We start from the raw sequence: 72089 nt of genomic DNA on the forward strand, positions 1-72089 counted from the left end.
CTAAAGTTGTTAATTATTTCAATAGGTTTTTTAGTTGATTCTCTAAGTATACTATCATATCATCTGCAAAGAGTGATAGTTTTGTTTCCTTGTTGCCTATTCTATTCCTTCAATTTCCTTTTCTTCTTTTATTGCTATAGCTAACATTTCTAGTACTATATTGATTAATAATGGGCATTCTTGCTTTACCCCTGATCTCAGGAAGGCTTCTAGCTTATCCCCCTTACAGATGATGATTGCTGATGGCTTTAGATCAATGTTGCTTATCATTTTAAGGAATGCTCCCTTTATTCCTATGCTCTCTAGTGTTTATAATAGAAATGGGTGCTGCATTTTGTCAAAAGTTTTTTCAACATCTATTGGGATAATCATATGATTTCTGTTGGTTTTGTTATTGTTGTAGTCAATTATGTTGATAGCTTTTCTAATTGAACCAATGCTGCATTCTTGGTATAAACCTCACCTGGTTGGTATATAATCCTTGCAATATATTGCTGCAATTGCCTTACTAATATTTTGTTCAAAATTTTTGCATCGATATTCATTAGGAAAATCGGTCTATAATTTTCTTTCTGTTTTAATTCTTCCCATTTCAGGTATCAGCACCACATTTGTGTCATAAAAGGAGTTTGGTAGGAATCCTTCTCTGCCTATTTTTCCAGATTGTTTATACAGTATTGGAATTAATTGTTGTTTAAATGTTTGGTAGAATTCACTTGTGAACCCATCTGGCCCTGGGAATTTTTTCTTAGAGAGTTCATTAATGGCTTGTTCAATTTCTTTTTCTAAAATAGGGTTATGTAGGCATTCTATTTCCTGATCTGTTAATCTCAACAATTTATGTGTTTGTAAATATTCATCTATTTCACTCAGATTGTCAGATTCATTGGCATATAATTGGGTAAAATATTTCCTAATGATTTCTTTAATTTCTTCTTCATTAGTGGTGAATTCACCCTTTTCATTTTTGATGCTGGATACTTGGTTTTCTTATTTCTTTTTTAAATCAAATTAACCAGTGGCTTATCTATCTTATTGGGTTTTTTTCCCATAAAACCAGCTCCTAGATTTATTAGCTCAATAGTTTTTTTTAAGTTTTCAGTTGTATTAATCTCACTTTTGATTTTTAGCATTTCCAATTTGGTGCTCGATTACAGATTTTTAATTTGTTTTATTTCCAGTTTTTTTTTAAAGTTGCACGCCAAATTTATTGTTCTGTTCTTTTTCTATTTTGTTGATGTGAGAATTTAGAGAAATAATTTTTCCCCAAGTACTGCTTTGGCTCCATCCCATAAATTTTGGAATGTTGTCTTATTTTCATCATTCTCTTTAATGAAATTATTGTTTCTGTGATTTATTCTTTGATCCACTTATTCTTTAGGATTTGATTATTTAGTTTCCAATTAATTTTTAATCTATCTTTCCACTGCCCTGTGTTGAATGTAATTTTTATTCCATTATGATCTGAAAGAATACATTTAATATTTCCACCTTTCCGCATTTGATTTTGAGATTATTATGCCCTAATACATGGTCAATTTTTGTGTAGGTGCCATGTGCTGCTGAGAAAAATGCATATTCTTTTCAGCTATCAGTCAGTTTTCTCCAAAGGTCTGATGGAGTCCTAATAGAGCTGCCCCCAGCCCCAATATTCTAACTTCATTATAGGCCCACTGTACCTACCTAAGCCACTATAAGGTTAATGAGGATTAAGATCTTCCCTGCCCATCACTAGGCCTCACGTGGAGTCCATTAAGGGAAGCTTGCTTGCTTGTAGGAAGGCTTACACACCTTTTGTTAATTTCTAATTAGGCACTGAGCCTATTAGCTGAAAAAGTATATATTTTGAGAGGTGAGTTTGTGCTTTGGGGGCTTGCTTATGAGAAAGATGTTGTGATTCCCTGGTCAAGACTGAGTAGCTATATGTTCAGAGCTCTCCAACTGCTCAGAGGTAAAGGCTCTCTCGATCCAATGGTGAATGTAAAGTATATAAAGCAGTTTTGCTTTGATTCAGGCAGCAGAGCCCTATCTGTTGGCCTTTCCCTTCTCTGTATTTTCACTGTTTGTTTTTTATGTAATTAAAGAAGATTGTTGACCCCTGAAACAGCTGTCTTTCCTAGCAAAGCAGATAAAAGACCCTGCACTAGCAGCCATCTGGGGTGTGCCAGTATGGTTTCCATTACAACCACTCACCCCCTACACCCCCCGACAATGTCCTAACTTATGCTTCACTGCTCACTAGAACAACAGGTGTGTCCCTGAACTCTTAGTTCCCACAGAAACAGCAAACATGTCCATACGATGGGAACTCAGCTACTGCCTCTAGTTAGGTACTGCCCCCCAGACCCATTCCCACATATTTGTATAGGTGTGTTTTTGCATTTAATCACAATCACATCATCCACCTAGCCTAAGACAGGACGACAATGCCTAACTGTCTATCTTGACAAAACAGGACCACAATAGCTAGCCAAATGGAGGGCAGCATGACCAGAATGCCTGACCACCAAACCATAGAAGGGTTCTACCCTAGGATAGTGCCTGTGTAGTTCCACTGAGGCTAAGACCCCTCCTCCATTACTTAATCCCCTAACAAATTCCTCCTACCTTTTTAATATTAATCATATTCTTGTATTCTGTGTAAATTTCTGTTATATAATTGTATCTTTACCCTATAAAAATCCATCTTGCTTTCTCTGAAGTTGTTGGTTCCTTTTGGAACTTAGCCCACTCCATGAGAGGTGTCAATTCCAATAAATGCCTATACTTGGATTGGAGGTGGTCTGACTTGAAATTCTTTGAGATGGTTCCAAAACAATATATTGTGAAACTACAACAGCTTTTGGCCCTAGGTGGGCAGAGACTGAACTTCAACACTTTTTGGCATCCCTGGGTGGTCCAAAGTCTCTGACTGACCTCCCTCTTCCACGTGGAGCAGAGTATCTGATTGGGACTCCCTCTAATCTAAAGGTAAGCCTATCTTTTTCCTTCAAGGTCCATCAAACACCTAGGAAGTCTTCATTGAATCACTTGGGCCCTAGTGCCCAAGGCCCTCCAGGCTGCAAATTTCCTCTAGACAGAGGATGCTCTGTTTGGGAATTTTGAAATTTGTTTTTTCTCTTCATCCTTCAGTGAGACACCACTGAGATTAAGGTGGCTATAGATGGGCATTTCCTTATGCTTATTGACATTCAGTCCCAACTCCCATCCCAGAGGACTACTAAGCCATAATAGCACCTGGTCTCTGTAAAATCTGGAAGACCAGAGTATATATACACTTTTTCAGGCTCAGCCCACAGAGGGCCTCACAATCATGTGACTCAAACTCATGTGACTTAGGCTTTCTTGTGACTTAAGCAGGTCATCAAAGACTCTTGATTAAAGATTCTTGATTCAAACAAAGGCTCGACTCAATCAAAAATACTTTATTGCCTTAGTGCTGAGAAACACTCGAAAAAAGCAAAAAGTCCCACTTTGTTTGCTATTACAACATTATTGTCCTCTTCTGAGTTTCTGTCTTGATCTTCTCTGTCACCATAATAACTTTCTATGGTCAGATTCTTTTTTCTTATTGTTTTTTGCTCATCCTTTTTAGCTTTTTCCTTTCTTTTAAATTTGAGCTCTGCTCCTGGGGTGGAAGGGGCATTATCTCAGGCTTCTTATGCCAGGAGCTGGCTGTTTACCTGGTGCTGTATTGATTTTGCCCTGAGGTCCATGAGGGACCTTTGTGTCTGGTGCTTTGCTGAGGGGGTAGTGGCACTGCTGGAGGTCATAGGGGTCTGGCAGTTTACCTGGTGCTGACCTGGGGTCCTAGTGCTAGTGTCTGGTGTGTGCTGAGGCCCTGTCTGCCTGTTTTCCTGGGGCTACACTGAAGCACTTGGCTGGGGGATGCCTGTTTGCTTAGCCATAGGTACCTGTTTGCATAGTCTGGCTGCTGAAGATTACCTGTTTGCCCAGGATTATGCTGAAGCGCATTTGGCATTTCTCACAGCTGAAGTCTACCATTCCCCTGCCCATACTGAGGCATGTAGGGGGTCCTGGTGTTGGCACTTGCCTGCTCCACCACACTGGAGCTCATGATCTATTGCTGGCTTGTTGAGGTGGGTCTTGCTGCTGGCTTGCTGGGATGCTTCCTGTCCTGTACTGTGCTCTCCTTTACCTGAGTGAGACAGACCTCTCCTGCTGATCTTCCAAGTTTCTTGGGCTCAAAGATTGTTTTATCCCATCTTTTTACTGGTTCTGCTGTTCCAGGATTTGTTTCGGGGTGCAATTTTATGGTTGTTTGGAGGTGAATATGGGAGAGTTATGGCAATTCACTGCTTACTCCACCATCTTGGCTCCTGGAAGTTCCCCATCCAAGACAATTCCAAAGAACTCATGATACAAAATGCCATCTCCCTCTAGAGGGATAACTGATAAACTCTGAGTACAAAATGAAGTATAATTTTCTCATTTTCTTTATTTTTCTTGTTTTTTTTCAACATGGCTAATACGGAAATGTTTTGCATGATTTCACATGTATACTTGATATCATATTCCTTGCCTTCTCAGTGGATGGGAGAAGGGTTGGAGAGAGAAAGAATTTGGAACTCAAAATTTTGAAAAAATGTTAAAAATAAATAATTTTTAAAAGTGAAAAATAAAATAAAGGCAAAAATAAACACACAAAATAGAATAGATTGCCATCAATCTAAGAATATTAGATCATTTGAATGCATCTCCAAATCACCCATATGGGGAAAAATATTCTATGTATATATCTTCCAGTGCTGGCATTCTCTGCTGATTTCATACTGAGATCTGTATAGAGTAGTCCTTACTTTTAATCTCACAGCTACAAAGGTATAATGACACCATTCTCCAGCAATTACTATTCTAAATGCAGATCGAATATGCCATGGATAAAAATTGTCCCCAATTAATTTATCAAACCTAACAGAAATCTGAATTTTAAATTTCTCAAATCTCAAGCTTGTTCAATGTGTTCTAACTATTTTTCTAAATCCATAAAGATGCCAACATCTGTGAAATTAAGCTTGGAAACCATTACAAATTTCAAATCCAACTCCAACTCCTCAAGCTGGAATTATCTATTCAGAGGTATTCTCCTGTCCTAGAGGATTTCTTCTGTAGCAAATTCCCTTTTCACTGGTATATTCCTTTCCAGTACCTCCTAGATTTCCTCCATCCTCCTTTTGGCTTAGAAATTCTACATGGATTACTTCAGGATACAGTGTGAGCCTTTACAGGTAGTTTGTTGTTTTCTTTTTTCATGTAAACAAGATGTTCTACATATACCAAGCATTTCTCCAAGTGAAGTTCATGGCTCTACAGGCATGTCAATTCCCATCTTTCTGGGTGTCTTGCTATTATGCTCCTCTTATCCCAACGAGATAGGCAAATGGTACAGTGAAAAGTACTGTCTGTCTGGAGTCAGGAAAACTGGAGTTCAAATCCAGCCTCAGGCAGGACTCATTTAATTTCTGTCTGCCTCGGTTTCATCATCTGTAAAATAGGAAGGAAAATAGGACCTCACTTCAAGGGGTGTTGTGAAGATAAAATGAGGCATTTGCAAAGTGCTAGCTAGCATTATTATTAGCAATAATAATTTTCTTGAAAACTTCCTTAAATATCTGTTGCCATTTCTGTGCTTTCTTTTCTCTGCTTCCTGCTGCTTTTTAATTGGCTGTTGCTGGAGACAGACAACTGGCCAAAAAAAAAAAAAAAAAAAGCAAAAATGAGGACCTTGTATTGAGTCCTGTCTAAGCAAGTAACTTAGCTCTATCTTCCTGCTGTTTCAAGCCACTCGTGCAATTCAAAGTCACAGCTTGCTATCTCCATTTTACCTTTATTAAGTTTTTTATGGCTTTTTCCCCCTAGCATCAAAAACATCTCTATACATTTCATGTTGCATTTAATTGAGCTTCAAGTTTGTGCTGAGTTTAATTAATTAAAATAGACATAACACCCTGAAGGATAGGTATAGAATAGAGCTGACCTGGTGAATGCTGAAATTGTTCAGAGAATTATCTTAGCTCAACAGACTTTTTCCTGGAGTTTTGCTTGGTAGTAAAAGATCAAGGAAAAATTAAATAAAGTTGAAATAAATACATGAATGTCCTTTCAGACTACCTCTGATTACCCTCAAAGTTATAAGATCATAGATCTAAAGCTAGAAGGGCCCAGAATTAGTTGGTCAGTCAATAAATATTTATTACCTTTGTGCCAAGCACTGTGTTGAGCAAAGGAGATATAAATATGAAATAGACTGCTCTCAAGACCCTTATAATCTAATGGCAAAAGGCAACATACACACACAAAAAGGAGGATGAAAAGGAGAGAGAGGGTAGAAGAGGAAGTATCTGGTTAGAGAAGCCCAAAGGATGCAGCCTGGTGGGAAATGTAGAGGTGACTGGCCTAGCTACCCTATTTAAATGGAGGCTTAGGGGGAGCTCTGGGTTCTGCCCTACAATCAGAGGGGCCCAGGGGCAGAAGATACAGATGAGGGTATTCACAGATAAAGAATCGAAGCATCTTTGACTCTCCCTTACTCCCCATATTCAATCATTGCCAAATCTCACCAATTCTACTCCCTAACATTGTTACATCTGTCCCCTTCTCTGCATTCCTCAAAATTATTTTGTGTGTACTGTCCCCCATCCACTCCTGCTCTTTATATTCTGTTTTTCATTTTTGTCTTTGTAGCCACAGTGCCTTGCACTTAGTAGGGGGCAAAATTCATCCTTCTTGTTCTCTCTATAGCATAGTTCATCACCTTCTCCTGAATGGTCTCTCCTCTCTAGGTTTCCATGACCTTTCTCACCTGGTTCTCTTTCTCTCTATCTGACTGCTTCTTCTCAGTCCTTTTTACCGACGTCACATTTCTCCTACAGTTCCCCTTCTCCCCACTCACACAACCAGCACCACTATACAGGTCCCCATCACCTCCTAGCTGAACTATCATAGCAATCTTCTTCAAACTGGCCTCTCCCTTCTCCAATCCATTCTCCCCTCACCTGCCGAAGAGATTTTCCTAAAGTACAGGTTTGATCACTATAAGATCCAGTATCTACCTACTACCTCCAAGGCCAACAATAAAATCCTCGGAGAAGCAAATCTTTTGGCAGCCTGGCTTCTTCCAGCTTTTCCAGTTTTCTTACTTTATTCCCAGGAACACTGGCTTCCTTTCTGTTCCTCGCTTCATTTCCACCGCATTTGCCACCGGCTGTCCACTATTCCTGGAATGCTTTCTCTCCACCACCATCAAAGGCTCCTGATAAATGTTTACTGACCTCTGCCTCCTATATTCCCTGCTTTTGCTCAAGACTCAGCTCAAACCCTTCTGCTGGAGGCCTTTCCCTCCGGTGCTTCACCTCTCCCACGGAGATGGCCCTCTATCTCCACCATCTAAACCTTGTACATAACTGTTTACCCGTCGTCTCCCCACCCCACCCCCGTTAGAATGAGAGCTCCGGGAGAAGCGGGGACTGTGGTATTTAGCAGGTGTCTGATACTCTTGCAGACCTGACTTTGTATCCCCACGCTAATTAAATCAGCCCACTTAATGCTTTTCTGACTTATCGAAGGCTACACTATTTTCGGAGCCAGCCTCGGGTTACGGACCTAGACCCGGGGCTGGGGCTGGAGAGCGGAGACCCTGGCTCTCCCTCGCTTGATTCGCGGGACTGTGGGCGGGGGCAGGGGTTCGCAGCCTCCCGGCACTCCTCCGCGCTCACTAGGGGGAGCCTTGGCTCGCACCCCGCCCAGTCACTGACTGGCCAAAGTCACCGAGCCTCGGCGGCCTCCGCCAGAGCTCGCGCGCCACGACCCCGGCCATGGCCTCCCGGCTGTTCTGCAGGTCCCTCCGCAGCTGGAGCCGCCTAACCACCCAGCCTTTGGTCCCCATCGCCCCGAGTACTAGGCGAGTGTCCAGCCGAGGCCTGGCTGGGGGCAGGGGGGCGGGGACGGGGGGTACGGAGCCCCTGGGGATTAGACAGTTTGTGGGCTCCCTTTGCTAGCGGGTAGCGCCGCCTGGGACATGGGCGCCGCCCGGGGCTGAGCCCCGCATCCCCGCCGGGGCGTGACTGACCCTCAGGAGCGGGGAGCTGGGTGAGTTCCCGCCCTGGCAGAGGTGACACAGAGCCAGACTTGTTGGCCAGGTCTGCCGCCGACCCTACCCCGCCACCTCCGCCACGTTGGTGCCAGCTGTAGTTCCAGCTGCGGGGCTGCCGGGGCGGGGGGGAAGTGGAAAGGGGCATCTGCCTCCCCACTCGGGGATGCTGTTCGGCCTCTGTAGGAGCGGCTGGAACTGGAGTAGGTGGGGAAACCCTGCTCCGGAGTGCCCAGGGTCTTGACCGTAAGCTTTGGCCTCCTTTCCCAGAGCCGGAGGGAGCAATCTTGACTGTGAACTTTGACCTCCTTTACTCTTGGGGGGGGGGCAGAGTCTTGACTGTGAACTTTGGCCTCTTTCCCCAGCGTCAGAGGGCCCAGGATCTTGACTGTGAACTTTGGCCTCCTTTCCCCTTGCCGGAAGCCCCGGCTCTGAGCCTCCTCCTCGGCAGCCGCCGTTGCTAAATTTAGCCTTTTGGCTAACGGGCCCCGGTGGGACCAAGTCTGAAAGCCGAGCAAAGAGCATCCTCACGGGTGGGAAGCCCGGGGAGGAGTCGGGGGTCTGCTTGCAGCTCCGGAAGGGACGTCGCGTTTCATCCGCCGTTCACCTAAATGGAGAAGAGCCTCGGGCTGCCCCCGCTAGACCTCCCCGAGGGCGGGGGTCCCCTTGTGCTCCTCCTTTGTGTCCCCAGGCCCCCCACAGGGCCCAGCACACCGTAGACCCTGAGTAATCCAAGACACCAAGGGAAGTGAGGCTTTCATCAGGATTTTTTAGGGGTGTTAAACTGCCTGAGGCGTTCTCAAACTTTTTGGTCTTACTTTACTTTCTTCAAGTTATAGAGGATCCTTTCCCCGCCCCCCAGAACTTTTATTTGTGATGGTTCCAGCCGTAAATATTTTCTGTATTAGAAATGAAAAAGTTCCCAGACCCCACTTTGAGAACCACTGTTATGCATACATTCTTTTACCCCATGACCCTAATTTCGAAAGTGAAGGAATGCATTATCAAATAGAATGGCCCTATTATGAAAAGGAAACCAATTAGTATTGATTACTTTGATTTATTGTTTTGTTTGATTATAGGATTAAGCTCCCTTCTTTGCGGAAATGCTAACCCTGAGGTGCTAAACCAGACTAACCTACCTGTAGATTTAATGGATAGATAGATTGATAAGACTTTATCATTTAGTAGGAGATAAGCTAGAAAGAGGAATAAAATAATCATAGGATTATAAAACTCCATAAAGGCTATATTCCCCTTTCTAGCCCCTGGGAAAAAGGGAGTTGCCAGAGGGTTAAGGGGAGTTAGACGAAGGTTAAGTTTTCTTTCCAGTCTTAGTTGACAAACTCCCTTGTTTTCTTGAGCTAACCCTAACCCTCGGACTCTAACCCTAATCCTGAGTTAAGTAATGGAATCTTCCAAGGTTGGAAGCTGGAAGACAGGGAAAGGGGAGAAATGACTGCTAACTCCAAACTGCAAGTAGCTCTTTCCCAGTGAGCTTGCTGGTTACAAAAGACATCCCCTAGAGGGCAAGGACTTCTGGAGTAATCCCACTTTGACACCTACATGTTATTTTTGGGTTAAGAAAGCTTGGGAGAGGTGCCCTAATTAGCTTATCTGCCTCGTCTGTTCCTCTCTTTTTATAAAAGTCAACTCTGTAAATCACGTGTCTCACATCTGAGGAGTAAGATGACCTGGCTTGATATGCAAATGCTAACTTTTCAAGTTAAATCCTAAATGCTTGATCTGCAGCTTCTTTTTATTTCAGATAATTACTTTTACCAATAGGCAGTCTTAAGACTCAAATTAAAAACTCACCAGATTGGAGAATGGTGTATACCATGTTATTCATAGTTCTTTCCCAGGGACATTTTGTTCTTTCTTCCTAAAGTACTAGGTAAACGTGATATGTTATTTTATTCTCATCTTTTTGATGAGATTCCATTAGACAGAATTAATAATAATAAATAATAATGGTTTCTTATTATGAAGTGAATTCTGCTCAGTTAATAAGTTTTCAAAAATTGTGATTTTGGAATCCACCCATTATTCAAATAGAATTATCCTCTCTAGGCAAATCACTTAACCCCTGTTGGCCTCAGTTTCCTCCTCCATAATATGGGGATAACAATAGCACCTACCTCTTAATATTGTTGTGAGGATCAAATGAGATAGCGTATGTAAAAGTGCTTTGCAAACTTTCAGTCACGATATAAATACTAGACGTTATTATTATATTATTACTACTGTCATTTTAAGCCTTCTTTTTTCTGGAGGAGGGGAGGCAGGGCAGTTGGGGCTAACTGACTTGCCCAAGGTCACACAGCTAGTAAGTGTGTCAAGTGTCTGAGGCTGGATTTGAAGTCAGGTCCTCCCGACTCCTGGGCCGGTGCTCTACTCACTGCGCCACCTAGCTGCCCCTACGTTATCTTTCTGGTCCTGAAGTGACTCTCCTGAAAAGTCATAACTTTTCATTGTTTAATGAAGTCGTGGATGACAGTAGCCTGATAGGGATAAAGTGACAGACTATTTAAAGCAAATTTGCTAATGGGTCTTTGAAATTTTCTTTTTGAAGGTCCTCACATACAGAAGGGAAAGGTCGGCTTGAAAGTTCGTCCGCCAAAAGCCTCACAGATGTCGGCATTAGGAGAATCTTCTCTTCGGACCATGATATATTCAGGGAAAGTGTGCGGAAGTTCTTTCAAGAGGAGGTGATTCCACATCACACAGAGTAAATAAGATAATTTTTGTTTCCATTTTGAATGTTATGAATTTAGATGAGGCCCAGCATGACAATATCTTACAAAGGTCTTGTCTACTTTGTATATTTTTGACCTGATTGCTACATAGTCATTTCAGAACATTGACTGACTATTAGTCCCCTGTTGTTAATGAACAGCTGAACCTGAAGTATTCAGTTTAATTTGGAATACTTTTGTAAGTTTGGTGGTGTTGGGGTTTTTTCTCCCAGCCAGGTAAAAATCACAGTTGTTTGGTCTTTCTCTCCATCATTACTGAATCTGTGTACATTCACATCATTATGACATGAGTTGTGCTTTTACTATGCAACTTTCAAAACCAGATGGGTCTTTTTATCTAAGTGGCAACTAGGGGGTGAAGAGAATGGAGTGCTGGCATGGAGTTAGGAAGACCCAAGTACAAATCTGGCCTCAGACTAGATGTGTGCCTGACCCTTTGCCAACCACTTATGCTCTGCCTTTTCCAAAGAAAAAAAGAAAAATACAATCTTTATAACAGATCTACAGGTTTGGAGCGTTCAGAGATGCACATCTCAGTTTCTTCATCTATAAAATTGGGATAATAATAAGGATAATAATAGTACCTGCCTCCCAAGTTGTTGTGAGGATTGAGATAATATTTCTAAAGTGCTTTGCAAACCCAGCATGCTATAAATATTATTATTGCTTCTGTTATTATCTACTTAAATTGGAAAGATGCCATTTTTATAGAATTGATCAGCACCAAGATCATTCTCCAGAAATGGAAATTTACCTCTCAAATTCAGAAAAATAAAACTGGCCTGCATTTCTCTGGGACTTTAAAAGGTTTTCTCACTGCACCCCTATGAACTGGATGGTACAAAAATATCTCTATTTTACAAATGAATGAAAAACCTGAGTTGAGAGACTTATCCAAGGCCACATAGCTACTAAGAGTCAGACTCAGGACTCTATCCCAAGGTGTCTAACCACCTTCCAAGTCTAGTGTCTTTCTGCTATAGTTTCCTGCTTTTGCTCACCTTTATATTCAGTTTCTTACCAGTATTTGGAGGCAGCAGGGAGTAGTGGATAGAGCATGGTTTTGAAGTTAGGAAGACCTGAGTTCAAATCCATCTTCTGGCATATGCTGGATAGGTATCACCAAACTATTCTTTATTTTTTTTTTTTATCAATCAGTCATAAACATTTTTTTTTAGTTTTCAACATTCACTTTTATAAGATTTTGAGTTCCAAATTTTTTTCTCCTTCCCTCCTTTCCTCCCTCCCCAAGATAGAGAGCAATCTGATGTAGGTTATACATGTACAATCATATTAAACATATTTCTACATTAGTCATGTTGTGAAAGGAGAATCAGAACAAAAGAGAAAAAACACGAGAAAGAAAAAAAATGTGAAAATAGTGTGCTTTGATCTGCATTCAGAGTCCATAGTTCTGTCTCTGAATGTGGATAACAGTTTCTTGCATGAGTCTTTTGGAGTTGTCTTAGATCCTTGTATTGCTAAGAAGAGCTAAGTCAATCATAGTTGATCATCACACAACGTTGCTGTTGCTGTGTACAATGTTCTCCTGGTCCTGCTCACTTCACTCAGCATCAGTTCATGTAAGTCTTTTCAGGTTTTTCTGAAATCCACCTGCCCATCATTTCTTATAGCACGATAGTATTCCATTACTTTCATATACCACAACTTGTTCAGCCATTTCCCAATTGATGGGCATCTGCTCAATTTCCAGTTCTTTGCCACCACAAAAAGAGCTGATATAAATATTTTCATACTTATGGGTCCTTTTCCCATTTGTACGATCTCTTTGGGATACAAACCTAGTAGTAATATTACTGGGTCAAAGGGTATGCACAGTTTTATAGCTCTTTGGGCATAGTTCCAAATTGCTCTCCAGAATGGTTGTTGCCAGACAATTCTTAAAGCCTATAGGTTATAGAGCTGGTGCCGACCTGCATTAATAGAGAGTTTCTTCACCATAAATCATACACGCCATGTGGCAGTGACGTCAGGTGACTTCTTTATTTGTTCCTTGACTCATATACTTTATTAGAGTGTTCTTGGTGAGTCACTCCAGGGGAGGAACGCTAGCAGCTGGCCTAAGTTCTAGGCTATCACCTACTTCTAAAGCCTTCTCTTTGTAAATTCCTCGTAGCATTTTATATTTTAAATTGAGGCCTTCAAACTGGTGTCCCCTTTCCTAATTACCTTAAAATGCCATTTTTTAAAAAGGCCCATTTTTCAACTTAGTTAAATATGAAATCTTGGATATGATTCAGTGATCTATTTTTTATTTCTCTTTTTTGTTGAGAGGGGGGAATCTCATTTGTTAATTTACCCCCCCCCAATGAAAAAAATAAAAAATACAATCTTTGTAACAGATCCACAGGTTTGCAGTGTTGAGAGATGCACATCTCATTCTGCACCTTGGGTCTTTGTAAGGAGGTAGGCAATTTATTTCATCATTAGTCTTCTGGAATTGTTATTGAAAAATGCATTGATGATCCAAGACAGTTCCAAAAGACTCATGAGGGAAAATGCTATCAACATTCAGAGAAAGATCTGATGGAATCTAAATGCAGATCAAAGGATACTATTTTTGTTTTGGGCATAAGGGAAGACATCACCAGTAACTATATAAGGTGTCTGTCATGGCGCAGATTGACTTTCTCCATTAGAAGATAAGTAAAATAGAAGGCCTAACAATCTGGGAAATGAGAAGTCCTCTAATTCTTAACCTTAACCTTTTTGCAGGTGGGAGAAAGCTGGAGAGGTAAGTAGAGAACTTTGGAAAGAAGCTGGAAAACAAGGACTGATAGGTATCAACATTGCGGAGAAACATGGTGGTATTGGTGGAGACCTGCTTTCTACAGCCATTGTCTGGGAGGAACAGTAAGTGTTTGACTGCATTTGTGTTTCTGTTAATTGATATTTCTGTGATGAATAATAAGTCACAGTGTGCCAGAGCTGGAAGAGACCTTAGGGATCATTTACTGTAATCCCTTTATTTTATTGATTAGGAAACTGAGACCTAGAAGGCTATGTGATTTGTCCTTGGTCATGTGGTGATGAAGTCATACTTTCAACTTAGGCTTTCTGATTCCCAGTCTAGTGCTTTTTCTACTAGGTAGGACACATTGCCTCCTGAACTACTTTCAGACATTAATGCCATGTTTTCCTTTGAAGCCTGAGAATTCAGATTAAATCATTGGGTCTATGGGAATGGGGAGAGGGCAGAGAAGGAGATGGTGTCTTTTAAATTGCTCAATCTGTAGATGTTGAAAATAGTTATTAAAATATTTTAGTCAAATATTCATGAAAGTCCATTTATGAGGCTGGCATTTGATCCTTTAAAGAAAAATAAAACTATTCATGTTTTTGAAAAAAGTATGACCAGAGGGGCAGCTAGGTGGCGCAGTGAGTAGAACACTGGCCCTGGAGTCAGGAGGACCTGAATTCAAATCCAGCCTCAGACTCTTGACACACTTACCAGCTGTGTGACCTCGGGCAAGTCACTGCGCTGCCTTCCCCCCTCCAAAAAAAGCAAAATGAAAGTATGACCAGAATAATGGTCCAGTCATAGAGTGAGAGAGGGAAGGATGGCCCAGGGGTATCCATACAATATAAAGAAATAGGGAAGAACACTAGGTTGTCCTAAATGGGTTATGTTCTTCATGGTTTGGGGGAAGTACCCATATGAGTGAGATAATAGATCCATGAAACATTAAAGAAATATTAATATCAGAATCAAATAGAACTAATAATACTTGCTTTGTCTGAGCTTAACTTTTTTTCCCTTGCTCTACTCCCCTCTCCCACCCTTACCCTCTTACTTTCTAAGAGCGTACTCAAATTGTACAGGCCCCGGATTTAGTCTTCATTCAGACATCGTTATGCCCTACATTGCGAACTATGGATCAGAAGAACAGATTAAACGGTTTATCCCTGAGATGACAGCGGGCCGATGCATTGGGGCCATAGCTATGACAGAACCCGGGGCAGGAAGGTAAGCCAACCGGTTTTGTTTGGAAGTTCTTAGCAATCTCACCAGGAAAAAACCTTTGCCAAGAATTTCATGGTCTATTGTTTTTAACACGTTTCTTTTTTTTTTTTAATCTTTGATTCTTTTTTTTTCATTATTTATTTTTTTTCTTTTAGTATTTTTAGTTTTCAGCATCAATTTTCACAAGAGTTTGAATAACAAATTTTCTCCCCATTTCTACCTTCCCCCCACTCCAAGGTGGCATATATTCTGATTGCCCTGTTCCCCAGTCAGCCCTCCCTTCTGTCACCCCACTCCCCCCCCATCCCCTTTTCCCTTATTTTCTTGTAGGGCGAGATAGCTTGCTATGTACCATTGCCTGTATATCTTATTTCCTAGTTCCATGCAAAAATTTTGAACATCTGTTTTTTAAAACTTTGAGTTCCAAATTATCTCTCCTCTTCCCTCCCCACCCACTCTCCCTAAGAAGGCAAGCAATTCAACATAGGCCACATGCGTATCATTATGCAAAACCCTTCCACAATACTCATGTTGTGAAAGACTAACTATATTTTGCTCCTTCCTATCCTATCCCCCTTTATTCAGTTTTCTCCCTTGACCCTGTCCGTTTTCAAAAGTGTTTGGTTTTGATTACCTCCTCCCCCTATCTGCCCTCCCTTCTATCATGCCCCCCTTTTTTTCTCCTTCCTCCTTCTTTCCTGTGGGGTAAGATACTCAATTGAGTGTGTATGTTATTCCCTCCTCAGGTCAAATCTGATGAGAGCAAGATTCACTCATTCCCCCTCACCTGCTGCCCCCTCTTCCCTTCCTACAGAACTGCTTTTTCTTGCCACTTTTATGTGAGATAATTTACCCCATTCTATCTCTCCCTTTCTCTCTCTCTCTCTCATCCCTCAATTTGATTTTATTTTCTTAGATATCATCCCTTCATATTCAACTCACCCTGTGCCCTCTGTCTCTCTCTCTATATATATTCCCTTCAGCTACCCTAATACTGGGGTCTCATGAATTATACACACCATCTTTCCATGTAGGAATGTAAACAAAACAGTTCAACTTTGCTGTAAAGTCCCTTATGATTTCTCTTTCTTGTTTACCTTTTCATGCTTCTCTTGATTCTTGTGTTGGAAAGTCAAATTTTCTATTCAGCTCTGGTCTTTTCACTGAGAAAGCTTGAAAGTCCTCTATTTTATTGAAAATCCATATTTTGCCTTGGAGCATGATACTCAGTTTTGCTGGGTAGGTGATTTTTGGTTTTAATCCTAGCTCCATTGACCTCTGCAATATCATATTCCAAGCCCTTTGATTCCTTAATGTAGAAGCTGCTAGATTTTGTATTATCCTGATTGTGTTTCCACAATACTCAAATTGTTTCTTTCTGGCTGCTTGCAGTATTTTCTCCTTGATCTGAGAGCTCTGGAATTTGGAGACAATATTCCTAAGAGTTTTCTTTTTGGGATCTTTTCAGGAGGTGTTGGGTGGATTTTTTCAATTTCTATTTTATCTACTGGTTCTAGAATATCAGGGCAGTTCTCCTTGATAATTTCTTGAAAGATGATGTCTAGGCTTTTTTTGATCATGGCTTTCAGGTAGTCCAATAATTTTCAAATTATCTCTCCTGGATCTATTTTCCAGGTCAGAGATTTTTCCAATGAGATATTTCACATTGTTTTCCATCTTTTCATTCCTTTGGTTCTGTTTTATAATATCTTGATTTCTCGTAAAGTCACTAGCTTCCACTTGCTCCAATCTCATTTTTAAGGTAGCATTTTCTTGAGTGGTCTTTTGGACCTCCCCTTCCATTTGGCTAATTCTGCCTTTCAATGCATTCTTGTCCTCATTGGCTTTCTGGAGCTCTTTTGCCATTTGAGTTAGTCTATTTTTTAAGGTGTTATTTTCTTCAGTATTTTTTTGGGTCTTCTTTAGCCAGTCATTGACTTGTTTTTCATGGTTTTCTCGCATCCTTCTCATTTCTCTTCCCAATTTTTGCTCTACTTCTCTAACCTGCTTTTCCAACTCCTTTTTGAGCTTTTCCATGGCCTGAGACCAGTTCATGTTTTTCTTGGAGGTTTTGATGTAGGCTCTTTGATTTTGTTGACTTCTTCTAGCTGTATATTTTGGTCTTCTTTGTCACCAAAGAAAGATTCCAAAGTCTGAGTCTGAATCTGAGAATGTTTTCGCTGCCTGGCCATGTTCCTAGCCAACTTACTTGAGCCTTGAGTTTTTCATCAGGATGTGACTGCTTGTAGAGTATAGAGTACTTTGTCCCAAGCTTGAGGGGCTGCGCTGTTGTTTTCAGAGGTATTTCTACACAGGAAGCTTTGCCACGCCAGCGCTACTCCTCCCCCAAGAACCACCAACCTGACTGGACTTAGATCTAAGCTGGCTCTGCAGTCCCACTCAGATCTGCCACTTAATTCCTTCCACAAGGTGGGCCTGGGCCTGGAAGCAACTGCAGCTGGGGTTCTGTAGCTGTACCACCCCAGTGGTGGCCGAACTGTGAACTCCTTTCACTCTGTCCCCCACAGTTTTTCCCACTAACCTTCTGTGTTGTCTTTGGTGTTTGTGGGTTGAGAAGTCTGGTAACTGCCACAGCTCACTGATTCAGGATGCTAGGGCCTGTTTCACCCGGCTCCTGCTCTGGTTGGTCTAGGCGCGGATCATGCTGGGGTCTGCCCTGCTCCGTGTGATAGACCTTACCCAGCGACCATCCAGGCTGTCCTGGGCTGGAGCCTTGCTTCCCTCTGCTATTTCGTGGGTTCTGCAGTTCTAGAATTTGTTCAAAGCCATTTTTTATAGGTGTTTGGAGGGACCTGGTGGGGAGCTTACGCAAGTCCCTGCTTTCCAGCCGCCATCTTGGCTCCTCCCCCTTAAGAAGTTTCTTTAGTGAAAACAACTATACTTCAGTTTCCAATATATGATTTAGGAAAATGTGTTTCTCTTCCCTAGGTATAAAGCTATGATTTGTTGTTGTTGTTGTTGTTGTTGTTTTTGCATCATTTCAGTCTTGTCCAATTCTTTGTGACCTCATTTGGGGTTTTCTTGGCAAAGATACTGGAGTGGTTTGCCATTTCCTTCTCCAGCTCATTTTACAGATGAGGAAACTGAGGCAAGCAAGGTTAAGTGACTTGCCCAGGGTCACTAGTAAGCATCCAAGGCCAGCTTTGAACTCAAGAAGATGAGTCTTCTGATCTCCAGACCCAGCACTTTATCCACTGTGCCAAAGCTATGATTACAAACCATAATTTACTCCAAAATTGTTAATGCTGTTCAGTCAACAAGCATTCATTATCATAGATTTAGAGCTGGAAGAAACCTTAGAAGCCACTGAGTCTAACCTCTCATTTGTAAAATGAGGAAACTTGCCCAGGTTTATACTAGTAAGTATCTAAAACAGGATTTGAACCCAGGTCTTCCTAACTCCAAGTCAGTGCTCTATCCATCATACCAGTGGTGTCAAACTTGAACAGAAATGGTCAGGAAGAACTGAATTCAAATCTAGCCTCGGACATTAACTGTGTGACCCTGGGCGAGTCATTTACCCTCTTGATCCACTGGCAAAGGAAATGACAAACCACTCTAGTGTCTTTGCCAAGAAAACCCCATGGACAGCACTGGCTAGCTGTGGTCTATGGAGTCGGACGTAACTGAATGAGTGAACAAAAGCAACAACAAATGTGCCACACACTGTGCTAAGTGCTTTATAAATATTACCTCATTTGATCCTCACAACAGCCCTGCGAGGAGGAATCCTTCATTCATGTGGTTTAACATAGTGTAGTATGGAAGAGAGGGCAGCCCTAGCAGCTGAGGGCATCTCAGAAGGTGTTGCTTAAGCTGTATGTAAAGGAAAGAGGAGATGACTCTGTGAGGAGGAGGGAGGGATGGAGTGCACTCCAGGATTGAGAGACAGACAAAGAGATAGGAGCTAGAGTGTCCAGCTGACAGAAGGTCGGTTCGGCTGCAACTTAGCGTGACGGCAGGAAAATAATAATATAGGATAATGCCAAAAGGTTAGCACAGTGCCTGGCAGAGAGCCAGTGCTTAATAAATGTTTATTGATTGAGTAATTGAAGGTGGAGGGTGGGGCCATGTTGTGAAGAGATTTAAATGCTAAATAGAGGCATTTCTCTTCTGCTAGTGGCAATAGACAGCCATTGGAGTTGAGTGAGCAGGGGAGTGTGACATCTTCAGATTTGTACTTAAAGAAAATTTTCACAGTGACTTTGTCTGTGCTGGTTTAAAATTCCTATCATCTTCCTGAGACTATGTCGCCTTCTGTGAAGGTCTGGCAAATTCCACATTGAAATCTCTCTCCACCTTTTATTATGCTTCCTCCTGCTCTGGGGCCACCAGTATCCTTAGCCCCTAGGTAACAGAAGACTATTGAGTCAGGCCTCACCATCTACACTCTGGTGAGATGCTGAACTCGAGTTAGCCAGCTAGCATCATATCGTACATGCTTACTTGGTCTTGGTTCTGCTCCTTCAGTGACATGGCAGAGATACACATTTGTTCTATAGACATTTGGTTTTGGTTTTGTTTTTAACAATTCATTCAACACATTCGTTCATTTAACACATTTATACCAATGAAGGGGGAAAATTAGTACTCTTTCCTCTCTCTCTCTCTCCCTTTATTTATTGTATTGCTTTAAACTTCTCAATCTGGCCGGGCATGGTCGAGCCTACCTGGGATCTCTGCTCCTGGGTCTTATGTTAATGAAAATGGGAAGATCTTTCCCATCCATTAATAGGCCTGTGTGATCTACCTGAGTCACATGAGCCTGAGTCACATAAGCCCATGGTGGGTGGAGCTTGCCAAACAGGTGGAACAGGAAGTTGGAGTGAGTCAGAGGTGGGAGAGAGAGGAGGCGGAGAGAGCTGCAGCTTGTGTGACTGAGACAGGGGTTGATTTTGCCTAAGGGAACTTGGTTTGTGGAAAGGACTGATGGAGGGAAGGCTTGGGGATGGTGGTGCCTTCTGCATTGATAATGTGTATAGATTTCTTTGTTGCTACGATGGATTTTGCTTTCAGGTGTTCGGTTTGGGTTTTCTGGTGTTTCAATAAATGTTTTGGTTTCGCCTTCAATGGAGAGAGTCTGTTATACCTTGCAATTCAAATCTGGGGATTCACCTGCATATTCATAGCAGTCTCATTGGCTATATACTGGGAAGACTGTGCTAACTGTCCTATTATCATCCCCATTTTACAGTGGAGGAAACTGAGAAAAACAGGTTAAGTGACTTGCCCAGGGCCACACAGCTGCTAAGTGTCAGAAGTTGGATTTAACTCAGGTCGTATTTAAGTGCTTTCATATCTTACTGTCGATCATTTATCATTATTTATGCACCTACTATGTGACAAGCACTGCAGTGGTGCTGGGGGTACAGAGACAAAAACAAAGTTTTTTCCACTTTACTAATATGCCTTGTACACATTTTCCCATTTTCATAGTCAGTTACATATGATGTGTGCATTACTATGTCTATGTATAAATACACTTATATCTCCTTTTGAATGCAGCAGAAGATGCAGCACTTACAATTTTTGTAAAATAAAGTTGACAGTGTTTTCCTTTATGCCATGAGAAAGAGTTTTAAAGATATGTTTAAATCTGCCTTACTTATTAGTTGCCTCTCATGTTTTATAGCCAGTTATTTCTAGATTGTTTTGTCATTGGATTTTTATTGGCTGGCGAAGTTAGTTTTAATTTTTTTTCTTCTGTCTTACCAATTACAGTGACTTGCAGGGAGTAAGAACAAATGCAAAGAAAGATGGAACTGACTGGATTCTCAATGGTAGCAAGGTATGTCAAACCTAGTACTTCTAGCCAAACCAATTTCAGTCCAATTTCCAACTCAGCCTCTTTTTAGCTCCCATATGTGTTGTCTCCCTGTTAGAATATAAATTCTTTGATGAGGGGGACTCTCTTGCTTGATTGTGTTTGTATTTTTAAAAAAATCTGTTTTACATAAAGTATAAAATTTAAAATGTTTTTATGTTGTATATATCATGTATTGTTTTGCAGATGAGGAAACTAAGGCAGACAGAGGTTAAATGATTTACCCAAGGTCACACAGCTAGTAAGTGTCTACAGCTGGATTTGAACTTAGTTCTTCCTGACTCTAGGGCCTAGGGCTCTATCCACTATAACTCTTGGTAGCTTCTGTCAGTTTTATGCCTTGTGAATAAAGTACAGTATATCTTTCTAGAGCTGTATTCCATTCATCATTCCCATTCCACCAAAGTACAAGTGATAGCTCTGAGGTCAAATTTACCTGCTTCTGTTAAGGTTGTTTGTTCTTGCTTATTACTCCTAATGTATATACAAATATTTAATGCCACATGCTTTGTTACTTGATCCTTTCTTAGAATTTCATCTCCTAAACGCCTCTCTTTGTTATCTAAATTCCTTTATAACATGCCCCAACCTATTCCTTCAATTACTCAACCAATAAACATTTATTAAGTACTTCTTATGTGCTAACCTTTCAACATTATCTTATACTGTTATCTCCCTGCTCTTATGCTAAGATCCGGCCAAACTGACCTTTTGTCCATCCTTCACACATGACTCTGTATCTCTTGTCTCTTCATCTTTGCACTGGCTGTCTCTCAATCCTGGAATTACGTGTGTCTTTTAGAATCTATCTCTAATATGTTCCTACCTGTTACAGAGAGGTATCTACCTAGATACAGAGGGAGACTTGGCATAGTTTAAAGGGGGATGAAATGCCTAAGTCACTGAGCTCTTGCTCACCCCAGGTCAAATGTAGGACTCTTATCTGAAGGTAATATGCCCCCTTTAATCCCATAGACCTTGTAAAATACAGTAGAAATCTTTTGTGTGGCATTAAAGGGCAGGTAGATTTTTAAGGCCCTTCTCAGGAAATTAGGCTCAAAATTGAAGTGGGAATTCAAAGGCATATTATGAAGGAGAGTGTGATATGGGTGAAGTCTCCTCAGAAAGTCAGTTACCCCATGACTGATAAATAACACACCTGTGGTTAGCAAAGCTTGTTTTGTTACATAACTGTAATACTCTAGTCTAATCATAACTATCCAGTTTTTGTTTTCTGAGTCAAGGTCTTCCTGGTTCTTTGTCTCCAGGCAAAAGTCCTTAACGTCACAGTTAGGGGTTTCCTGGTTCCTTGTCTCTAGGCAGAGTTCCCCCCTGCCCCGTTTAGATTGTGCACCCTGAATCCTGGCCAATGGGAAGAAGGAAGAGTGGTCGGGAGGGGGCTTGTGTTAGGACCATAAGTGTGGCCGTCTACCTTCGCTCGGTGCACCCCACCTATACCACTTGGGTTGTGCCCTTTCTCATGAGAAAGAATAAATGCTTTTTCTGATCTCGGGCTCAGACTCTGGACTCGTCATTGTGCCGTTGCACACAGGAGCAATAGTCAAGAAAGTATGTGAAGAAATATTCCTGTCCCATACATAGTAGACCCTTAAGAGATATTTGTTTAATTGAATCTAATTAAATAGAAATAGCAAATTGGAAAGACCCCTGGGTTTGTAGTCAGGGGATCCAAGTTCTAGTAGCACTATTGCCATTAATGAACCTGGGCACCATCTGTAAGAAAAGACTAAGGGGCAAGTTGGATCCTGGAGCGATAGCTGGATTTGGAGTCAGCATTTAGGTTCCACTTTTGTTCATGAAATCTATTCCTTGTGTAAGCTAGGAGAAAACACTTCTCTTGGCCTCATTTTCTTCACCTAAGAGTGTTAGGTTAGAATACCTCTAAGGTATGTATATTCCAGCTTTAAATCTGTGATTCTTTGATCTTTAACTGTCTCCTTAGGGTTATTGTAAGAAATAAAGGATATAATGTGCGTAAAATTACTTTGTAAATTGTAAAACCCTACAGAAGTGTAAGTTATTATTGTGATTTGTCTGGTGACAGGTTCTGTTCTTTGTCTTTATCTCATATTTTTATCTACCACTGAGAAGAGAAAAACCCAAGGTTTCAGGCTTTCCCTCTCACTCACTTTAGCCAAACTGGCCTGACTGATATTCATTCATGCATTATAGTCCATCTCTGGTCTGTAATGCTAATTTCTTCTTAAGGTTCAACTCAAGAACCACCTTCTATAAGAGACTTTTCCAATTCCCTAGTTGGGAGTGCTCCCTCTCCCTTCCCATAACCAAATTATTTTGTATTTATTTTTATGCACTTCATATTTGTTTATATGTGTACCCCCAAGGAGGAGGACAGGCCTGTGATCTTTAGCCTTTTGGGGGGGGCGGAGTCCTCACATTCCCATTTGGGGCATAGAAGATTAGCAGTAAGAACTTGTTGAATTACACAAAATTTACCTTTTAAGTATTGTTATGTAAATGCCACAGTCTGGTGATGTGGCTTTGCCTCTGGCTTCTTCAGTGATGTTTCATTCTGGGATAGTTTCTAATTGTTGCAGAGGTATTTCATTCTAGGATGGTTTCTGATTGTCCAATGAATAATTGTTTTTGGTTTGAAAACAGTGTGCTGCCTGTCATTTTTTACAATCTTAGCAGAACAAGTATTGAGTGACACTGATCTTGGCAGCATTTGGATCTTTTCCTTTGCGTTCCTTTCTGAGAAATTAATTCTGTTGTTGTTTAGCTGACTCTACAGAAGTGGGGAGCAGGCATCTAATAATGCCTTTGCCTTATTCTGAATGAAATAGCAGTCTTCCTTTTCAGCACACAAACTTGGAACACAGTAGAACAGGAATAAAGACTGGACCTATGATTTCATTGGCATAGCGAACCTACCAATGCAGATTGACCCCTCTGCTACAAGAGAATTGCGTAGAGCACTAAGAGGTTAATTTGACTTTTCCAGGATCACACAGCTACCACGTGTCAGAGGAGAGACTTAACACAGGTGTTATTGGCTATGAGGCTAGCACTCCTAACGTGACACTACTGTCTCCTTGGAGCGTTATAAAGTATGTTGGTGTTATGTGTTTTTATACAGGTGTTCATTACTAATGGGTGGTTGAGTGATTTAGTGATCGTCGTTGCTATCACAAACCGTGAAGCTCGCTCTCCTGCCCATGGTATCAGCCTTTTCCTAGTGGAAAATGGGATGAAAGGATTCATCAAGGGACGAAAGCTTCATAAAATGGGATTGAAAGCTCAGGTAAGCCACCGTGCATTGGTTAATAACAACGTTTGTTTGATATTGAATATTTGGGGAGGGGGCCAGTAGTCAGAGTGCTAGAGAGTTAGAAAGACCTGAATTCAAATCCAGCCTCAGACACTTACTAACTGTGTGGCCTTAGAAAAGTCACAAGCACTATTTGCCTCCATTTACTCATCTGTAGATTGAGATTCATAATAGTCCCTCCCTTCCTCCCAGGGTTGTTGTGAAGATCGAATGAGATGAGTTTTGTAAAGGCCCTTAGCACAATGCCTGGCACATAGTAGGTGCTGTGGAAATACTATTAGTGTAGCTATTTTCGTTATTTATTATTAACCTGCAGTGCACACATAGTCTCTACCTCGGTCACTCCTAGCCGAGTCATTTTTTTCCCACACATTATGTTTTCAGTAACCAGGTAAAAATCTTAGTATATTTCAAGATTTCTTGTCCTCCTTTTCACATGTATGTAGAAAGATACTATCTCCTTATATTTAAAAAGACTATGGCCATAAAATATGATTCTTTTTCTTGGCTCGTTTCCTTTTTAAAAAGGATACAGCAGAGCTGTTTTTTGAAGATGTACGTTTGCCAGCAAGTGCCCTACTTGGAGAAGAAAACAAAGGCTTCTATTACCTCATGGCAGAGCTCCCACAGGTAAGGTCAACTTGCATTTATAACTGCACCATAGACAGAGGTATGTATGTATTCCTACCTCTGTATAATACTAATGTGAAGTAGAACAGGATTGACTGGAACCTTGGTGGATGCTAAAGGTGTGTTTCTATTTGTTTTTAATTGGTTTTGACACCTGGAAATTCATGTTTTAAGTTAAAAGGATGCTTTAGGGAATATTTGGGCAACTAGGATTGAAGTGTCAAATGTATGGAAAGGTAGCGTCAAGATGGCAGTGTGAGCATCAGCAAACATACCTACTCCCTAACAATCTAGAAAAATACCTGAATGAATTCTTATTGGGAAAGCTAAGAAAAAGTAAACAGTTCACAGTGCAGTGGTAGTGGCAAGATAGGCACATTCTAGTACTCAGTGATGTAAAGACAACCAAGGTAAAATACCAGGGCAGAAAGCGCTGAAACAGAAAGAATACCTAGACACCCCTGAACTAACATGAGGGGCAGGAACAGGCTCCATCTGGCAGCTCTGTCACCCATTATCCAGTCCTGCATCAGAGACCAGGGAAGAAAGGAGCAACCATGACCAAGCACAAAGCCCTTGTGCTGAGTAATAAGTACAAAACAAATTCCAGAATGTAATGTAACACAACACAATATAACCCTGCTGTAGGAAAACCAAGGCAGAAGACCAAGACCAAAGAGGAAGCAGCAATTCATTTGCTCTGAACCTGCAGAATCTTCCAGAGAGCTAACAGTGACTGAGTCCAACAGCATTCTACTGAAACTCAACTACACACAAGCCAACAGAGCCAAATGGGGTCAGGAACTTGCAGAGCTCAGACCAGGAGGGCAATGAACAGACCTCTGCCTGGATCATGCCACTTTGGAAGTACTGAAAACTTGTTGGTCCCAGATCAAGCTATGAAAGCAGCAGAAGTTCAAACCATACACTACTTACCCCACCCCCACCCCCCATCCAAGGAGTATCAAAGTCAAGAAATAGACTGAAAGAACGAGCAAACAGAAAAAGAACCCAACCATAAAAAGCTACTATAGTGACAGGGAAGATCAAAATACAAACTCAGAAGGCAATGACTTGAAAATATCTACAAGCAAAATCTCAAAGAAAAAAAATGCAAATTGGACACAAACTCAACAAGAATCCCTAGAAGAGTTAAAGCAAGAGCTAACCAAAAAGATTTTTTTAAAAGAGCAAAAAAAATTTTAAGAAACCAAATAAACATGATAGTGAAAAAAAATGGGAAAAGAAATGAGCACTAACGAAGAAAGTTATGAAAAGAGAATTACCAGCTTAGTAAAAGAGGTACAAAAGCTTATTGAAGAAAATAAAAATTAGAATTGGCCTAGACATTGTATTTCAAGAAATTACAAAGGAAAACCACCTAGGTATCAGAGGACAAAGTAGAAATTGAAAGAATCCACTGGTCACATCCTGAAAGAAACCTCAGAATCTAGAATTTCCAGGTCAAGGACAAAATATTACAAATGACCAAAAAGAAAGAATTCAAGTACCAAGGAGCTACAATAAAGATGATAGAAAATTTAATAGCTACCAAAATTAAGGAATGGAAGTCTTGAAATATATACCAGAAGGCAAAAGATCTATGATTACAACCAAGAATAAGTTACTCAGCAAAACTGAATATAGTTCTACGGGGGGGTGGGGAATGGATATTTAATGAAATAGAGGGCTTTTAAGCATTCCTGACGAAATGACCAAAGCCGAATAGAAAATGTGAGAAACACAGGACTCGAGCAGGACAAAAAGGTAAATATGAATGAGAATTCATAAGGGACTAAAAAGGTTAAACTGCTTACAGTATTATGTGGAGAGATGATATATTTAACTCCCTTCAGAATTTTATTATGACCAGGGATCTTAGAGGGAGTCTAATTAGACAGAGAACCTAGGTGTGATTCTATTATATTTGGATGATCTCAAAAGAATGAAGGACAGGTAGAAAAGAGGAATACTGTAGAAGAGGAGAAAAAGGAGAGGGAGAATGGGGAAACTTCTCTCACATGAATGGGATCTGCAAGAAAGAGTTTAATGGGGAGGGAGCAGGTAACACTTGAAACTCATTCTGAACTGGTTCAAGGAGGGAAGAATACACATAAATATATACAGTTGGGTATAGAAATTGATCTTATCCTGTAGGGAAGTAGGAAAGGGGTTGAGAGAAAAGGGAGAGACTTCCAGAGGCAGAGCCAAGATGGCAGAATAGAAAAGCACTTAGCTGAGCTCTCAACATTCCCCTCCAAACAACTTTAAATTAACACTGCAAATCAAATTCTGGAGTGACAGAGCCAGCAAAAGGTCAGAGTGAGACATTCTTCTAGCACAAGACAACATAGGTTATAAAGAGAGATTCATGACATGGAGGAGGAGACTTGCCCAGAGCTTGAATTGAAGAAGTGCCAGTGGTGGAACTGGGTTGTGGTGACAGAAGCAGAAGAATAGGGAGCTCTCAAGCCAGAGACAGTGAGGGGACCTGGCAACTTGTCAGAAGGAGATTACAGAGTAACCCTATGCTAGCACTGGTCACTGGACCAGATGCAATTTACAAACTCTATTGCTTATACCCACTTCTGGGTCATAGTTCAAGAGTAGAGAAGAGCACTTTTGGTGAAGAGGAAGTAGAAGCCTTGAGAGGCAACTGTTTGGCAACTCCATTGCCTATTTCTACTTCTGGGTCATAGTTCAAGAGTTGAAAGGGAAGAGTGAAAGCCCTGATGGTATCCATTCCAGCCCCAAGGGATCAGGGACCCTAAGGAACAGTATTGCTTCCCTTCTCAAGGGAGCAGGAACCTTGAGGAGCAGTATCAATTGCAGTCCCAAGGGATCAGTGACCCTTCCTGGGTAAGGACCAGAGTGCATGCCAAAAGATCAATGACTACATCCTCTTCAAATCATACCACCTTGGAAGCACCCAAAACTTCCCAAACTCCAGAGAAGGGACAGATTCAAGATCCAGAATAAGGCGAATAAGACATACATCTTGGGACACAGGCAATTTGGCAATTTTTTATGGTTGACTACTTTTCCCCCAATGGGGTGGAAGGGGGGAGGGAGAAAGGAAGGAAGGAAGCAAGGAAGCAAGGAAGGAAGGAAGGAAGGAAGGAAGGAAGGAAGGAAGGAAGATCATCATTGAGGCATCTTTTTTTAAAAATGCAGAGAATGTTATCTCATATAAAAGTGGCAAGAAAAAGCTGTTATAATGGAAGGGAAGAGGGGGTAGGTGAAAGGGAATGAGTGAACATTGCTCTCATCAGATTTGGCTTAAGGAGGGAATAACATACACACTCATTTGGTGCCTACCCTACAGGAAAGCAGGGGGGGAAGGGGATTGGGGGGGGTGATAGAAGGGAGGGCAGATTAGGGGAGGGGGTAATCAAAAGCAAATACTTTTGAAAAGGGACAGGGTCAAGGGAGAAAATTGAATAAAGGGGGACAGGATAGGGTGGAGGGAAATATAGTTAGTCTTTCACAACATGACTATTATGAAAGTGTTTTGTATAATGATACATTTGTGGCCTGTGTTGAATTGCTTGCCTTCTCAAGGAGAGTGGGTGGGGAGGGAAGAAGGGAGAGAATTTGGAATTCAAAAGTTCTCAAAAGAAATGCTCAAAACAAATGCTCAACATGCATCTGGGAAATAAGATATACAGGCAATGAGGCATAGAAATCTATCTTGCCCTACAAGAAAGTAAGGGGAAAGGGTGTGTGGGGGGGAGCAGGGTGACAGAAGGGTGGGCAGACTAGGGAATGGGGCAATCAGAATATATGCCATCTTGGAGTGGGGGGGAGGGGTAGAAATGGGGAGAAAATTTGTGACTCAAAATCTTGTGGAAATCAATGTTGAAAACTAAAAATATTAAATAATAAAAATAAGAATTAAAAAAAATATACATATCTTTTGACCCAGCAATAAAGCTACTAAGGCTATTCCCTAGAGAGAGCAAACAAAGAAGAAAAGGTCCTATATATACAAAAATATTTGTAGCAGTTCTTTTTGTGGTGGCAAAGAATTAGAAATTGAGGGGATGCCTATCAACTAAAGAATGGCTAAATAGGTTGTAGTGTATGAATGTATTGGAATACTATTGTGCTGTAAGAGACGATGAAGGGAATAGTTTAGGAAAAACCAGAGAAGACTTGTGTGAACTAAAACAAAGAGAAGTAAACAGAACAAGGAGAACAGTTTGTATAGTAACATCATATTGTAAACATAATCAACTCTGAAAGACTTAGCAATTCTGATCATCACAATGACTAATCACAATTTCAGAAGACTCATGATGAAATATGCTATCCATCTCCAGAAAGAAGACTGATGGATTCAGAGGGCAGAATAAAGCATATTTTCTTCTATTTCTTTTTTTTTCCTATTTTTAAGAGTATAGTTAATGCAAAAATTTGTTTTGTATATCTATATATATTTGTGATGGGCTTTGTTTTTCTTGCATTCTCAGTAGGTGGCAGAAGGAAAGAAATCTGGAACTGAAAATAAAATGAAGTTTAATTTAAAGTATCAATATGTGCCTTTTCATTGATAGTACTTCTATCATATTTTAAATAAGGAATTAAAACTTAAACTATAGCTTTAAATACAAAAAATATTTTGTTTTGTTCCACAAAAGGATCTTTAATCCTAAAACCTGGATTTCCAGTCAAAATTCTTGTCAGATTGCCAGTCTAGAAACTGTCAGATAAATCATATCAGATGGCAGATTTCAGCTCTGCAAATAATTAATATGGATAAAATAATCTTCTTAGTTCAAGTTGACAAAGTTTAAGCTATAGAGATTTGACTCCTCTGTCCACTTTTAGAGTTAATCACCCTGTAGTGATGAAAATATTGTTGTTTTTTCAAAAACGATAGTTAATAACTAACTATAGTATTTTAAGGTTTACTTTATGTACATTTTAATGTATTTACTTTATATACATTATTTCCATTTTAAAGATAAAGAAACTGAGGTTCAATGACTTTGTCCATGTACACAATGTTAATAAATGTTAGGGACAGAATTAAAATAAGATGTCATCTCCTGAAACCCAGTCCAGTGTGCATTCCATGATACCACACTGCTTCTCAGAGTGATCACAGAGCAGTACATGTTGGTATAAAGGCAGCTGTCATGTTCTGGCTAGAACAAAGCTGTTCCCATTGTGAGTAGTAAATTTGGGATGGGATTACTTCCAACACAACCCATGGTCAAAATATGCCTGTGGATCCTTTTGTACTGTGAGACAGAGGTTGGCCTGTGCCTTCTGGGTTTCTTCATTTCTCCTCTGGACAGGTCATCAGCATTTATTCCACAGGGAGCTTAATAGATCAAGACTATACTTTAGGAGCAGATTATTAATGTATGAAATGACAAAAAAGCAGTACAATCATAATTGACTGACAGCCTACGATAGAGAAAACTTTCCTTGTTCTTTAGCTCTTAACTACAAAATATAACTTTTTCACAATCCTCATCCTTCTTGACCTCTTTGTAGCATTTGGCACTGTTCTACCACTATTCTATTCAGGATAATCTCTTCATTTGGGGTTTTTATGACATGGTTTTTCTCTGCTTTCCATTTCCTTGTCTGACTACTCTGTTTCAGGCTTTTTTGGATCTTCATTGATATCATGCCTATTAAAAGAAGTAGAATCCAAGGTTTTGTCTTGGGTCCTTTTTTTTCTTTTTCTATACTCTTACTTGTAACTTATTATTTCCAAATAGTATAGTTATCATCAACATGCAAATACCTCCCAGATCCCTGTTACCTCTAGAAATGAATACAACTCTTCTATTTGACATTTCAACCCCTTCACAATATGGCCCCAACTATTCAGCCTTATTATACATGACTTGTCATCATACACTATGTGGTCCAGCCAAATGAGCCAACCTGATGTTCCTAATACCCAACACTCCATTTCCTCTCCCCATGATTTTGCACTGTCTATTGTCCTCTGTATCTTAGGGTGTAATTCCTCTTTGCCTCCATCTCTTAGAATCCCAAGGTGCTTTCAAGACTCAACTGAAGTGCCACCTTCTAAATGAAGTCTTTACTGATCCTCAGCTGCCAGTGTTCTCTCTAATAAAAAAATCACCTTGTCTATTTTGTAGCCATACGTGGTATCCCAAAAATCTTAGTGTAGTTTTAAGCTTATTAAAGTTTAGAACTAGATGACTCCTGAGACCAAGTCCTGTGTGCATTTCTTGCTGGAATGTTAGATACTATAGCTTTAATACTTATCTAATATTTACAGTATAATTTTATATTATCTATTTGATTATTAATATTTATATTATAGTAAAAATTTAAATAAAATTAAAGTAATATATTATTATATTTATTATCATTAATGGGTTAATAAGCTCTTTGAGCTACTTAAAGCTTAAAACTTAAGTAAGACTTTTGGGATACCATATATATGTACATATTCTACCCACCCAGGGAATGTAAGCACCTTGATGGCAGGAGCTATTTCAGTGCATAGCACAGTGTCTGGCATATGTCAGGTACTAACTAAATAAATATTTGGGCCACTAGGTGGCACAGTGGATAAAATGCCAGGCCTGAGTCAGGGGCACTCATCTTCCCCAATTCAAATCTAGCCTCAGACACTTAAAAGCTATGTGACCTTGGGCAAGTCACTTCACCATTTGCCTCAGTTTCCACATCTGTAAAATGAGCTGGAGAAAAAAATGACAAACCATTCCATTATCTTTGCCAAGAAAACCCCAAATGGGGTCATGAAGAGTCAGACATGACTGAAAAACAACTGAACAAATAAATGTTTATTAGTCAAGTGCAATATAGGTTTGATAATTTTCATCCATTAATAGCTACAGTGAATCCAAGTGCAGTATCTGAATTGGAGGGATGAGGCAGGGAATCTTATCCAGATACATAGAAGTACTTGTTTTTGTATTATCAGTCCCTAACACAAGTGCCTAGCACACTGTAGGCATATAACAAATAATTCTTGATATGATATGGAGTTTTTCCTTTAAGGTGTATTTTTCCTCACAAATTCTAAAAAACAAAATTAGAGCATTCTAGGATTTGTGTATTACATTTATAAAGATTATTTGGGGGAGTTACTATAATTAAAATTTTTCACAAGTAATCAGAATTATGTTCAGAGTCTCTCTCTATTGTTTACAGGAAAGGTTACTGATTGCTGATATTGCCATTTCTGCAAGTGAATTTATGTTCGAAGAAACTAGGAATTACGTCAAACAGAGAAAAGCTTTTGGGAAAACAGTTGCACATATACAGGTAGGTAAGCTTAGATTGAGTAATTTCAAACATCTCGCTCTGCGTTTCTTATCATTGTTGGATGTTTCACCATGCTAACAAGCCCTGTTCTGATGTAAGATGGTTCAGTTCTAGTCAGCATTTCAGGTGAACTTGAAGGTCAAGGCCTTATATACAGCAGCAATAGTCAGCCACCAGAAAACAGGGCATGTAGGGATACCTAATCTCAGAGAAGTATGGTTTCTGTATCTCTATTACTAGCCACCCTCATTTGCTTGGATCTGCATTGCAGTGACAGCTCCAGAACAATTATTTCAGACCTTCAGACGGTCGTTACCTTCTTCAGACATGAAGATCAGTAATAATTACCATTTATGCAATGATTGCCAGTGACCTATTAAAATCAAATGAATGACATCAAAACTGTCCTTTATCTCCCCTAAACATATTTATTGTATTTTTATATAAATATTCTTTATCTCCTCTAAATACATTTATTTACATTATAAGGATTCTTTATCTCCCCTAAATGCATTTAATTATTTATACGTGTATTTAGGGGAGATTAAAAGATACTTTTGCTGTATATGACACTTACTGATCATACTTTCTCAACCATAATTTGAAGAGAATCATGAGAATCCGAGAATCTAAGAGGTGGAAGGGTACTTAGAAACCAGCTAGTTCAATTTCTACCTAGAGAAGAATACCATTGCAACAATGTGCTCGACAAATTCCTTCTTCTTTGGCTGAAATTCTTCTGCTCTTTTCCTTGCTCAATATCTAGTGGATCCTTCTTACCAGGACTGCAATATTTGATTGGTTTTCCAGCCACAAGTGGAGTCTTGGTGAAGCCAGGCATCCATTAAGAAGTCAGGGCTTATCTGAGCATCTTGCACTATATCCTGCCATTATAGTTGGAGAGTGTGTTTTCTTTCTGTTTGTAGATCTTGAGCTAGGCAGAACATAGTAAGCATTCAGTAAGTGTTGGAAAAATTGAAAGAAAACTTTTTCAGTCATTTATACTCTTAAAAACCTTCTGGTGACTTCCCATCATCTTTCATTTAGATTATCTTCCTCCCCCACATCAAAAGCTCTGATTAAGCCACATTTTCCATAGATTACTATGCTGGTTTGTTATTATGTTTTTTAAGTGAGTTAGTCTTCCTTGCAGAGGTTGGGGGATATGGGTGTGGAACATTTACACATAGTATCAGACTCTGTTGATGTACTAGTCAGTTTTGCTGTACTGCTTTTCTTCTTCTTTTTTAAATTTTACATTGACTGGCTGTGTAGGGAATAGATTTAGAAATTAAGGTGTTATAAAAAGCAGAAATATCAATTGAAATGTGAAATATTTTTAAAAATGAAAAAGTGAGTTAGACAACCTGTGCCCTGTGGGAATGGATAATCTAAGATTATAATGAGATGAAAGAATCATAACATTTCATATTCAAATGCTTTGCTTACTGTTTAATAGTAAGGAAAACATTTGCTTCCATAGTTTCTAGATTGCTTCAAGGCTTTTTTAGTTGGGTATTTACTTTCCCCATGGATCTGTGTTCTCATTTGTACTTTCTAACAAAGTGCAGAGAAACCAAGAAAAAGAGATTGAAGAAAGAGGATGTATTCAAGAGTATCAAATGCTAGGAAAAGGCCAAGGAAAGTGAGGCACGAGAGGAGACCACAACATATGTGTGTGTGTGTGTGTGTGTGTGTCTGTGTCTGTGTCTATGTATATGTATATATGTGTATATATGTATGTATGTGTATATGTATGCAAAGTGTGATCCTAGAGGATATATTTTGTGCTTCTTACTGTGTGCAGGTCATCATTGGCAATATGCTACAGCACACAGAGTACTAATGTTCTTTCAGCCACCCACAGTTTTGTTCCTATGGAGGCTGTGATATTTATTTCAGAAACATATATCCACAGAGTGTCTTTATGAGAATATTGGTTTCTGTAGGCATCTCTTAGGGCTCTGTCCTGGCCCTCTTCTATTCTTCCTCAATGCCATTGCACTTGGTGTTCTCCTCAGCTCCCAAAGATTAAATTACCATCTCTGTGCTGATGTGTCTCAGATCCACTTATCTAGGCCTAACCTCTCTGCTGACCTCCAGTCTCCAGCTGCCTATTGGGTATCTGAAATGGGCTGTCCTGTAGACATCTTAAACTGGGCAAAAATCCTCTTTCTCCCCAAACTGTCTTCCCTTCCTAATTTCCTTGTCGTTGTTGAGGGTACTACCAACCTCCCAGTTACCCAGGCTAGTAACCTAGCTGCCCACCTTGGGCCCAGATTATTGCGATAGCCTACTAGTTGGTTTTCCTGTGAAAAGTCTCTCTCCACTCAGCTATCAAAGTGATTTTCCTAAAGAACTGGTCTGATCATGGTACCTTTCCCCCCGAGCCCCAGTAATAAAGTCCATTGGCTCTCTATTACCCCTGGGATCAAATACAGAATCCTTTTTTGGACATTCAAAGCTCTTCATAACCTGGCCAACCTCCCTCAATCTTTTTAGTCTTCCTATACCTTGTGTACTTTGCCCTTCCCTACCCCACTCCCACCTCATTTCCCAACTTTGGGCAGTTTCACTCGCTGTTTTCCCTGCCTAGAATAGACTCCTCCTCATCTCTGTCTCCTGTTTCTAGCTTCCCTGACTTCCTTCAAGTTGCAGCTAAAATCCAACCTACTTCTTATGCTTTCCTTCTGTTGACTGTTTCCAGTTCACCCTTTATATGGCTTATCTGCCTGTTGTCCATCTATATTAGCAAACACCCCATCACACCCAGGATGGCCTGCTAGCACAAGTTCTTTGATCTGCTTTTATAAAGGAGAGACAGCTTCAAAGGGGTTAACAATTAAACAATTCAGACTTTATGCCATCTAACCTTCTCACAAGGGTTGCTGAGCGCCAACTCCTACAGCATACCCTTCTTGCGGTGGCCGGTGAGAAGCGGGGCAACTCCCCCTATGTCTCGATGGGGCCAATAGAGACAGGCACAACTTGTTCATTCTCCTAAATCCTCGCAAGCCTGAGTGGGGGCCAGTTGAGGCAAATACAGATTCACTCCAAGCCTTCATGGGGGCCAATCAAGGCACACACAGCATCCTAGCTTGTGCATTTCAACCCTAAAGGTTCCCCACTCACTGACCAGTGCCCACCGACTTTGTACTTATGCTCCACCCTTCCAGCGTCCTGACCTTTACAGGTGACAGTGGCCCCTACAATCTACACAGGTTGTGGTGGAGATATTTTGAATCATAGAACTCATCCAACACCTGGGAACAAGAGATTGTTATGGTCATGGAAAACCAAACTGGACAACCAAACTCCTTAAGCTTACACTATTTCGTTAGATGGTAAGTTCCTAAGGGCAGGGACTATCTTTTATGATATCTTCAGCACTTATACAGTGAATGAGAGACTGAATTTGTATTTTGAGGAGGAGAATCCACAGATCAAATTTATGAAGATTGTTTTTGGCAGCTCTGTGAGGGGTAGATTAAAGCAGGGAGAAATATACTTAGAGACAGGGAGATTAATTAAGCAGCTATTGCATGAGTCAAGGACTCAGCAAACGATTGACTGAGGACTGTGAAGGAGAAGGAATAGCCAAACATTAATAAATGTTTGTTGACAGAATGAGAAAGATGGACTTTTGGATCAGGGAACAGGTTGGGATTATTGAATGCCTTCCAGTCCACTCCTTTCTTCTTATTCAGTTCTAGGCCTGCTTATTGTCCATTTGTAGTGCCTGTCCTAGGTAGATATTATATTAAGATAGGTACATACAGTAGCAGAGGTCAAATTAAAAAATGACAATCATTCCAGGAGATTGGTATCTGAGACTGTTTCCTGGAGGATGTGGTAGTAGGCCTACAACTTGAAGGATTTAAGGCATGAAAGGAATAAGGAGGCATAGATAAAAGGGCCATCTCCTTGTCTTTACGTTTCAGACACGTTGAGCAATTTTGTTACAGTTCTCTCCTTCCGCATGCTCTATTTTGCCTTCTTCAGATCGACAATATATTTCTCCCTGTTCCTGCCCCTTTCTGAGGCTAATGACAAATTATTAAGGCTAATAACATAATCAAGGCTCTGTTCTCTCCTTGAAAAAGACAAGCTGTCTTTCCCTGCTTCCAAGGGCAACTGTAGATAACTGATAATTTACGCAAACTGCTCTTCATTTTCTGCTTTGTGTACTCACAGAAATTACTGGTAATCAGAGTCCATTATAAAGCATGTTGTAATGGAAACAACCCTAGTTTTGGAGCTAGGATCTGAGTTCAAATCTTATTTCTGATGCTTACTACCTGTATGAACTTAACCTCCCTGGGTCTCAATTCCCTCCATTATAAAATGAGGGAATTGTACCCCTTGGGTCCCTCCCCAATCTATAGCTGTGGTTTTAGAATTCTGTGGTTCACAGAAACTTATCTGTGGACTAACCTGTACCTCTTCATGCCCTAATTGGAAATAACTGTCAAGCTTCTTTATCTGACCCAAACACTAAACTTTGTGAGCTATGCTTTTTTGTGTGTGCTATTTTTTAAATAAGGGCCATAAGGGGGCAAGATAAGGTCAGGGAACAACGGATAGTTTGGCTTGTCCAGGAAGTAGGGAGTATGAAGAGTAGTCACATAAATAAGGTTCAGAAGGTCAATTAAAGCCAGCTTGCATAGGGTCTTGAATAAGAGACTTGAGTTTGCAGTTTGAGAAGGAGAATCCAAAGGTCAGACCTATAAAGATTGTTTTGGCAACTGTGTGAGCTATGGATTAAAGCAGGGAGAAGTGAGCGGCAGAGAGATTAATTAAGAGTCTACTGCAGGACTGAAGGACTTGGCAAATGATTGAATGAGGACTGTGAGGGAAAAGGAATAGCCAGAGGTGATTTGTGAGATTTTTACCCTGGGAGGGCAAGTTAAATGATGATTCTATATTCAGAAAAAGGGAGTTAGGAGGAGGTACAGGTTTTGGGGGGGAAGATAATAAATTAGTGCTGAGTGAGGAGCTTTAGAATGGAGAGCTGAGTAGACATATCCAATGGAAATGTGGAAATTTAATACTGGAATTCATGGGAGAGATTGTAGCTCTACATTTGGGAGTCCTCTACGTAGAAGTGATAATTGAAGTCATGGGAATAGATTAGACTTCTAAGCAAGCATAGAACCTGAAGAGATCGCCAGAGTCAGAATCTTTGGAGATACTTATGCTTGGAGGTGAGATGAGAAAATAGTAATGGCAGCTAAGGGTGAAAAGCCAGTAATGGAGACTGAGAAAGGCATAGAAACCATAAAGAACACAGAAGGGAAAGGAGTGTCCAGGAGGCAAGGGATAGTGAAATGTAACAGAATAGTCAAGAAGGCTGAGGGGGGAGTAAAGAGCCATTTTATTAGTAACTGTGAAGTCACGGGTGACCTGACAGATCTCGGGTTTAGTGGAATGTGCTTAGAACCTCAGAGCTGGAGGATACCTCAGTGATCTAACTGGTAATTGCCAGCAAATGATGGTATGTCTTCTGCTTTAAAACTTCCATTGAGGAGAACTCATTACCTGATAAGGCTGGAGACAGTAATGAAGTCCAGGAGTGCTGGGTTTCAAATCAGAGGATCTGGGTTCAAATCCTTTATCTACTATTTACTACCTGTGTGGCCTTGGACAAGTTGCTTCACCTACTTGGGCCTCATTTTCCTTGTCCCTAGAATGTGGAATTTGGACTATTGACCTGTCTTTTGACTGTTGTCTGTTTTAGCTCTTGATCCATGTGCCTACAACATACATACAACTAACTCCTAGCAATGTGAAGGTTGCTCTTACCTCTGGTCCTTTGCCTCCTTCATCTCTCTGTAGGATAAACAAACAGCATTCTCTGTGTTTGAACTCCTGAGAAGTTGCCTAATTCTCTCTCTTACTCTCCTGCCCACTAGAAAGCATTAAACACACAAAAACATGCAGTCATGCTGGGTAGCATACCAAGCAAGTGAAAGGGACAAGTATTCTAGTGTCTGGGAGCTCCCACTTCCTAACAGTATATTTGCTATTTGATTGTAACAGGACCAAAAGGTGACCACTAATTCATTGTTGGTGGAGCTGTGAGCTGATCCAACCATTCTGGAGAGTAATTTGGAACTATGCCCAAAGTGTATAAAAATATACATACCCTTTGACCCAGCAATACCCCTTCTCAGGCTGTATCCCAAAGAGGTCATAAAAATGGGAAAAGGACCCAGATGTACAAAAACATTTATAGCAGCTCTTTTTGTGGTGGCAAAGAATTGGAAATTGAGGGGATGCCCATCAACTGGGGAATGGCTGAGCAAGTTCTGGTATATGAATATAATGGAATACTATTGTGCTATAAGAAATGATTAGCGGGCAGACTTCAGAAAAACCTGGAAAGACTTATATGAACTGATGCTGAGTGAAGTGAGCAGAACCAGGAGAACATTGTACACAGTTACAACCACAGTGTGTGATGACTGATTTTGATAGATATAACACTTCTCAGCAATGCAAAGACGTAAAACAATTCCAAACTCATGATGGAAAATGCCGTCCACATCCAGAGAAAGAACTATGGAGTCTGAATGCAGAGCAAAGCAGACTATTTTCCTTTTTTTGTTTTGTTTTGTTTTTTTTTCTTTCTCATGGTTTCTCCCATTTGTTCTAATTCTTCTGTACAACATGACTAATGTGAAAATATGTTTAATAGGAATGTACATGTAGAGCCTATATCAGATTTCAGGCCATCTTGGGGAGGGAAGTGGAAGGGAGGGGGAGAAAATTTAAAATTTATGGAAGTGAATGTTGAAAACTAAAAGTAATTAATTAACTAATAAAAAAGGGGTGGGGAGGACCAAAAGGTAGAAGGAACCCTGGACTGTGGACTCAAGTAGGAGTGTGCTGGCGCTAGCTTGAACCAGCTCCTGAGAGCTTAAATTTTTAGTATAAACATGTATACCTCGGATATCACAATACCAAAAATCAGGGCTTGGTTTATGGTTTTGTTAATTGGCTAAATTTAAGAAAGTGATGGAGAAAATATTAATGATGCAGATTGAGCTTAAAAGTATGTCCTACATATATATTTTTTTAAGTTCCAGTTGTTAATCATTGACCAGCACACCCTTGGACTCTGGAGGCCTGTGCTAGACTCTTCACTCTCCACCACTTTTGGCCCTGGGCAAGTCAGTTCCTTATCTGAGCTTCCGTTTCTTTCCTTTTTAGTAAAATGAGAGTGTTAGACTAGACACTAGACTTAGGAGTTTCTAACCTTTTTCTTTTCATAGATCCCCTTGGCAGTCTGGTAAAGCCTTCTCAAAATAATATTTTTAAAAGCCTTTAATAATTGAAGGAAGTGCTAAATTTCAGTTGAAAGTTAATGAAAGTAAGATTTAATTTTTTTCCATCCAATTTCACAGACCCCTTGAAATCTATCCATGAATCTCTTGGCAGTTCTAGGACTTCAAGTTAAGCACGTCTAGCCTATGAAATCCCTAAAGGTCTTTCTGACCCTGAATTCTATGTTTCTATAAACTTTTGACCTTAGAAGTGAAATTTGTACTTCAGTTATGAAGTTTAATCTGAAAATATTGCTCCATTCCTTGCTCAGGTAGTCTTAGAAAACTTGTGATTTTGCAGATAACTATGTAGAAAATGGAAAAATTATCCCAGCAGTTTTCCCACAGAAAAGTTTGGATTGCTTCTTACATTTTTATACAATGTGAAAGAGTAGAAAGATAGAAATATGTCAGTTAATCAACATTTATTAAGTGCCTACAGCATGCCAGGCACTGGGCTAACTGCTGAGAGTAAAAAGAAAGGCAAAAAGCAGTCCCTGCTCTCAAGGAGTTCACAGTCTAATGAGGGAGGCAACCTGCAGACAACTATGTACAAACAGTGTATTTGTTGTTGTTGAGTTGTTACAGCGGTGTCTGAGTCTTTATGGCCCCATTTGTGGTATTTTGGGCAGAGATACTGGAATGATTTGCCATTTCCTTCTCATGCTCATTTTGCAGGTGAGGAAACTGAGGCAAACAGGTGATGTGACTTGGCCAGGGTCACAAATCGAAGATGAGTCTTCTTGACCCCAGCCTAGGCAGTCTGCATAGAGATGATCATTGAAATCATGGGAGCTAATAATATCACCAAGTAAAATAGTATAGAGGGAGAAGAGGACCTAGGACAGTCTTGGGGACCATCCCCCTACTGTTAACAGGAATGGGGTGGATATTATCAAAAAGGAGATAAGAGGAGTGGTGAGATAGGGAAGAGGAAAACCAAAATACAGTAGTGTCTTAGAAGTCCATAAAGAAGAAAATATCAAGGAGAAGAGGGTCAAATTAATAGTGTCAAAAGCTACAGAGATTGGCCACTAAGCTTTTGCAGTAAATATCTGTTTTCTAACATTTCTAAGATATTTCAAATTATTCTATTTTTACCACCACCACCATCATCATCATCATCATCACAGTTAGCATTTACATAGCACTTTAAGGTTTACAAAGCACTGAATATATATTATCTCATTTGGTCCTCAAAACAACCCTGGAAAACAGGAAAGTATTATTATGTCCGTTTTACAGATGAGGAAACTGAGGCTGAGAAAGGATAAGTGACTTACCCAGGGTCATACAACCAGTGTCTGAGGCCAAATTTGAACTCAGGTTGTCTTGACTCCAAGTCTCTCACTCTCATTTGCTGAACTGCAGCTACCCCACATAAGTAGCTGATGAAAAAATTCTTTGAGGAATTGGAAAGGGCCTTCTTTACCTCCAGTGTAATTAAAACTATCCATTTGAAATGAGACTTCCTAAGAAAGGATTGTCTTACTACCCAATTCAACCAAGTTATACAACAATATAACACTTTTTAAACAACATTTGTTAAACCACCTTTAGATACTTTGTGGCTGTGTGGTCTTTTGGAAATGTGCCATGAATCTTATTTTTGAACAGAGGCCTAAAATTTTCAGCTAGGACTTATGTTACAGGATTTTCAGATCTAGTAATCCAAACCTTATATGCAATTGAAACTGAAGAGAACCACAAGATTACAAGATTGCCAGTTTTCTATTAAATAGAAAACACACCTCAGAAACACAGAATACAAAGGTACAGTTGGAATGACAATTCCTCTGCCTGCATTTCTCCTGCTACCCACTTGTATTTAGTTGGAATTTAAATCAAATTTTCTAATCTCATGAGTCTCAATCCATTCCAAAGCAGTGAAAGACCCACCTCTCTTGCTCTCCTGGGCCTAATATGTATTCCTGATTTTCTGATTCTGAGATAAAAAAGGAAGAGCTTGGGGATTTGGAAAAAGAACACGCCCAGAACATGACTCATTCCCAGCTTCCCACAGTTAGTTATGAAAATGGTGGGGGGTAGACAAACATTTAATCTTAATATGTAAGAAACTAGGCTAGCTATTATTTAACTAGTTTTATAATTAACAAACCCAGTTAGACTAAATAACCTCTCAGGTCCCTCAACCCTGATTCTAACATATTAATCATGCAGAACAAAATGTTTTCAGTGTATTATTTGAATATTCATGTTTATATTTAGCATGAATTAATGTTTAATACCATGGGGAGCTTAGAATTCATTAACAGAAAGTTAAAAGGTAATTTAAAAACCTTGATGCTATTGTTAACTTTCATTGGTAATTAAATTACTTGGTAATAGTGGAATGTAGGTAAGTTCCTGTAGAGGAGGGTGGTGTTTGTTTAGGCAGTGTCCACAAGTGCCCCAGCTGATAAAAACCCATTGGGATGAGAGTAGGAACCTTGTGTGAGGAATGTCAAGTACTTCAGTCCTGGCTAAACTGTATAGATTGTGAGAAGTCAGTAAGGATTGATTAAGTGCTTACTATGTGCCAAGCACTGTGGTGAGCTCTGGGGATACAAACAAAGGCAAAAGACAGTCCCTATCCTTTAGGACAGGGCTGTCCAACCTTAGGTTTTTATTGAAACAATAGACAATATATTTTGATTTGCCATTTTAGTGAGAGCTCTGCAGTAGCTCGGCTTACTAAAGCATTTATGTAAATTTCTATGCTTACAGGCGGGCCTCCTAAATTGCACTGCTGGCTGCATGCAGACCACAGGCCAGGCTGCGTTTTGGACAGCCCTGCTCTAGGAGCTCACAATTTAATGGGGGAAGGAAAATTTTATGTATAAATTCTGTTAAGTTTAGCTAAAGTTAGACTGTGAAGGGTTTTAAATACAAATCCGAGGAGTTTTTGTTTAATCCTAGTGGCAATAGGGAGCAGTGGAAGTTGTTGAGCTAGGGCGTGTTGTGGTCAGAGTTGTGCTATAGGAATTTCACTTTGCCAGCTCCAGCATATGGATTACACAGGAGGAAATGTAGGAGAGAGACAGAAAGAGCAAATAGGAAGCTATTGTAATAGGCAATAAAGATCCTAACCTAGGATGGAAAGCAAGAATTGCAAATGGGTCCCATTAGGGCTCAATATAGTTTCCAAGAGCACCTGACTTACTCATTGAGAGTAGCCTCTTCCCTGAGAGAAGTACACTCAGTGAGCTGACTCTTCCATATTTTGAAAATTGTCCTAAGTTTTGCCAACGTGGTATCAATTATGTGGCACCAGTGTTATAGTTTTTGTTGTTATTGTCAGTTGGTAAATAAGCATTTATTAGCACAATGTGTGATACAGAGTAGAAACATTAATGAATGATCTAGCTACCTAGCTTTCAGTCTCAGTGGAGAATAGTATTTGCTCATCTTTTTCATTTAGTGACTGACTGCTAAATTTGCTCAAAGGGGCACCTAGAGGTGAAGGAGTCCTACTTTCCACTCCGTTGTAGAGAAGTTTGACTATGATTTTAAAAGGAAAGAAAAAAGCAGGGAAAATGGAAAAATGAGAAGAGGAGAGAAAAGCAGTGGTAGAGGGAAGATTTCTAGTCTCCTACTACATTGGAAGATATCATTTCCTCGGATTCCAGGAAAAGCTCCCAAACTGGCAAAGCCAATTTCAGTGGGCAGATGGCAGCAAAAGCTTCAGGGAATAGACTTTTAGAACTAAACTGTTAAGTTTGCCATCTTTCCTGACTCCGTGCCTTTGCTATGACTATCTCCTGTGCCTGGAATGTTCATCCTCATTGTCTCTACTAGGCTTGCCTCAAGACTCAGCTTGAATCCCACCTTCTGCAAGAAACCTTTCCCAGTTTCTCCCACTGCTAGTGCCTTCCCTCTGAGATTACCTTCCATCTAAACTCTCTTTATATTACATATACATACACATATGTGTGTGTCTTGTATGTACAATTTTTTGTATATTGTCTCCCCCATTAAAATGTGGACTCCTTGAGACCAAGGGCCAAGTTTTTGCTTTTTGTGTCCAAAGCACTTATCACAGGGCTTGGTACATAGTAAGTGTTTAATAAATGTTGACTGACTGGCTTCATGACACTCAGTCGACAAACATTTATTAAGCATTTACCAATTTGAGTGGGCAGATAGCAGCAAAAGCTTCAGAAGATGAGACTTTTATAGCTAAACTGTTAAGCTTACCATGCCCTTCAGAGATTTCTCTCCATGGACCAACACATGTTCTTCCTTTCCCTGTTCTCCCTTTCCAGAGATTACAGGGACACTTTCGTACTCAAGCAGTTTTACTAGAATAAGACTGGTTCTAGGTCTGTTCCAGCAGTAATGTCAAGTCAGGAATCTTCCCCTTTGGTGTAGGACAGTACTCTTGTGATTGCAGCTTAGGACTTGCTTTGGCTTATGTGGATGCTCTTTCTAAACTCAATAGCCCTGAATTGTTATTGCTCCTGGGAGGGTAGAAGGGGGAGGAGAGGGATGGTTAACTTTATAGACAATGACTATAATGATAGGGTTGGGAACATTACCACATTTGTAAATTCATTGATGTGTAGAATTCCCTGGATAAGGAAATTCCCTCTACCAGTGCAGATTGGCATCCTCTGTACAGTTTAGTATCTTAAAAAGTTTCCTAGAGCACCAAGAGAGTGACTTGCCATGGTTCAAGTACATGTCAAGAAGTTGGACTTGAACCTAGGACTACAATTTTATCTTTTTTTTTAAAGAAAGAAGGGAAAAAAACCTAACCAAAAGTATCAGAACCTTGGGCGGTGTCCTGTAAGAAGACACTGAACAGTAGCATTTTCTTAGGCTATCTATTTTTTGTTAATTCATCGAGTTCTACCTCATTATAGGCAGGGTATGATGCTATCCTTGACAGTTTTGTAGACTTTTTTGTTTGATGGTTTTGTAGTTTTGTTCTTTAAATGTCTAATTTTTTTTTACATCTTTTTAAATAAAAGGAAATACTAAGAATTGGGACAAAGTTGCTTAGTGCTATAGTGATCTGTGGACTAAGACAAAGGCCTTATAGAATATGAAGGTATAGATAGGCCTCCCTATTTCCATCCACATCAGTGGAGAAGCACCTGTGCTAGTGAACTAGCTAATCCAGCCAAGTAGGCCATGAAACAGAAAGGGAAACCATAAATACCATTGCTTGGGACCAATGCAGAAGAAAGAAACAATCTCATTATCCAAAGAAGGTACAGAGGAATGGCTAGCTCACAGATCTTTTTTTTTACTGCTGTGTGTCAAGAATTTTTGAGCCACAAGATGGCGCTCCAACTTGAAAGAAATAACTGTTGTTCCTAAGGAAGTATGACCTAATGTTCTAAAATCCAAGGGGAATTTTAATTTTTCCATCTTTTTTTCTCCCATCTTTGAGATTTTCCTGAGCACTGAAATTTTGGGTGTCTCAATTGGAATGGTAAGAGTTTGACTTTTGAACAAAATGCAACATAACCATTTGGGACCAGGAAGGTCCCAACACTGTTTATAATTCTTGACAAACCATACATTTAAAAGTTCTCACATGTTCCCTTTTTTAAAATTTCCTCTTCCTTCTTTGGACACAAGACGGTGCAGCACAAACTAGCTGAATTGAAAACACACATCTGTGTGACCAGGGCTTTTGTGGACAGCTGTCTGCAGCTGCACGGGGAAAAACGTCTGGACTCGGCAACTGCTTCCATGGCAAAATACTGGTATGTATGTTCCAGTAATTGAAGGGTGGTGTTTTGCAGACAGTTGTGGAAGTGGGCCAACTTTACCCATAACTCTGAGTCCCCTAGAGGGAGGAGGCTGTATTAATGCAAAAGAGTAATAGTAGGCCAACCATTTTTATTTGTTGAAAGGTCCCACTGAGGCAGTTTAAGCCAGGCTGAGAATTCATCTCTTAAGAGGATTGGTAATGAACTCTTAACTTCTCTCAATTGGAATATCCAAAGGCTGAAGTAGGAGCAATGATCTGTCCCCATCAGAAAATTGTCCATTTTCAAAGTTACTTGAAGCTTTTGTTTCAAGGAGAAAGAATTAATTATCCTATCAAACATTTTAAGGGTCATTTTAAGACAGGAGAAAAATGTCCAATTTGAATAAAATAGAAGTTCTGCTGTTGAATAAAGGGAATATAATAATTATGAACAAGAGAACGAGTTCACTCAAACTTCATATAGATTTTTAAGACCCAAGGATATGGGAACAAAGCCAGAGATAGCAGGTTACTTTTTCTTTAAAAAAATTAAATAAATAATCCTATTACTCTGAAAACACTGTGGGAAAAAAAATTCTGTCATTATTCATTAACTCTGAATTCAGTCAGGCTAAAAGGAAAGCAAGCAGAAATAAGTAGGATAATGCTTGCGTTCTTATACAAATAATTTAATTGCAGGTTGGCAAAGAGCAAGTAGAAATTCAGAGAGGATGCCATTTGGGGAGATGTTTTTAAATTGGACTGTCCCCTCCTCCCCCCTCTAGTTTCATGTGTAACAGAGCAAAAGATAGATTTCAAAAAGCTTTTCTATCTACTGTCCTCAGCATTCTTTGGAAATACCTGGTACGATAAAACTCGCATTGAGAGATAAAGCCAGGAAACAGCTAGTTGGAACCTAGAAAATATTTCATATACTTGCCAAATAAAGATGTTTCCAAATCCCAAATGTCATTGCCCCCAGAGTTTCTATCAACCTTGTCTGTAAACAGCTGGATTATTGTACTTTTTCTGCAAGGCGGATATACCTCTTGAACTAAAAATTATTTAAGATAGAAAATTCTTTCTGTGATTGTTATAAGTTTACCTTGAGTTTTTCTTTTTTTCGACTGGAAAAGAACAGGGCAGATCTGAGTGTCACATTGCATTTTTTTAAAGTAGGATAGATAAAATTCCCATCCTGTTATCTTTTCATGGAATTTTGCCTTAAGATTGATGAGATGGGTGGGTGGGGGGAATTCAACACTTCATTTTTTTAAGTTCTTCATATTAGACTGTACTTGAAAAACAACACTATATAAATATAGTTAATTCTTTTTTATGTTTTTTTTTGCTGTATTAAAGGCATGTAATTTTAGTTGGAGTTTCTTCCTTAGGGCTTCAATATTACCTATAAATGGTCAGTCTTTTTATGACTATGACAGAAATTACACCTACAAATGCTAATGAATTTGGTGATAAGAAGTTAGAGAATAACTTTTTGTCAGAACTGAGATTTAGGCTGTATTGTTGAAGTTTGAGGAAATTTGAGTAAAACGGAGAATGTAAGTGATTTAAGTCAAGTAAACACCTTCATCCTAAATATGGTATCATTTGATGGGAGAGGAGGAGCTGAATTATTTCAACATGTAATAGGCTAAACTTTACATTTACTTCATTTACATGGACACAGCATTAATAAAACCTGGCAAAAGCAATAATTAACTAAGAAGGTTCTATGAAGGATTTTTAAATTTATTTTTATATGTGCTTTTGATGAGCAACTACATTGTACAGAAAACAGCTGCTATTTATACTCTGTAATTCCATCTATTAAGAGCCGATTCTTTTAAATTCTGCTGCCTTATGAAAGTGTGAGATGGAGGAAGGAGAGAAAATAAATTTTTCTTAATTAAATAATTAAATTTACAAGAAATAATTGATTTTTGATAGGCAGCCTACATAATATATCTTTTTATGTAGACTGCCTGTCAAAAATGACATGTGTGTGTATACATTTAACATATAATGTAATATGTGAGAGTTTAATGGCTCCATAAACTTGTATAGTTACACAGTCATAAATAATTCATTTTCTGATTTAGGGCCATTCTGCAGGAATCCATTTTCAAAGCTCCTTTTTCCTCCTGTATTTTGTCCATTTAGGGCATCTCAGCTACAAAACACTGTGGCTTACGATTGTGTGCAGCTCCATGGAGGATGGGGATACATGTGGGAATACCCCATTGCAAAGTGAGTATTTCTTAGGAAGAAAAATTGTTTTGTTATAGTCTTTTTGAAGATGAGTAAATAAAGGAAGATCATGAATTCCATTAGCTATAAATAAAGTACAGAGAAAATTACCCAGTAGCTAGACGACTGAGGATGACCATGTGTGACAAAGTGTATGATAGTAATACTACTTCTTGGCCTTTAGACAAAGTTTTTTAAAATCAATCATGTTTAAAATGAAGGAAAGTGAGGAGAAGGGGTGAGTATCATTATAGAGATTCATTTCATTTATTTGATCTTTTCAGCTTGTAATAAATAAAACCATCAGCCATTATGTTTTTTGAATCTTTAAAAAATTAGCTACTTAAAATTGATGTAGACAAAAGGAGGGCCTAATACCTTAATTACTGAAGATAATTTTGCAGGAAAAATTAGTGCATTTCCTCTTAGTAGAAGTCCTAAAATAAGTGTTCGAAAGTACCTATTCTGTGACTAAGCTATATGTTTATAACTTGTCTGTGGAAACATGCCAATTTGTAAATAGGCAGACGAACACATTCCAGAGGTTTCTCCCTCCCCATAACTAACTCCCTCCCTTCACTGTTGTGTTTGCCACATTGGTCTTCCCACAGCATTCTCCTCACTGAGCTAGGGAATGTGTTTTTTCTCTGACTCACTCAGATTAACAGTTTACACACTGTCTCCACAGAAAGAAAAAATTCAGGCTTAACACACAAAAGGTTGCTTTATTTCTAATGTAATAGTGAGAAAGCTGTGGGATTTATAAAAACCATCCTCATTTTATTTAAACTTTATTAGATTATCTGAAGGGAGGAAAAAACCCCACTCTTTTTCTAAATTTGGCTTCAAACTCGGACAGTTCCAGGCTTTCAAAACCTGTCGCTTTGCTTGGCCTAGTTATAACCATTTTGGTGTGCTTCTAGTCCCTAATGTGAATAGCAGCTGTCAGTTATATCAAAACAAGACAAAGCAAAACACCCCCATAAACTGGTTAGGAATAGAAACATTATACCCATAACCTGTTAATTTTCTTATCTTTGGTAGACATTAATCGGTGCAGACCAAGGGTAGGGAACCTGTGGCCTCAAGGCCACGTGTGGCCTGTTAGGTCCTCAAGTGTGGCCCTTTGACTGAATCCAAACTTCACAGAGCACAGACCTTTCCAGTCTTCTTATATGTTATACCACTCCACTTACTCTGTGATTGAATAACAATGGATCAGACAACCAGACACTCACTGATTGTCCCCCATCCCTTCCTCCTCTTTGCCTCCTGGCTTCCCTGGCTTTCTTCACGTGCCAGCTAAAATCCCGCCTTCTACAACAACTCTTTCTTGGTCCCCCTTAATTCTAGTGCCTTCCCTCTGTTGACAATCTCCATTTTATCCTTTATATAGCTTATTTATACAAAGTTATTTAAATGTTGTCTCCTTCGTTAGACTCTGAGCCCCTTGAGGATGGCAGCTACCCTTTGTCTTTCTTTGTATCCTGAAACCTTATTTAACACAGTGCCAGGCACACAGTAAGCACTTGATAAATGATTGACTGATTTGAAAAGACAAAATAATGCTTTAATGTCATGGTTCTGTAGCATGTCATTTTTGTGTTCCATATTCTGGAGCCATTTCCAAGTCTGTTTTCACAAATTTTGCTCACAACGTATTCACAATCAATCCGTCACGAGTTGTGTGATGAAGTAGTTGATTTGGCCCTTGAGTGGAACTACTTCTGGGCGTTTTTATGGGGTAGAAGATCCAGACAGCATGTTATCATCCCAGCAGTAGTAACAGAAAGGAAGTGAAATAAAGGAAGGTTACGTACTTCTCTTTCACTTAACTATTACACTTATTTCTAGGGTCACTGGTGTAAAGTAGCTAAACATTAATTTAGGTTTTTAAGGAAAGCACACAAAATGGAGAGGGACCAGCATCTATACTCTCTGAGCATAACAGAATTGTTGATCTTGTCTTTTTCAGCGATCATCACTGTTAGGTCAGTAAAAGCAAAAGACACAGGCTGAGGGAACATTGGACATATGTTGTCTAAATCTGAGAGACTCATTTCTGCCAAAGAATAATTATTAACCTTCTTGGCAGTCTACAGGTTATATAAGAATTCTAATGAACTGTTTTTTTCCCTCTTAAATACAGAAGGAAAAATTAAGAATTAAGAAGCAGCTCTATAACCCTTATCACAAAGTTAGACAAGTTAGACAATGCTCTTACACACACACACACACACACACACACACACACACACCATCCCCTCTCACACTTCTCTCTCCCTTGCCTCTTTCTCTACTCTCTCCTTCTTCCTCCCCCTTTCTCTCCCTTCCCTTCTCTCCTTCTCTCTGTCTCTGTCTGTCTCTCCCCCCTTTCAACTACCAAAGCCAATGCTCACAATATTCACATTCCATTTTGCCAATCCCAAAGAAACTAAGAGTGATATTGGACCTGATCTATAATTTCACATACTCCCTCTACCAAATCAGATCATCTCCAACTTAGAGTTTTAGAGACGTGCCCAGGGAACTGAGAGGTTAAATGATTTGCCCAGGATCACACAGCTAGTATGTGGCAGAGGAGAGACTTGAACTCAGGTCTTTCCACTCTGCCATAATTCTTATTCAATGGAAAAGTCTTTGTTTTATTTCTCATAAGATCATCTATAATGTTGTAATAAGATACATGTTAAGACTTGGTTTTATATGGAAAGTAACTTTAAAATAGTAGTGTAGGATTTTGGAGTTTGAAGAGGTCATAGAGATAATATTATTCTACTTTTTTGTTTTACTGTTGAAGAAACTGGTGGTTAAGTAACTTGCATGAGGTCACATGTAGAGTAAGGGAAGTGTTAATATTCAATCTTACATCTTCAGGCTCCACATCCAGGGCTGCCTCATACTTCCCCCTTCTATTATTTCGGTCTCACTTAGGCTTTCATCTCAGAGTATCAGAGAAGCAGTGTGAGCTTTGGCACTTTGTGGCTGGGTATAATTAAACATTCTTTCTATTTCTTTTCCTGTTAATATGTTCATGGCTGGATTTAACCGGTAACTTATAAAGGGTTGGCTGAATGATTTAAAGAAGCAGTATGGTATAATGAAAGAATACTGTCTCTAAAGTCAGGATCTGGGTTCAAATTCTGCTTCCAATACTACCTGTGGGACCTTAGGACCTTAGGCCTTAATAGGTGTGTTTTATCATCCGTCAAAAGAAAGAATTGTACTAGATGGCATCAGTGATGCCTTTCCTCTCTAAACCTTCAGTCCTAAGAAATCAGCATGAGCTACTTTGAAAGGTCTGTGATATGTGGAAAAATGACCAAGTCAATCCTAAAAACAAACATACAAAAAATATCACTCTTAGTTTCTTTGGGATTGGCAAAATGGAATGTGAACATTGTGAGCATTGGCTTTGGTAGCTGAAAGGGGGGAGAGACAGACAGAGACAGAGAGAAGGAGAGAAGGGAAGGGAGAGAAAGGGGGAGGAAGAAGGAGAGAGTAGAGAAAGAGGCAAGGGAGAGAGAAGTGTGAGAGGGGATGGTGTGTGTGTGTGTGTGTGTGTGTGTGTAAGAGCATTTCCTCAACTATAAAATAAAATAAAAAAATTTAAAAATGGAGGAGAAAAAAGCCAAAAAAGTAAAGAACACTGGAAAATGCAAGGTGATAATTTATATAATTATTATGGGTGAAGTCACAATTGCAGCTTTGTGTGGAAGATTCAATCTCTTTTAGCCCTGCATGTCACTGTAGTGTAGATATTAACCTTTTGTGAATTTAGGAGACTTCCATTATTTCTGTATGAAATAGTCTTTTCTAAAACATTGACTTTATAGTTACGGGAACCTATTGGAAAAATGTAAAGTTGGTTTTTTTTTTACAAAAAATTTTTACCTAGAAAACTGAGACCTGAAGGAAATTAACACTTTTTTTTTTTAAACAAAAAGAAAAGGTTTCATTTCCTCCTGTAGTTATGTTGGTAAATTGTAGATTAAATTGGAAAAAATCATAACTATGTTGCCTAAGTAAATTTGTAATTTCTTGAGGAATTACAATCTATGTGTTATAGTTCATATTATATCAGATTATGTAAAGAAATTAAATCTGTGTTTTGTACTTATTTCAATCCAAGGATAATACAACTGTGTCAAAAAAGGAAGCTTTTTAAAAATATTGCACCTTCCTCCCTCTTGGGAACTATCTAACATGAACTTTAAAGTAATTACCCATTATCTGGTGGTACATAATTTATTATTTTTAAGTCTTCTGTTCATTCTTTTTCCTCCTCCCCACCCAGAGCATATGTGGATGCCCGAGTCCAGCCAATCTACGGTGGAACGAATGAAATAATGAAGGAGCTGATTGCTAGAGAGATCGTACATGACAAGTAAACATCTGCTCCCATCCTGGAATCCAATTACTATTGATCTGGATTTAAATTTCTTTATGATAGAATACAACCTGGAAAGAGAAAATGTGTTTGAATTTTTTTTTGTACAAGATGAAACAAAGTTTGGAGATGAAAAATTATTTTGTTGAGGGAGAATTCTTTATACACTAACTTCTGAAATTTTCAAATGGGAGAGGCTTAACTTTTAATACAGTTTTCACATAAAAGGATAGTACATTTTAAGGTCTGAGCAGCTCAAATTTGAACTTAATCTAAAATTGTTAAATGGCTCTAATTTGAGTTTGAGTTAACATAGTCCAACTGACTGTTGCTAAAATTATTCTCATAATTTCTTCAGTTCCTGTGAATGATGCAGCCTTACCTAAATTAGTATTGGGCTTTCTATTTTAATATGTAAGAGAACTATCATGCGCTCCCTTACCTTTCTTTAAAAACTTTGGTACATTTCATGGATCTCAAAGGATTGGCTCTTATTTCAGAATAAAATAATGTCAATAAATGCAGCAATTTAATTTGCAAGTAAACCACACTATTTTAGAATATGTTTTGTGTATGTTAGTGAAGCATCAAATAAAATATTTTAAATGCTTAAATTATTCTTGTTAACCATGAAAACCAAAGCGGCATGTCTGCCATTGTGCTTTGTTTTGAGTTTATTTTGGATTTTGTTTTGTTTTTTTACTTCTCATTGGGGAGGACAGAGGTGTTCTTGGAAGCTGATTGTCTCCTAAATTTATACACATATTCACTCTGGATCATACCCATTTCTCCATGCTCCAGGGTAGATTTCCTTTCTCTGTGGCTTCTGACTCAGACAAAATATTTTCTTGACTATTAGATTTGCCCTGAGGGAATATTTTTATCAACAGCTATTTGGATGAAGGCATAGATGGCACCCTTATAAAATTTGCAGACAACTCAGTTCTGGCAGGAGTAAATTACATGACAGAATCAAGACCCAAAAAGATCCTGAAAAGCTAGAATGGTGAACTCCCTCAAATGATATGAAATTTTAATATGTGTCCATAAATGCTTCTTCCTAATATGGAAGTGATCTTGGATTCTCTAAGTCTGTGACAGCAGAGCCAATGCCCTCACCAAGTTCTACCATACTAGAAAGGTTTCAGGTGTTGGAATCAGCAATGGACTGGTCTGCTTTTCAAAGATCCATCTAGCTAAGTACAGAGAAACTGACTTGTAATCTGTGGTGATGAATTGTTTAGCTGTGGCCCACCCATTAAACACACAGTTTATGTGGCCCTTTCTATACTTCTGCAATGATATCACAGGATATAAAAAATCACAGTTTCCAGATTATTTATAAACATTGTTTGTTGGATATAAATGAGATAGACTTTTCCACTGACCAATAAGTGGACATGTTGCTGGAGAATCAAAAAAATGGAGTCAAATCTGTCTTTAAAATTCTTGCTACAAATGAAGCCAGAAGGTAAAAGAAAGTTGTGCCTAAATCGAAGGATGACTCACAACATCTCCTTGGAGAAACCAATAAAGTAATTGGTGACATTGGTAGTGTCATCCTTCTAAAGGCAATAAGAAACTTTTTCACAGGACACTTATTTGTCATCTGTTGTAGTACTTATAATGAACAATTTTTCTTTTAAGAAGATCACCATGAAAATAATTGCACTGTATGCATTAACATTGATCACAAAAATGTAGTTGTTGAGAAATGTTTCAAAGAATTTTCAAAGACCCTTCACATTAAATAAACATATACTTTAATGGCTAGTAATTTCAGTGCAAAGATGGTAGAGGGGAGGATGTTGGAAAGCATGGATCAGGATTAAATAACAAAAAAGGCCAAAAATTCATAAACCAAAGAGAAACTTCACACCTATGAATCTTAATTATTTTCTTAGAGAAAATAGTTGAGACATTGGACATGACAAATATTCAATAATACCAATGAAATATTTCAATAGGAAATGACTGGCTACTGATGTGAGAGCCATTTCTAAATCAACTTTCTGTACAATTAGATTACCAACTTTTTAAAGCAAAAATAAAAATAAATGCCAAATGAGAAGATAGAGCATGCAGTTGAGACAAATTCAAATACCAGACCTATTTAAACAAGGTATTGATAATGAAAATGGAAAACATAAAAGAACACTTCAAATTGTCATGAGTTCCTAAGGAAGTTTAACCATTGTAAAGGATTTGCCCCAATATAAAGACCAAAAGAGCCCAAGAGTTTCTCTAGCAAGCAACCAATTAATGTCCTTGGAAAATATGACAACCTGCATATAAAATCTTTTGGAGATCAGCTAAAGTTGAAGGAATAGTACCTCCTCCACTATGAGAGATATGCAAACCTGTATTTAAAATATTTTAGAGGACAGTTAAAAGTTGTAGGAATAGTTAATAGTTGTGGGAATGTACAAGTTATAGAACAAATAATAGAAACTATCAATAATTTCATTAAAGAAAGTGACAATAATGAAACAACATATCAAAACCTATGGGATGGGGCAGCTAGGTGGCACAGTAAGTAGAGCACCGGCCCTGGAGTCAGGAGGACCTGAGTTCAAATGTGGCCTTAGACACTTGACATACTAGCTGTGAGACTTTGGACAAGTCACTTAACCTCAATTGCCCTGCCTTCCCCCCTACAAAAAAAAACCCTGTGGGATACAGCAAAAGCAGTAATCAGAGGAAAATTTATATTTAAGTGCTTATATCAATAAAAAAGAGAAAGAACAGACCAATGAACTGGGTATGCAATGAAAAAAATTAGAAAAAAAACAAATTTAAAATCCCCAATTACGCACTAAATTGGAAATCCTAAAAATTGAAGGTGAAATTAATAAAATTGAATGTAAGAAAACCATTGAATTAATGAATAAAACGAGGAGTTGGTATTATTAAAAAATCAATAAAATAGATAAACCATTGGTTAATACGATTTAAAAAGAAGAAATGAAAATGAAAAGGGTGAATATGCCACCAAAGAAGATGAAATAAAAGCAATTATGAGCAGTTATTTTGCCCAATTATTTGGCAATAAATTGAACAGCTTAAGTGAAATGGAAAAATATCTACAAAAACAGAAACTGCCCAGATTAACAGAAGAAGAAATAGAATAAATAGACCTACTTTAGAAAAAGGAATTGTACAGGCCATAAATGAGCTTCCTATGAAAAAAGCACCAGGTCCAGATGGATTTACAAGTGAATTTTATCAAACATTAAAAGACCAATTAACTTCAATATTAAGAAAATTATTTGGAACAATAGACAAAGGGGTCCTACCAAACTCCTTTTATGAAACAAATATGATACTGATTTCTAAATCAAGAAAAGTAAAAAACAGAAAGAAAATTGTAAACCAATTTCATTAATGAATATGGATGCAAAAATCCTAAATGAAATACTAGCTGAAACATTACAATGTATTACAAAGATTATACAATATGACTGAGCAGGATTCATATCAGGAAAGGAGGGATTGTTTAACCTAAGGAAAATTATTAACATAATTGACTATATCACTAATAAAAGTAACAAAAATCATGGTATCAATAAATGCAGAAAAAGCATTTGATAAAGTTCTATTAAAAAACACTTGAAATAATAGGCATAAATGGACTTTTCCTTAAATTGATAAGAACCATTTACCCAAAATCATTAGGAAGCATTATTTGTAATAGGGATAAGCTAGAAACTTTCCTAGTAGAATCAGATGTGAAATAATGATGTTCACTTTCACCGGTATTAATCAATATTGTATTGGAAATCCTAGCAATAGCAATGAGAGAAGAAAAAGAACTAGAAGGACTCAGAATAGGGAATGAGGCAATCAGACCATCTCTTTTTGCAGATGATATGATGATATACTTGGAAAAATCCTAAAACTCAACTAAAAAGTTAATTGAAATAATGAATAATTTCAGTTTAGTAGGAAGATATAAAGTAAACCCACATAAATCACCAGCATTCCTATATTACCAACAGGATCCTGTAGGAAGAGATAGGTAGAGATACCCCGTTTAAAATAACTCTAGACAATATAAAATACATACCAAAACAAACCCAGAATCTATATGAAGAAAATCATTAAAAAAAACTTTGTACACAAAATCAGATATAAATCAATGGAGAAATATTCATAGTTCATGGGTAGGCAAGACCAATATAATAAAAATGACAATTTTACCCAAATGAATCTATATCTTCAATGCCATCCCAATTAAATTAACAAAAACATTTTACAGAGCTAGAAAACAATAAAATTCATTTGGAAGAACAAAAGGTCAAGAATATCAAAGGAACTACTGGGGGGAAAATGTAAAGGAAGGAGGTTTAGCAGTACCAGATCTTAAACTATATCATAAGGCAGTAATTATTGAAATTATCTGCTACTGGCTAAGAAATAGAAAGTTAGATTAGTGGAACAGAGTAGATATACAATCTACAGCAGCAAACAAATATAGCTACCCAGTGCTTGACAAGCATAAAGACTTAAATTTGGGGGATAAGAATTCATTATTTGGTAAAAAAAAAATTATTGGGAAAGCTGGAAAGCAGTCTGGTAGAAATTGAGCATAGACCAGTATCTTACACCATTTACCAAGATATGGTCAAAGTGGATGCAGAACCTAGATATAAAGGGAGATATTACAAGAAAATTTGAAGACCATGGAACACATTACCTATTAGACTTATGGATAGGTGAACAATTTATGAACAAACAAGAGAGGAGGTGTTGTGAGATGTAAAGTGGATAGTTTTGATTGCATTAAATTAAAAACGGTTTATACAAATAAAACAAATATAGCCAAAATCAGAAGGAAAGCAGAAACCGGGGTGGGGGGGGTAGAATCTATAGACAGTTCCTCCGATAAATGTCCCATATCTGAAATATATAATGAACTTTGTCATATCTATAAGAATTTGAGTCATTCCCCAATTGATAAATGGTCGAAGATATGAACAGGCAGTTTTCTGATGGAGAAATCAAAACAAGTTATAGTAATATGAAAAAATGCTCTAAATCATTATTTATTAGAGAAATGCAAATAAAACAACTTTGACATATCATATTATACCTATAAGATTGGCTAAAATAATAGAAGGGGAAAGTGACAAATGTTGGAAGGGATATGGAAAAAATTGGAACTTAATTCATTGTTGGTGGATCTGTGAGCTGATCCAATTATTTTGGAGAGAGATTTGCAATTATATCCAAAGAGTTATTAAATTGCCTATACTCTTTGACCCAGCCATACCACTATTGGTTCTGCTTCCCAAGAGGATTGGAGAAAAAAGAAAATAACCTACATATTCTAAAATGTTTATAGTAGCTCTCTTTGTGGTGGCAAAGGACTGGAAATTGCTGGGATGCCCACCTATTGGGGAATGACTAAACAAATTGTGGTATTGTTGTTGTGTTTGTCCTTCATTCTTGAAGATGACCATGACATGAGAGAAATGATGACATAACTTGAAGTTGACTTTGAGTTGAGTGAGGGAGGGCTGTGCAAGTTCACCAACCTCACCTCCAGAGCCATCTATTTCAGTGGATTGATATTCAACAGGATGACTAGAGATGGCCCAGGATGCATTGGGAGACCCTGGCCCTTTCAGGCTAAGGTCTTTTCAGGTTCTCACTTTGAGTGAGGTAATAATGCCCATTCAGTGAATAGGTCTCTTTAAGAAGTTAATCAAGGGATGGATGGAATATTACTCTGGTATAAGAAATGAATAACTCAGTGATTTTGGAAAAGCATTGAGAGACCTTCACGAAGAGTGAAATGAGTAGAACCAAGAGAACACTGTATATAGTAACAGCAGTATTGTTTTAGGAACTTTGAGTGACAAGTCATTCTGACTATTATAAATACCCAAATTAACCACAAAGATCCTATGAAGGAAGATGCTGTTTGAATCTTGAAAGAAATATTGGTGTGGTGTAGGAAATGAGGAGCTGGTTGATTTAGAAAAACATGGAAAAACTTGCATAATACAGTCTTATCTATTTGTGTATGAGTGTTTATCTCTCTATATGTCTATGTTTATAGATATCTATGTATAAGTTTACATACATAAATATATACGTATATATGTGTGTGTGTGTATATGTATATATATATATATATATATATATATATATATGCGCACACACATGCTTAATTATAGCCTTACTTAGGTTGGCTGGAGGAGAGAGGGGAAAAATATAAAATAAAAAGTGCATAATCAAGAACAAAAAAACCAACAAAAAAGCAAATAAAAGCTGGGCAGCTTTGAAAACAATGTGCAGCATTTGTTATATAGGTTTTCTTGAAATGGAAATTTATTGTTTTATATTGAAGCCTCTCTTATGGACTGTTGGGTACATGGCAATTTTTTTCTTTTCTCATTTTGTATTTAAGTGTAAAATAAAACATTTACAAAAAAGTTGTAGGAGTAGCTACTTAAGGTTTATAAAAGCACAATGAAAAATTCTAAAATCTTAAATTATTTTTATAAATACATTTTGGTTTGATACAATAGACTCACAAATACCCAGACTCCCCATAAGGTGATTTCCAAAAATGTTTGAACAAAATTTCCTGAAAGTGATTGCCATGTATAGTACATTTTGCATTTGTCATAGATTAACACAAATGTTTTGCCTTAGTATTTTGGTATCAAAGCAGTCCCTTTCATGTGACCTGAGTTTTGTTGTCTTTTTGCATTACCTTCATTCATATCACTGTCATGTATTTTTCCTGTCCCATCTTAGATACCATACCAGGGGTAGGGAACCTGTGGCCTTGAGGCCACATGTATTCTTCTAGGTCCTCAGGTGCAGACTTTTGACTGAGTCTAAGTTTTATAGAACAAATTCTTTTATTAAGGGGACTGCACTTAAGGACCTAGGGGGCCATATGTAGCCTCGAGGCCACAGGTTTCCCATCCTTGTACCAGGCTCTACTTGAAAGCCAAGTCCTTGACTTGTGCATCACAGAATTAGACTCACAAGGGATAATTCTGAAATAGTATTAATATTTGTATGCTCTTTTTTGAAAAATTATTATTGCATGATTTAATTGAACAGTCAAATGTGTATCAGATACTTCCCTTATCAGAATCAGAAACTAATTCTTAGAAGGAATTTCTTGTATGCACAAACTTTCATGTATTGCATAATGTCTTTAGTGAGTAAACTGTGTTAGGCTTATAAACTCATATGTCATTCAAATCCTACTCCTCATGAAGCTTGCCCTACCCATGCCCTTGAAAAGTTCTCCCAGCATAAAGCAAGTTCTGACAGTTCTTACCAAGTTTGAAAGACTTTAAATATGGGCCCAGTAATGAGCTGCCTCAGTTTCTATCTGATGACCAATCTAGTTAAATTGGGAAAGGCTTGTCATTAGCGTCACTGCAGTATAATGATTTATTCTGGCTAAAGCAACTATTGAAGTAAAGACAACAATCATGTGTGTGTGTGTATGTGTGTGTGTGTGTGTATAATATTGTACATTTTCCAGCCTCTCTACAAGATTAATAACAGTGAAAGTTTTCTATATCGCTGTATATTTCTAGTGAGGTACAAAGTCATTACATTTTTGCAAGGTTTATAATCTTAAATTTACTGCTAGTGTGTCCTCACATGCATCAAATTGTCAAAGATGATAAAAAATTTAAATAGTTGCTGTTGGAGGGTTTGTGGGAAGGCTGGTACATTAGTGTACATTGGTGAAGCTGTAGAGTGGGCTAACCATTCTGCAAAACAATTTGAGACTATGGAAGAAAAGTCAGTAAATTAGTCATACCCTTTGATCCAGCAGTCTCAGTACTGGTCAGATATCCCCACAAATGATAAGAAGAAAGGTCCCATATATACCAAAAGCATTCTTTGTTGCAGAGAAAAACAGTGGAATGAGTTGATATTAGTGTGTGGGGAGAAGGGAACTCCAGGAGTTCAAAGAAATTTGGGAAGACTTGTATGAACTGATGCAGAACAAAATAAGTACAAATAAGAACAACGTACCAAGCTCCTGGGAGGAGCCAAGACGGCAGCTGGAAAGCAGGTACTAGTGTGAGCTCCCCACCATGTCCCTCCAAAAAACCTACAAAAAATGGCTCTGAACCAATTCTAGAACCACATAACCCACAAAATGGCAGAGGGAAGCAGGGCTCCAGCCCAGGACAGCCTGAATGGTCTTTGGGTGAGGTCTATCCCACACGGAGCTGGGAGTGGAGCAGAGCAGAGCCCAGCGTGAGCGGCATGGACCAACCAGATCAGGAGCCGGGTGGAGCAGGCCCTAGCGCCCTGAATCAGTGAGCTGCAGCAGTTACCAGACTTCTCGACCCACAAACACCAAAGACAACAAAGTTAGTGGGAAAAGCTACGAGAGTAGAAGGAGTTTGCGCTACAGAACTACAGCTGCAGTTGCTTCCGGCCCCAGGCCCACCTGGTGGGAGGAATTCAGTGGCAGATCAGAACAGGAATGAAGAGCCTGCTGAAGATCTAAGTCCAGTCCAGGTTGGGGGTTCTTGGGGAAGGAGGAGTGCTGGTGTGGCAGAACTGGCGCATCCCCCCAAGCTTGGAACACAGAACTCTTTAGTCTACAAGCAGTCATACCCCACTGAAAAACTCAAGGGTCAAGTTAGTTGGCTGGGAACATGGCCAGGCAGTGAAAACGCACCCAGATTCAGTCTCAGACTTTGGATTCTTTCTTTGGTGACAAAGAAGACCAAAACATACAGACAGAAGAAGTTAACAAAGTGCAAGAGCCTACCCCAAAAGCCCCCAAGAAAAACATGAACTGGTCTCAGGCCATGGAAGAGCTCAAAAAGGATTTGGAAAAGCAAGTTAGAGAAGTAGAGGAAAAATTGGGAAGAGAAATGAGAAGGATGCGAGAAAACCATGAAAAACAAGTCAATGACTTGCTAAAGGAGACCCAAAAAAAAATACCAAAAAATATACTGAAGAAAACGACACCTTAAAAAATAGACTAACTCAAATGGCAAAAGAGCTCCAAAAAGCCAATGAGGAGAAGAATGCCTTGAAAGGCAGAATTAGCCAAATGGAAAAGGAGGTCCAAAAGAACACTGAAGAAAATACTACCTTAAAAATGAGATTGGAGCAAGTGGAAGCTAGTGACTTTATGAGAAATCAAGATATTATAAATCAGAACCAAAGGAATGAAATAATGGAAGACAATGTGAAATATCTCATTGGAAAAACCACTGACCTAGAAAATAGATCCAGGAGAGATAATTTGAAAATTATTGGACTACCTGAAAGCTATGATCAAAAAAAGAGCCTATATATCATCTTTCAAGAAATTATCAAGGAGAACTGCCCTGATATTCTAGAGCCACAGGGCAAAATAGAAATTGAAAGAATCCATCGATTGACTCCTCAAATAGATCCCAAAAAGAAATCTCCTAGGAATATTGTCACCAAATTCCAGAGCTCCCAGATCAAGGAGAAAATATTGCAAGCAGCCAGAAAGAAACAATTTGAGTATTGTGGAAACATAATCAGAATAATCCAAGATCTAGAAGCTTCTACATTAAGAGATTGAAGGACTTGGAATACGATATTCCGGAGGTCAATGGAGCTAGGATTAAAACCAAGAATCACCTACCCAGCAAAACTGAGTATCATGCTCCAAGGCAAAATATGGATTTTCAATAAAATAGAGGACTTTCAAGCTTTCTCAGTGAAAAGACCAGAGCTGAATAGAAAATTTGACTTTCAAACATAAGAATCAAGAGAAGCATGAAAAGGTAATCAAGAAAAAGAACAAGAAAAAGAAATTGCAAGGGACTTACTAAAGTTGAACTGTTTTGTTTACATTGCTACATGGAAAGATGATGGGTATGATTCATGAGACCTCAGTATTAGGGTAGCTGAAGGGAATATGCATATATATATATATATATGTTTATGTATATATATGTATAAGTGAATGTGTATGTATGTATATATGTATGTGTATATATATATGTATATATATATATATATGGAGAGAGAGAGAGAGAGAGAGAGAGAGGGCACAGGGGGAGTTGAAGATGAAGGGAAGATATCTAAAAGAAATAAAATCAAATTAAGGGATGAGAGAGGAATATATTGAGAGAGGGAGATAGGGATAGATAGAATGGGGTAAATTATCTCTCATAAAAGTGTCAAGAAAAAGCAGTTCTGTAGGAAGAGAAGAGAAGGCAGGTGAGGGGGAATGAGTGAATCTTGCTCTCATCAGATTTGGCCTGAGGAGGGAATACCATACATACTCAATTGGGTATCTTACCCCACAGGAAAGAAGAAAGAAGATAAAAAAGGGGGGATGATAGAAGGGAGGGCAGATGGGGGAGGAGGTAATCAAAAGCAAACACTTTCGAAAAGGGACAGGGTCAAGGGAGAAAATTCAATAAAGGCGGATAGGTTAGGAAGGAGCAAAATATAGTTAGTCTTTCACAACATGAGTATTGTGGAAGGGTTATACATAATGATACTCATGTGGCCCATGTTGAATTGCTTGACTTCTTAGGGAGGGTGGGAAGGGAAGAGGGGAGAGAATTTGGAACTCAAAGTTTTAAAAACAGATGTTCAAAAACAAAAAAAAAAATTTTTGCATGCAACTAGAAAAGAAGATACACAGGCAATGGGGCATAGAAATTTATCTTGCCCTACAAGAAAGGAAGGGATGGGAGGGGAGTGGGGTGACAGAAGGGAGGGCTGACTGGGGAACAGGGCAACCAGAATATATGCCATCTTGGAGTGGGGGAGAGGGTACAAATGGGGAGAAAATTTGTAATTCAAACTCTTGTGAAAATCAATGCTGAAAACTAAATATATTAAATAAATTAAATAAAAGAACAATGTACCAAATGACTGTAATAAATGAAAACACCACTAAAAGCAGAATTCAGGTCTCTGCAATGACCAATCTTGATTTCAATGGACTATTTATGAAGTATGTCTCCGTTCTTTTAATAGAAAGAAGGTAGTAGTCTACAAGTATGACATGAGACATGTGCTATCAAATGTAATCAGTGTTTTAGTTTGTTTTACTTGACCATTCCCTTCATTCCAGGAGAGGGTCCAGTGTTAGGATGGCTGAGGGGGTATTGGGAAAAGCTGCAATGTGGGAACGTATTTTACTTGATGTATGGAAAGAAGAAGAGGCTAGGGATAAGCTTCCCTTTCTTCCTTCCTCCAACTCCCCCATTAGCACCAGAAATAAATAAATAAACAATGAATGAATGAATGGATGAATAAATAAATAAAAGCCATCATAAAATAGACCTGAAGGAATCATGTACAAGCAGGACAGCTTTGAAAGTTACATATAAAATTAAACAGATACTTAAAAACAAATGCAAGCTCTACATAACATTTGAAGTTTCATGCACAAGTCTCTCTTCTTTTTTTTTTTTTTAGTTTACCACACACGGTTCTACAAAATTTTGAGTTCCAGATTTTCTCCCCTCCCTCCCCCCTCCCTCCCCAAGATGGCATGGAATCTCATATAACTACGATGTATAACTCCGCATTGAATTAATTTATACATTAGTCAAGTTGTGGAGAAGAATTATGACCAATGGAATGAATCATGAGAAAGAAGAGACAGAACCAAAAAAAAAAAAACCCCAAAAACAAAAACAAAAGAGAAGAAAAAAGGCGAGCATGTAGTGTGCCTCAATCTGCATTTAAACTTCACAGTTCTTTCTCTGGATGAAGATAGCATTCTCCATCGTGAGTCCCCTGGTATTGTCCTTGCACCTTGCGTTGCTGAGAAGAGTGAAGTCTGTCAGGGTTGGTCCTCACGGAATCCATATATCTGTGGTTGTGTACAATGTTCTCCTGGCTCTGTTCTGCTCACTCAGCATTATGTCGTGTAGGTTTTTCCAGGTTGTTATGAAGTCCGTATCATCCCCATTTCTTATGGCACAATAGTATTCCATTACCTTCATATACCACAGCTTGTTCAGCCATTCCCCAATTGATGGGCATCCCTTTGATTTCCAATTCTTGGCTACCACAAAGAGAGCCGCTATAAATACTTTTGTACATATGGGTCCCTTTCCCTCTTGTGTGATTTCTTTGGGATACAACCCTAGAAGTGGTATTGCTGGGTCAAAGGGTATGAACATTCCTATGGCCCTTTGGGCATAGTTCCAAATTACTCTCCAGAATAGCTGGATCATCTCACAACTCCACCAGCAATGTAACAATGTTCCAATTTTCCCACATCCTCTCCAGCATTTATCATCCTCCTGCTTTGTTATTTTAGCCAATCTTACAGGAGAGATGTAGTATCTAAGAGTTGTTTTGATTTGCATTTCTCTAATCAGTAGTGATCCAGAGCATTTTTTCATATGCCTATAGATAGCTTTAATTTCTTCCTCTGAAAACTGCCTGTTTATATCCTTTGACCATTTCTCAATTGGGGAATGGCTTGTATTCCTATATATTTGGCTCAATTCCCTGTATATTTTAGATATGAGGCCTTTATCAGAGATACTAGTTGCAAAGATTTTCTCCCAATTTTCTGCTTCCCTCCTAATTTTTGTTGCATTGGCTTTTTTTGTACAAAAACCTTTCAATTTAACATAAAATTATCCATTTTGCATTTTGTAATGCTCTCTATCTCTTGTTGCATCATGAATTCTTTTCTTTTCCATAAATCTGATAAGTAAACTATTCCTTGCTCTCCCAAATTACTTATAGTATCAGCCTTTACTCCTAGATCATGAACCCATTTTGACTTTATTTTGGTATATGGTGTAAGATATTGGTCTATGCCCAGTTTCTGCCCTACTTTTTTCCAATTTTCCCAGCAGTTTTTGTGAAATAGTGAAGTCTCTCTTCTACAATGAATATGGAAATGCTCATTTAGACTTCAGAAAAAGGAAATGACAGCATTATAAAGTATAAAAAAATTTAAGATGATGTATTAATGATATATGTGTATATATACATTTTGAATACATAATTATATTGTAAAACACTATTTGACACTGACATAGACACAGGTACTTTTATAGGGACCTTGGATTTCACTGGTTTGGAGAGCTCCTTTAATCAAAACTCCCTCTATTGAAACAGATTGACACCTTTCCTATCATTTAGTCTTAGAGAGCTACATAAAGACATTGAAAGGTCAGGAGATTCACCTAATACAACCAGTATGTGACACAGGCAAGAACTGAACCCCAAGACTCCCTCTACTATGCCAGTCGAATAGTCAACAAACATTTATTAAGAGATTGCCCTCCTAAGAAGTGGGGATATGATACAATAAAGGCAAAAATACAGCCCATGTCCTCAAGGAGCTCACATTCTAATGAGGGCCAACATACAAATGAGAGGAAAAACAAGAATTAAAGGAAAAGAGGATTATTGTTAGAGAGTAGTCTCTGGAACATTTTCTTTTCTTCTGAAACCATTTTATAGTTCTGCCCCTCTCAACTTTTTTGCCTCTTGTCCACTTTGACTTTGTATCCTCCCTCCCACAAAGTGCAATGGAATCACGTAGTGTAGCTTGGCCCTGATGTTAGAAATAAAAAAGGGAAATTTAGACTATGTTTTTGTAACTTCAATTTAATTTATATATTTTTAACAGTTAGTCTTTGTGTTTTATTTATGTAATTTGGAGGCTAGCCTTCTGTATCTTGTGCACAGCTACATTTTCAGCAATGGAAAAATCAGTATAATGTTCTAAAGAACAGAGGGGACCAGCACAGAAAGATAGCAACACTGTGTAAATAAGCAAAGGGAGGTGGAAGTTTAAGTGTTTTTGGTTTGAATTGAAATGTTTTAAATGACAGTTATTGTTCAAAATCTTATTTGTGATATTTCTTTCCTTGATGTGTCATTGAAAACAACAATATACAGAAGCACTTTGGCTCAGATGTGCTATTTAATATGGCTCTATTGAAAGTATTTGTTACATTATAATGGCTTTTGGTTTCTAATGAAAAACTTTTTATTAAATTATTTTAGGAAAAAATATTTTTGCCCCTCTGAAGGTTTGTCTCTTTAGAGTTGCTGCGAAGAATTCACATGAATGTTAAAACTAACTGTTGATGTTCCTATGCCTGTCATTTTCCTATAAAGGCTGAAAAATAAGGTGTTTCCCTTTTCAAAAAGCTTACTTTTCCAGTTGGATTATCTTAAAAAAAATGTTTTGAGCTGTTGCCAAATGTGCATTTTTTTCTTTATTATTTTTATCCCATTTTGCTTCATTAAATCTGCCTGAAATTACTTTGGTGGCTTGTAACCATAAACTTCTCTCTGTCTTTAAGCCTTTTTTCCCTCGCATCTGAAAACAACGAGCAATTTAGTGATACGTTATGTGGAGAAAACTTTATTTGGCCTTAGAATAAATAAACATAAATTTGATTCCAGTCATGAGAATCAATAGCTGTGCTGTTTTTGTTTCTTTCTCAAAACTTGGTCCTACTGAGTATTATGTTTACTAAAGACAATTTTTGACAATGTTTTATTTCATTAAAACTGTTTAATATTTCCAAATTTACTTCAGTTTTAGCCTATACTTCAGACTTGTAAGTGAATAGAATACTTATAAGTGTTATATTTACATGGCAGTTTCAGAAACATCAAAAGTCCTCATTCTCATCATGATAGCCTTATAGAGGAAGTATATCAAGTGGAGTAAGATGGGATGGGATAGAATCTTTTCTGGAGAGCCAAAATCATCACCTCTGTTTGGTGCAGTGAATCCTACCCAGTGTACATACAGTTCATTTAACCTGCAAAAGAGTATAATCAATCAACCAGAATTTTTTATGTGCCAGACACTATGTTGCCTCGAGGAGTTTGAATCTAATGAAGGAGACTTTAAGACTATAAGCTTTTACCCTAAGGCTTTTGGAATACCCTGTATAAAATTCAAAGTATATTAGAAGGGAAGACACTATCAATTGGAGGGAACACAGAAGGCTTCCTACATAAGGAATCCTTTACCTGAGCCTGGAAATCTGGAGGGATTCCTAGAGGCAGAAATGAGAAGTGAGTGTACACTACAGCCAGTGCAAAGGTACAGAAATGAGAAATGTATGAGAAAGCGAAAGTTATTGAGCCTGGCTGGTACCATGAAGTGGCTGGAGAGGAGTCATATAAGAAGACTGGAAAAGTAGGAAGGGGCTAGGACCTAGCTGCTAGGTTATCAAGAGTTTTAAATGCTAAACTGGTTTATATTTGATCCTGGAATTAATAGGGAACCACTGGACTTTGAGGGGGAAGGAGATTGATGTAAGCAGACCTGTACTTTAAGAAAATCACATTGATAGCTGTATGGATGATGGATTGGAGGGGGAGAGAGATTTAAGGGAAAGAGTAATTAGGAGCAGAATAGGAACAGACGAAGAGAGGTGCTAAAGGCCTCTGTAAGGGTGGTTGCTTTGCGGGTGGAGAGAAAACAGGGCACATACAAGAGATATTATAGAGGAAGAAATTATGATATTTAGCAACTAATTGTATATGAGATGAGGGGACTGAGAACTTAAGTATGACAGGTTGTCAGATGTGGGTGAATAAAAGCATGTTGATATCCTCAATAATAAGGGAAGTTTTGAATATCTCTGACTTTGGCCTCAGAGAATCTGGATTAAAATCTCAGCAGATTGCAGAAATTGTTTTACCTCTTTGGGTCTGTTTTCTCATTTGTAAAATATGAGGTTTAGATTGGATGATCATTAAAGTCCCATCTATTTTGAAAAACCAATATAGCACTAAAATCTACTATGTCAATTTTCTTAAAGACACTCTTCCCATCATGTCACTGCTCTGCTTAAAAAATGCTAATTAATTCTCTATTGCCCATAGAAGTTCAAACTTATTGTTAAATTCAAGGTCCTTTATTATTTCACTCCAATCTACCATATCTCTAATATTAACCTTCCCTTTTAGCCAAACTGGTCAACTATTTCTCTGAAAAATACTTGTTTCTTTTTTTTGTATCTATACCTTTGTTCATATTCTTCCATCAAAATTCAACCCAGTCTTCAAGGCCCAGCTCATTTATCTTCACCATTCCTTCTCAGACAACTCTGTTAGCTTCTAGAATTGCTTATCATTAGATTGTTATTCAGCTTTTGGGCAGTGTTTATGTGTGGTCTCCCCAACTATAGCATAAACTTCTTGAGGGAAGGAGCTATTTCTATAACTTTGTCCTTCTACCCTCCTTCCCCACAACAGTGCCTAGCGCAACACTTTGCACATAATAGTTCCTCAATATACTACGAGGTCCCATAACCTTGGGGTCAGGAAGACTTGGATTCATGTTCCTCCTTTGACAGATAGTAGCTCTATGACCATGAAAAATCACTTAATCTCTTAGTACCCTCTCCCCCCCACCCAATCAATCTATAAAACCATAGGTTGTAGAGAAGGTGATGATCTGCAGTGCTAACAGGAATTCCCTATAAAGAAGAAAGTACTGCTCCAGACCTCTCAAAATTGGTAATATTGTACCAAGTCAGACTTTCCACATCAACGATTTCTTAGACACCTAATATGCAGAGCACTGTAGCTAAGTATTAGAAGGGCACATTTAGGGTAAAATGTAATCCTCACCCTGGCTCGTTATCGAGTAGAGGCTTAAACTACCAACATAACTAGGTACAATGTACTTTATGTATTAATTTTGTTAGAGCTGCGAAATAAAAGTCTCATGTCAGTGGCAGGAGATGTTTACCAGTGGGGGAGGAGGGGATCATGCATGGTGGGTGAATTGGGATTTAAAGGACAAATTGCAAGTCCGTCTCAACAGAGGAGGAAGGAGAAGGCATTCCATGTACGGGGTGTTCCTAAAGTCTGGACACATAAGCAAAAATGCATATTTTCAAGAAATGAAATGAATGAAATTTTCAACAACATTTTATTTAATTGGAATATTAACAAATAACATCTTCAATATGATTTCCATCATTTGTGATACAAAGCTTGATGTGCTTTGCAAGATTCACGTGAACTCGATGCATTAACTCCACACTGCCAACAATTTTAACACATTCACTATGTGTTCAATCAAGTGTGTTGCATATGTGATTTTCAATGATTGCACCTTCTCCTTTAGCATACCCCAGAAAAAGAAGTCAAGGGGGATAAGGTCTGTTAATATTCCAAATATTTCAAAATACGCCTTTTTTCCTATGTGTCCAGACTTTGGGACACCCTGTAGAAGGAATAGGGTAGATATAGACAGAGAGCACCATGCTGCATATTGAGTAGGCCATCCCAATGCTCCACTTTGGCTGGAGCATAGATCACGTAGATGAGAGTAGTATGAGTCTGGAAAGGGAAAGTATCGTCAGATTGAGAGTCACATTGTGGGGCCCAAGAGAAGTGTGTAACCTTTACTCCTTGGGTAAGGAGGAGCTGAGAAAAGTTGTTGTTATTGTTGTTTTTAAGCAGAGCAGGCACACAATCAGATCTGAACTTAAGAAAGATTATTCCAGGATCAGCATGAAGGATGGAATGGAAAGGGGGGAAAGTGGAGGCAGGAAGATCAATGAGGGAGGCTATTGCAAAAGTCCAGGGGTGTGGTAATGAAGGCCTATAGTTACCATTGGGAATATGGTGGAGAGGAAAGCTTTGAGAATTGTGAAAGAGGTAGAATTGATAGGACTGAATAACTGATTGGATTTGAAAGATGAGAAACTGGGAAAAATAGAAGATAAACTCCAAGGTTTTGAGCATAGTGCTAAAAGTAGGAATAATGAAGTCAGAAGGCTTAGAGGGGAAATGAACTTGTTTAGGATATGTTGAGTTTCAGTTTATGATCACTAGCTGATGAAATATTTGGCCATAGCATCTCATAAAGCAAAGTACAAAATAGCCTTCAATCTTGCTTAGTCTCTCTCGTTTTTCAGTAATGGTGACTGAGTAGAGGAAAGAGGGAGAGAGTGCTAAGAAATCCCAGTTTTAGATCACCCACAACATTAAAGTAATTTTTGTTGTTCCAAATGTGAGATCTTTTTCCAGGGACAAATGAATTAATGTACTCCTGGTGGTATTGAAACATATCAAAGTAGACCTTGCTATGAATAGAAGTACTAGACTGATGTAAGACAACATTAAGAAACTGTAGCTCAAGGGAAGGAAAAGATCACAGATTCTACTTGAAGAAACAAGTAAAAGTTTGTCAGTTTCATTATGCACAGAAAGGCAAAGAAAAATGTCATTTCATGAGATATTTGGTTATCTTGCCTTCCACTCTTCATGACAAATGTAAACAGACTACCGTGAAGATAATTGTAGCCTATGTGCCAACATACATAGAAGAAGATGATAAGGAACCACTATTGGGTTCACAAGAGCTGGAACGCTGTCTGTGCCCTTTCCCTGTTCTGTATTCAAGTATGTGGTTAGGACTTCGTTTAGTCCTGGAAATCCTAGCCTCTAATGAAAGGGAAACTATGCTCCCTGTTCTCACATTCTTTGGCTCATTAAAGCCTCAACCTGGGGCCCCGGGAAAAAATTTACATATACTATAGTTTAGATCAATGTTTCCCAGTGTTTTTTTGTTCCAAGAACCCCTTTCAAAAGCAACAAAAAAGTTGTGTGATGCACCAGAATAACAATGCTTCTCATAATCTTTTTGATTTATTCATCAAATGCTTACAATAACTATAATAATAACTTTTGCCCCCCAAAAGCTCAAAATTAAAATTTACTTTGTATGATTATAAAATATGAAAATTTGTTCTACCTATAATTGTAAAAACTCTAAATATCAAATTATAAAAAATAATTATGACTATCTTATATAAGACATTCTGTAAGAATGAAAGGAAGTAGTCCAACAAGACTGCATACACTTACAGTAATTTACAAGATTTCATATTAAGTTTCTTTATCTTATGAAGTTTATTGAATATAAATAATATGTTTAATAACATGACTTAGAAGATTTTTTAACATAATATAATAATCATATATAAATTCAATTTTGATTTTGAGCTTTTTTTAAAATAAAAGTTTACAATATGTAAGTCAACACCAGACAAGCACAATCTTACATTTGGTTCTGCATTGGGTTTATTTCTATATTTTGATTTAAATGAAAAAATTGAAAATATTCACTTACACATATATGTGATGGAAAATGGTTGGACAATTTTACAAGTCCTCTTGCTGAGAGAAATTCATTTTTATCATTAGCCAAAAATTTATGACTCTCATTTTTTAATATTTGTAGTTCAAAATCACTTGATATGACAATTAAATATTCTTTTTCACCTACTGTCAATTCATTAGCCAAGGTCCTAAAAGACATATCAAATAGATTGTGAATCCAATTTAATTTATTAGAAATTTCAGGAAAACATTCATTACAAGTCATTTCTAAAAAATTCAATCACTGATGTCTTCCTTGACAGCCAGATCCAAAGATAGTTCATTTTCTAATAAGAAATTGCATAACATCACAAAGCACTCAGTATTATTTTCAGTTGTGTGGTTCCAATATTTTTCCTTAATCATGTTTTTTTATTTGTCTTAAACCTTGAATATCCTTGTATTGTAGGATACCTGTAAGGATAAGCTGAGTTCATTAATGTATAAAAAGATGTATGATGAATATGCTAATTTTTGAAGCCATGTCATATCACATGAACATTCACTCTGGTGAAAAAGATAATCAGTGAAAAAGAAAACTAACTCTTTTCCCAGTTCAAATAGACAGGTAATAACTCTGCAGCAGGAAAGCCATTTAACATCTCTGCGTGTGAGAAGCAGAACATTCTCCACATAAAAGAGAAAACAATTGAGATTGGGTCTTGATTTTTAATCAATTATTTTGACAGTAACATCTAACATACTTTTAAGTTGCTATGGCATTCTTGTTGATGCCAAAGCTTGTTTGTGTATGTTGCTGTGTGTCTATATTATATTCATGTTAATTTTAAAATTTAATATGCAAAACAATGCTCCCAGATTGTCCACTCATGGATTTTACTCCATCTGTGCAAATTTCACAAGAAGACCAATTACTTTGTTTTTCTTCAAAGTAGTTAATTAAAATAAAAATGCCTTCCTCACTTGTACATCCTATTAACTGATGACAAAATAGCAAATTCTCTTTCACTTTACCATAATGTACATATCTTCTAAAAACAATTAAAATGGCTAGATTACAAACATAAGCTCTTTCTTCTATTTGCAAAGTGCAATTGTCACTTTTCTTAACTCTTCTATTACTGATTCAGCATCATCAAACAGAATTTATCCAATGAGGTACTGCATTGCTAGAAATGGGTATCATCTCTAAATTCTTAAATCTCTTAAATTCTCATCTCTAAAAATTCATTTGCCAATTGCTTTGGCATATGGCAAAGTTAATTTTTCTGCAATAGTATGAGCTTCCCCATTTTTTGCAATTTGTTAACTTACCAAATATGAAGCTTCAATTGCTTTTCTTCTTTTTTATCCATAGAAACAAATGAATAAATATGTTTTCAAATGTTGTTCTTTCTACTTAAAAAAC

At 38.4% G+C, this 72089-nt stretch overlaps 1 protein-coding gene across 1 annotated transcript; it reads left to right on the forward strand.

The window, feature by feature from the left end:
• The first annotated feature begins 7743 nt into the window (after positions 1-7743).
• ACADL (acyl-CoA dehydrogenase long chain) lies at positions 7744-52231 on the forward strand. Its single transcript, XM_036755273.1, has 11 exons — positions 7744-7921; positions 10686-10841; positions 13606-13743; positions 14693-14857; positions 20597-20663; positions 23821-23985; positions 24541-24642; positions 31813-31926; positions 44841-44968; positions 47119-47205; positions 51503-52231. The coding sequence occupies exons 1-11, from the start codon at positions 7836-7838 to the stop codon at positions 51594-51596; spliced, it is 1302 nt and encodes a 433-aa protein (XP_036611168.1). The 5' UTR covers positions 7744-7835; the 3' UTR covers positions 51597-52231.
• The last annotated feature ends 19858 nt before the right edge of the window (positions 52232-72089 follow it).

This window comes from Trichosurus vulpecula, chromosome 4 (assembly GCF_011100635.1).
Source record: "Trichosurus vulpecula isolate mTriVul1 chromosome 4, mTriVul1.pri, whole genome shotgun sequence".
Classification (NCBI taxonomy): Eukaryota; Metazoa; Chordata; class Mammalia; order Diprotodontia; family Phalangeridae; genus Trichosurus; species Trichosurus vulpecula.

Excerpts from the sequence above, each read along its gene's own strand:
- ACADL (XM_036755273.1), top strand. The coding sequence starts at position 7,836 with ATGGCCTCCCGGCTGTTCTGCAGGTCCCTCCGCAGCTGGAGCCGCCTA. Across the intron at positions 13,744-14,692 it reads GCCATTGTCTGGGAGGAACA|AGCGTACTCAAATTGTACAG; the intron begins GTAAGTGTTTGA and ends TTACTTTCTAAG. Across the intron at positions 31,927-44,840 it reads AAACAGTTGCACATATACAG|ACGGTGCAGCACAAACTAGC; the intron begins GTAGGTAAGCTT and ends TTTGGACACAAG.